Source organism: Crotalus tigris, unplaced genomic scaffold (assembly GCF_016545835.1).
Source record: "Crotalus tigris isolate CLP2741 ecotype Arizona unplaced genomic scaffold, ASM1654583v1 scf7180000023639.2272817, whole genome shotgun sequence".
Lineage (NCBI taxonomy): Eukaryota > Metazoa > Chordata > Lepidosauria > Squamata > Viperidae > Crotalus > Crotalus tigris.
Window position 1 is genome coordinate 440,940 of NW_024100096.1, and position 72,089 is coordinate 513,028.

At 37.8% G+C, this 72,089-nt stretch overlaps 1 protein-coding gene across 2 annotated transcripts; it reads left to right on the forward strand.

The window, feature by feature from the left end:
• Positions 1-7,737: 7,737 nt before the first annotated feature.
• Positions 7,738-35,397, forward strand: BTBD3 (BTB domain containing 3). Of its 2 annotated transcripts, XM_039320466.1 has the most exons (5): positions 7,738-7,863; positions 21,550-21,880; positions 22,367-22,457; positions 23,217-23,335; positions 28,394-35,397. In XM_039320466.1, exons 2-5 carry the CDS (start codon positions 21,738-21,740, stop codon positions 29,424-29,426), a joined length of 1,386 nt encoding a protein of 461 aa, XP_039176400.1. In that variant the 5' UTR covers positions 7,738-7,863; positions 21,550-21,737; the 3' UTR covers positions 29,427-35,397. The 2 variants fall into 2 exon arrangements, with proteins under 2 accessions (XP_039176400.1, XP_039176399.1); XM_039320465.1 differs by lacking the exon at positions 7,738-7,863 and having other exon boundaries at positions 13,962-21,880.
• The last annotated feature ends 36,692 nt before the right edge of the window (positions 35,398-72,089 follow it).

The following is a 72,089-nucleotide window of genomic DNA, read 5'->3' on the forward strand; positions in this document are numbered from 1 at the left end:
TCAAAAACCAGTACAGCTAGTCCTCAATGTATGACCAAAATTGATCCCAAAATTCCTGTTGCTGAGTGAGACATTTGTTAAGTGAATTTTGCCCCATTTTACGACCTTTCTTGCTACGGTTATTAAATGAATCGCTGCAGTTATTAAGTTAGTAACAGGGTTGTTAAGTTAGTAACAGGGATGTTAGTAACAGGGTTGACTCAGCCTTCCAAGGTCAGTAAAATGAGGACCCAGATTGTTGGGGGCAATAGGCTGACTCTGTAAACTGCTTAGAGAGGGCTGTAAAGCACTGTGAAGCGGTATATAAGTCTAAGTGCCATTGCTAAGTGCTATTGCTCGCTCTCCCATTGATTTTGCATGTCAGAAGGTTGCAAAAGGGCATCACATGACCCCGGGATACTGCAAGCATCATAAATACGTGCTGGTTGCCAAGCTTCTGAATTTTGATCATGTGACCATGGGGATGCTTCAATGGCCGTAAGTTGAAAAATGGTTACGTCACCTTTTTCAGTGCCGTTGTAACTTTGAATGGTCGCTAAATGAACTGCCGCAAGTCAAGGAGTACTTGTATAAGCAATGATTTAATGTTCACAATTTTATTTTTAAACAATATTCTAGGATCCTTTTCACATGGCATCGCTATTATTTATTAATTATTATAGTATGATCATAAACGTCTGGGGTGCGTGAGGGAAAAGTCCAGCTAAGAAAGCTTCTCTAGATTAGACAAATCTGTCTTAATCTTTTTGAGGCAAAAGATAATCTGCAATTGGGGATAAATACATAAATAAATAAATAAATCCTTGCTAAGAGTTACTAATGTCTAGGGACATATATCTCTGTATGTAAGCTTCTATAGTTCAGTGAAAAATTACAAAAATGCTTTCAGTTTCCAATGCTGTTTAAGAATAAAGCGACTGATGATGCATCTCTCAACTGCATATAACTGCTAATTATGGTTTTAGAAACTCTTAAACTTTATCCTTCGATCCTCAGTCCTGACCTCATTTAGCAAGAGGACGGGCTGTTCTACCGGTAGTAAGCATAATCTCCGGGATCTTGATTCTTTTTCTTTCCTCTATTGATTACTATAGCTCAGATCATTCCTGGAAGAACTGGGAAGAATGAAAGTTTTCTGCTTTATTTTCAACAGCCTGAATGTCATTCCATAGTTAAAATTCTCTTTCCTTCCTTTAAGGAAGAAAAGAAAATTGACAACTGGTTTGGGGGATAAATGGTCATGGAATAGATACAGATCTGGATTAATGAAGCAGTTGCAGGAAGGATATAATACTTAGGTTGAATTTGTCCTAAAATATTTACTTGCATTATTGTTGTCCCCAGACAAAACTCTTAGGAAATAACTCTTGGGTAAAACTTTTAATCATTTGCAGATTAAAACAATATTCATGAACTTTGACTGAATTTCTCCTTAAGGGCAAAGTCCTTAAATCAGGGCTTTTCAACCTTTTCACCCATTGTACCACTTTTAGGATATGGCAACATCCGAGTACCACCAGTCACCTAGCAAGGTGTCAAAAACTTGATGACACCCCCCCCCCCGAAAAAAGAAGTGATAAAGTACAGCTAGTCCTCAACTTACAACAGTTCGCTTAGTGACTGTTTGAAGTTACAATAGCACTGAAAAAAGTGCCCCCCAAGGCACAGCCGAGCAAGACACCTGCCCGCCCACCCGGCGGCGCTCTTCCTCCTGTCCGAGGTTTTCATTGTTGTGAGCATTTCTGTTGAGGATTGGTCGCGTGGGTGGAGTGGGGGTGTTTGGTTTTTATTCCCCCCATCTGATGGGTGGTTGCAGCAGGTTTGGGTCACTTCACAAGATCCTGGGACACTGTGACCATCATAAATATGAATCAGTTGCCAAGCATCTGAATGTAAATCACAAGACCCTGGAGATGCTGCAACATTCCAGCTGATTGGCACTGCTTCTGGGCTCAGCAGAAGCGTCAGGATCAGCTCATTCCCCTCCCCTGCTACCACTTTTCTAGGATGGCCGCGTACCACCTGCCAGGTGCCAATGTACCACAGGTGGTAACCGTACCACTGGTTGAAAAGCTCTGTCTTAAATAACGTCCAATGGCATTTTACCACTCTAATCCCAAATCCCAAGAATGTTCCTCTTTTATTTAGAGAACATTTCCCTGATGGTAGCAACCTATTACCGTTTTCTGTGGATGATGGTGGTGTTAAGGGGCTACCCAAATGATATAAATAATACTGCAATGTCACGACACAAACCTACCCTTTTTCTATGCATATTGTATCATTACCTGCATACTCGAAAAGGTGGCTTGCAGTATAACACTTTCATCATTCTGATGAAGGGGTAAGGCCCTATTGTTGTAACACTTTGAAGGATAACAATCTTGATTGACAGTGAGCTTGGAAAAGGATTAGGTGTACAAGAAAACCAAGTGAAGGCTGGAGGCATGCCAGTCTATTTTTCATATCTTAAGAAATTAAGCTCTGGTAGGCACTACAATAAAATAAAATAAAAAGATATGAGGGAATGATCCTCACGCTGTTAAACATAAATGGATGAGGTATCAGAGAAACCATTGAGCACAGACATATTGTATGGTAGTTACCTTCAGAAGTTACAGCTCAGCTTAAACATGCTTATTTGGAAATGTATCCTAATTAGTTCAGTTACACTTGCAGCCTCTGCCTAATAAGTAGTTTAGGATTACAGCCTGACAGAGACAAGGCAATCATGAATTGATCTGTCCAGGTTATCTGCAACTCTCATTTGTAGGCTTTGAAATACTAATGAGGATATGTCCATATGCTGCAGGAATAAATCAGACAGGCTTCTTTAGCAGAGGAAAAGATGCAAAGCCCAGTCAATTCTAAAATGCTGGCATTCACTTTCCTAAAAGAGAGTGGTGTGAATTGTTGCCATCCCACATAAATGACATCATGAGCCTTAGCAAGATTGTTAATGTATAGTAGCTGCCCTTACATATTTTAATTTGGAATGCTGTGCATATGGAAAACAACTACTTAATTGATTCCATCATGATTAGTATGTATAGGTACACGTAGGTATATATTGTGTATATGCCCTATGTATGTATGTATGTATATAGATGACTATAGATTAAGACAGTCCAACATAACAGTTAAGACTGGCTCTATGTATTTTCCACTAAGTTGTCTGCTAAGCATGCTATTTATTCAGCATAGAATAAAGGATCCTAATTGTAATCAGACGGCATAGGCTCCCTGCCATATTTCAGGTAGGTGTAACCTAGGGCTTTTGAGTGTCATAGCAGGAACTGTATGTGGACCAAGACAAAATGATTTATTTATTCATTTCATTCATATGGCCTCCCATCTTACCAAGTGACTCTGGGTGGTGGAAAAAAGTTTAATTATGTAACGATAACATAATGTAATTTATGAGAAGTTAAAATTAATCGAAAGGAATAATAAGTATTGAAAGATTCCACTTCAGGCCGATTAAAATTTCACAGCCCTATGGCAACATTTTGAAGGAGTTTGTCACCAAATTCAGGGTTTCTGGTGGAGGATATTGGGGAGAGACAGATGACATGTGGGAATGGCATGACACAAATGATGCAATTTATGTAATACATGTATTAATACATGTATTAAGTTATGTCCTTTGTGTTATTACATCATGGCATACATCACTATCTCAATATTATCCCTGTGTATTATGATCACACAGGGACACCCAAGATTTTTACACACACACGCACACATACAAGAAGAAAAATACTAACACAAACTAATAGAAAATAAGGAAGACAAAAAAATAAAAAAATACAAGAACAGGAAAAATAGTTGAAAAATAGAAAAGAAAGAAAATATAAAGAAGTGGCCTCTGCTATTCTTCACAGTATTATAACTACAATTACATTCTGACATCTCCCTCTAAAGTTACAACATATTGCATTTCTTTCTATAATCTATCCCAGACATGTCAAACTCGCAATGTCACTTGATGGCGCGCAACGTATCAGAACTTTTTCTCCATTGCTGGCAATGAGGTGGGTACGGTTTCCTGGTGATGCGTCCGGCCCACGGGCTGGCAGTTTGACACCCCTGATCTATCCTGTCTAATCATCAAAACCATAAATTACCATTTCATTTTTCTTCATTGTTATGCAAAAAGTCTGTAAAAGGTTTCCAATCACTGATAAATGTAAATAAAAATAGTGCTTGACTTATGACCATTTGTTCAGCAAGGAACCTATGATCTGTATCCGAAGTTATGGTACCTGCATCAGCTCCATGACCATGTGATCACAATTCAGATTCTTGGCAACCGCCCACCCTTATGATTTACTGTAGGGATGTTTGCAACTCTCCCCAGCCATTTTTCCTCACCAATTCTACCCCACTGGGTTCCTTGGGTGTACTTCCCACCTGGCTGGGTTCCTACAGGCCTTGGGAAATCTAAAGGCAATCCAAACACCTATAAAAATATTACCCAACTTGGACTTTTACATATTGAAAATGGCAGAAGAAACGCTAAGCTATTTCACTTGCTATTCTACATTCCCTGATTCCTCCCACACAATAATCATACCTTTACTGGAATATGAATCAGCAGTTCAGAGTTAAAGCTGCTTAAAATGCTTAGAATCTAGCTAAACATACAGCACTTTGTGTGTACATAGCTTGTGGGTCATAGGCTTGAAAACCAATTTGTTCAGTTGTTGACAAAACCGCATATATGTCTACAGCGGTTTCCCATTCCTCTCCAGGGCCTCTTCCCTTCCTCAAAATCTGGAGACCCACCTGGAACATATTCTGTGCATACGGCTATGAGATAGCTGAGAGTAGCAATAAAAGGCTTGAGAAGCAATCCTGTTAAAATTATGTCTATGACATAGCCTAATAAAAAATTAAGCATTTAAAATTTCAGTGGTATGTATATCCTATGATTTAATAAGAAATTCATCTGGCATCTACTGTTGACAAGACAATCTGGCTATGATTTTGGCTTTTAAAATAATGCTTTCAATTTCAATAAGAAAATAAGACAAAATTATAGTAGTTATCTTAAGCAAGCAGTTTAGATTCACTTCAAACAATGAACATTTTGTTGGCCATCCAGCCTTCAATTAAACTATCATTTTCACTCTGTAATTCAAAACATGCACTCATCTTTTAAGCAGGCTTAATAGCTATAAAATGTGAGTGTGTGGTATGATTTTGATGGTTTCTATTTAACGTAACTTGATCCTAAATAAGACTGACAAGATAAAACAGAAAAAAAGATTAATTCAACACAGTACTATATGATTCTACAATAGTAAAACTATCCACTAATATTTTATGTGTAATATGGGTGAATGACTGCCAATTGTAATTTAAATTGAGAGGGTTATTCATTGTAGAAACAAATGCTTCTCCAAAATGAATCCACAAGCCAATCATTCTGCCACGTGTGTGTTTCAACATACCTTGCCAGCAGAATGCTTTAATTTCTCTTGTGTTTAGACAGCATCACCAATTTTAAAAATTGTTTTTTTTAAAAGTGAATAAACCAGGAACTGAATCCTGGTTATTGAAAAATGGGCCGTTTGTGTCTGTCTGTATAAATTTAGCAGTTACTTTTGAGCATTAATTTAATTGCAAAGTAATCCTACAGTATGCATTTTTACTTGGAAAAAAGTTATTTTCCATATATAATTCCCCAGAAATAAATGCAACTGACAAAATTATTTTTGCATTTAGTTGTTTTGTTGGGCAACAGCATATAAACTGAAATGGAAGAGAACATATTTTCTGGAAAGTAGTGCTCTTGCACAATAACTTTATTTTTCAAAGTCCCTGACATTCTGGTGCAAAGAGCAAACTTATATTTAAACTAGTGTTTATATTATATGCATACAGTATAGGAATGATGTTGCTCTGATTTCAGTTATGATCTTAACTGTGGTCTGTAAATAATGGATGCCTACGGAGATTCTCAGTCATCCAGATCATGGTTGTCCCAAAAGTGTTGTTCAAAAGGCAACTGGACTTAGTTTTTTTCCCTAGAACATTCTTAAGTTTCTCATCCAGGAAGCTTCTTCAGGTAGAAACTGAAGGAGCTTCTTGGATGACAAGCAAAATATTTTCAAGAAAAAAAACCAAGAAAGTCCAGTTGCCTTTTGAACAGCGCCTTTGGATAAATAATGTGTATTTCATTCTTTAAAAATACTCATTTCCAAACCTAATTATGTTCTGTATTGTACTTTTAACACAGATTGCATCCACCATTATGTAAGCAAATCTTCACTTACAATGGGATTTTTCCTTATTCTCTTCTGTATTTTTCAGTACTTCCCCACATATGCCCCAAATTGAAGCTTTCTGCAAATAACACAGCATTGGGACAGTTGTAAGTAAAGAGGGGTGAAGAGAAATGATATTACAGTACTTCCAGATGCTAATCCATCAATGGATAGATGTATCCAATCTGTGTCACTAACAAAGATTTGCCCTTGCTACTACAGTAGGAACATCTGGAGTGGTTTAATCATGTGGGTGGATATGCAGTTTCCAGATTAATCTCAGCAAATCTTGCTTTTCCTTTGAATTCATGATAACTCAAGGGTTCGCCTTCTCCTGTCTGACCTGTTCTGTATTACCTCCACTGCAAATAGGTGAAATAAATAGGTTATGATGTACTGAGAGATCTCAAATCCTCCAGTACATAACTGTGGGGATATGACTCTGGGTCTCCCCAATCTTACTTCTCTTACACTGCCTAGGTAACAGTAACTGTCAACACTTGGTTTTAAATAATCACTAATAACATCTATTGCTGTTTAGATATGAGTGCTGATGCTTCTGTATCCCAACTAACGCCATGTGCACACAAGGGTCAGCAAGCACAGAAAGTCCTACAATGTGCCAGAGGCTAAATCATTGGAAGCAACAAGTATATTTCATCCTCACAATCACTCTGAAAAGTGATTGTGGGGAAAAAAGGCCAGGAGCCCAAGGCCAGGAGCCCAAGTTGAAGAAGAAACAGTATTCTGAAGAAAGACATTATTGACTGAAACTGCGAGGAAGGTTACAATTTCTTGTTCTGCAACATTTTCTTGTTGATGCACATGTTCATCTTGCATATGCCTCTTTTTGTATTATACTTTTAAAATATACTTTATTAAATTTCTATTGATGGATTCACCACCATTTCTAGGTAACTTTTTTGTTGTTGTTCTAGGAGTTGTGTAGGATCAAAGTCGGGCTGATTTTTTTTTAGACAGCCTGATCTAAAAAAGCATCCTTTCTACCTAACCGTGATGGTTTCATCTACGAGTTTAATTGCTTTATAAGCCACACTGGAGCATGCAGGAACCATTATAGTCAACGAGGCTCTTCCCCCCCCCCCAAATAGAATCGCCTAGGGTTGATATAACGGGAACCAACCGCGTTTGGAGGGCGAAAAGAAGCGGCAGCGAGAAACCTTAACCGAAAAATGAAGCGAAATCGCTTCTAGCGGACAGATGACCCGCATCCTGAGGGATCACGAGCACCTGGTTTACTGCCACAAGCCCCGCTGGAGAGCAAAGGAGAGGCGGAGAGGGGATGCGCATTAGCCCCGGTGCTTTCCCTCCCCCCCCCCCAAGGTAAGGTCAGCGGCCAGGGCAAAACCGCCTAGCTTTGCACGGTTTTTCCTCATTCCGAGTGGGCTCGTAAAACCTCACCCGCTCTCCGTCCCGCTTCCTCCCCACTTGCAGCAACGGGAGCGGGCACGTGCAGATGGCGGGCGCGCTCCCGCTGGCGAACCCTGCCAGCCCTTCCCCCCTCTGCCCGGGGAAGGGACCTGCCGTCTGCGGGAAAAGAGGAGGAGGAGGGCGGCGGGGCCGCGACATGGTAAGTTGCGGAGGTGGGCTGGCGTGCGCCCCGGTTTTCCCCTGCCCGCCCTTGGCTCGGGGAAATCTCGGGCGGCGTCTGCGGGAGTGTGCGGAGAAGAGCGAGGAGGCGAGGCCTGGCTTGGCTTGGCTTGGCCGGAAAATGGCGGGGCTTGGGATGCTGCGGCGGAGGGGGCAGGTCGATCCTGGCGGTCTACAGGATGGGGGACAGGGGAGTGAAGGCCGGGGATAGCTCCTCTGGGGAGCAGGAGGCCTCGCTGCCTTCCCTTTGGGGGCGCTTCTTCAGTTTATTTTTGTCCGCCAGGCCTAGTTTTCCTTCGGTCAGGCTCATCTTGGGTGAAGCTGCAGATGGGAACTTCCCGTGCAGGTCTTGCCGAACAGGGACAAGGTGGCAAGCAAAAGCTGCTTGCGGTTCTATCAGATGTGATAGAATGAAACCAGATTTGGGAAAGAAAAAAAAAAATCTGTGCGTGGGAAGTAGCCTGACACTGATTGATGATCTGCAGCTCCCAGATGCACTGCCCCTAGCTATCCTTTCTGGGCATTACAGGTAGCCCTGGCTTAACAGCGGTGATTGGGGCTGGCAAGCCTATGATTAAAGGTGCGGTTGTAAAAGCACATCACGTGACCCGGCCAGTATATAATGGCAGTTGCAGCAATTCCAGTGGCCATCCTGCTGGCTTCCCCATTGATTTTGTCTTCCAGAAGTTGGCAGTGAGGATGGCAAATGGTGATCACGTGATCAGTGTTTGCCTCACCTGTTGCAGTTGTAAGCTGGCAACTACCGGGATGCTGTGACTGCTGCAATTATGATATCCAGTTATAACAGTGGTTCTCAACCTTTCTAATGCCGCGACCCCATAATACAGTTCCCCATGTTGTGGTGACCCCCAACCACTTATACATCACCGGGTACCAAAGGCGTGGCCAAAGAAAAGGGGAAAAAAATGGCGGACAGCCTTGTTTGGCGACCCCCGTGAAATGGTCATTCGACCCCAAATGGGGTCCCGACCCACAGGTTGAGAACCACTGAGTTATAAGGTCACCACAATTTTAGCACTATCATAACTTTGAATGGTTGCTGAATGAATGGTCGTTCAATGAGGACGACCTGCATAATCAGCAATACCATCAGGGCTGCTGTTTTCCCATCCTGCGGTACATTCCAGGGTTACGTTTCTCCCAAAACTTTACATCCAGGTGTCAAACTTGATCACGTCATGTAATGTATCGTGACGTATCATGACGTTTCTTACTTTTGCAGATCGGGGGTGGACATGGCCTGTGACACATCCAGCTTGTGGGCTGCCAGTTGACACCCCTGCTTTACATAAAGCCAGACACAAAACTAGTGGAAAAAAATGGTGTCATTCGTTATACAAATGTATTGACGTGTTTGTACGTTTTTAGAGCCTTATTTTAAGCACTAGGCTGGTAAACACGTTTTCTTCCTTGTCTCATTTTGTGTGTTCAGTAAAAGCAGTTTCTCCATCTTTTTCACAGTTGTATTTCTAGTATGAAAAGCGATTTGATGTAGTGCTTAAGGCATTGAGCTAGAAACTGGGAGACTGTGCATTCTAGTCCTGCCTTTGGTGACCTTGGGGCAGTCATTCTTTCTTAGTCCTACGGAGGAGTCCATTGCAAATTACTTCTGAAAACTTGCCAAGAAAACTGTAGGGACTAATCCAAGAAACGGTTGCCATTTATGTACCAGCATTATTATGATATTGGCCACAATAGATACACCCAAATTAAAATCTTGTCCTAGGGATGAGGATAGTTCACCAGTTTTAACACAGTTTTATATGCCCAACTTTGTTTCTATTCAGTTAAGGTAAGGGTGTTGGAAAAATAGTTGATGACAACTTTGACCTAGAGTAGTGGCTATTACAAGTACAGAAATAAGTAAAAGGTAGGATGCACAACTAGAATAACAGTACAAACTGTAGGGTAAGTGTAAGAACATAAAGGAGTTTGGCGGGAAAATTTTCAAACACTTATGGTGGAAAGAAACCATGTTTCCAGATCCTTGATGCAAATTAACTGCAATATGTCAACACAAAACTCATACTAGCATCTTTTTTTTTTTCAAATAAAGTGAATACACATGAAGCAAGGAAAACCTATGTACCAGTAGTGACTTACCTTCATCTCTGCTGCACACAGAAAGCTAGCATGTTAAGGAAAAAAAATACCCCAAAACCCTTTTTTCATATTGGTATTTGGTTGTTTGGTATGTAGATATAATTATTAGGCGTAATAGTAATTGACTCACCATTTTCTGCTCCAGTATAGGTTGAACATATTAGTGAAGGCTAGGCCATAGAAATTAATATGTTAGGGAAAAGCTAGGTCAATCCTACTAGCACTGGGCTGCTAAAATCCAAGTGATCACTAAGGGTTATGAATTTTCTGTATCTATTTTCTGGCATACACTAGTATTTTTTCCAGCATTGTGTAATCCAGATCTGGCAGCACTAATCAGAATGGAATTATATTGGCACTGTCATATGTGCTGGACATTGTAATTCAGCAACTTTTGAGGGTCAATGTTTTCTCCTTTCTGTGGCTTTTTGGCCTATGTATAGATTTGAGATGAGGATAATGAGATGCCATCTTCCCATACTGAATTTATTATAAGTAAGGAATATCTTTTGAGATATTTTGGATGCTGACACCTCTTATGTACAGAATTTCAGTATACCCCTGCCATCTTTGTTTGATCTTCTTAGAATCAGTTATTATCTGTCCATTGGCATCCTTCAATATATCATTTTGACTTTTTTTTTCTTTTTTCATGTCTCGTTTGCATCTTCAGTATCTTTTCAGATATTGTAATACTGTATTTTGTCTTTTCTATCATCTCTTTGAAACTCTTTATAATATTCGTTCCAGAGATTTTTATATTTCTTGGTTTTGGCTTTTCTTTTTGGCAGTTTCCAGTTTGTTTTACATCCAGTTTGCATTCTTCCGTTTTTTGGTCTTTGACAATCTCTCTTCACATTCATCTTTATTTCATTGATTTCATTCCACAATTTCTCTGGTTCCCTATCAGTTAGGTTCAGGACTTCCAATGTGATTCCTGATGTTTTCCCTGAAAATAATTGAAATGGGTTGGCTTTCTTCTGCCGCTTTCACTTGGACTGGAACTTACCCATGACCAGTGCATGATTGGTTCTACTGTCAAACCCCAACTACATGTTTGTTGTTATAAGTGAGCTCTTCGATCACTTTGTACTGATAATTACGGTCAGCTTGATTTCTTTGCACTGCATCTGGTGATGTTCATATATAGTAGATATCATTTGGTTTTTGAAAAACTTTGAAATCCATCATTGGATTTGCAAAAATTGAGAAGTCATTCTTCTACTTCATGTCAATTTCCTAGGCCATGCAATCTAACAATTTTTCTTCCATATTATTTCCAACTTTGTATTTTGATTTCCAGCCACAAGAAGCATATCATATTTGCATGTTCTGTTGGTTTCAAATTGAACTGGATCATAAGATTCATTGACTTTCTCTTCTTCTGCATTAGAGGCTAAACAATAAACTTGAATAATTGTCATATTACAGGGTAGTTCATGAAATCAAGAAAAACCAAATGAAGAGGTATAGAATAGGTGGTACATGACTCTTAACAGCAGTAACTGTGAGAAGGACCTAGGAGTTCTAGTGGCAACCACTAAATATGAGCCAGCAGTATGCTATAGCTGCCAAAAAAAGCCAGTAGAGTCCTAGGCTGCAGCAACAGAGGGATAATATCAAGGTCATGGGAAGTATTAATACCATTTTATATTGTTTTGGTAAGACCACACTTGGAATACTGCATCTAGTTTTGCTTACCACAATACAAAAGAAGAAGTTGGAACTCTAAAAAGGATGGAGAGAAGTGCAAAAAAGATTATTAGGGGACTGGAGACTAAAACTAGGTATATTTAGTCTGACAAAGAGAAGGTCTTCCAAACACTTAAGGGCAGGACAGTAAGTAATCGATGGAAACTTATCAACAGATGCAACTTAGCACTAAGGAGAAATTTTGTGACTGTGAGAACAAATAACCAATGGAATGGGTTGCCTCCAAAAGTTGTGGGTGCTCTGTCACTGGGGATTTTAAAGAAAAGATTGGATAGCTATTTATATAGCTATATACAATGGTATATTGTATATAGGGTATAGGGTCTCCTGCTTGAGTAGGGGTTTGGACTAGAAGACCTCCAAGATTCGTTCCAATACTATTATTCTGTATTCTGTAATTGATCTCATTGCTATTTCCCAGCTTCTGTGCTGTCCAGAAAGTGAGCGAGGGAAGAGCTATTAGCTGTTTTGTCTTCTACTGTCTTCCATCACTGTTCCTTTCTCATACATTCAAAGAAACATTTAGTTGCTGTCAGCTCTTTCTACTTATTCTCTTTCTGGATGGGAATCAGGGACAAGGGTATTAGCTCCGTTTGTTTCCTCTCTTCCTCTTAGCAGCATGGCAAACTGAATTGTTCCTATTGGGAGTAGGGGCAATGGTGGGATTCAGCTAGTTTGCACCGTTTACCGAACCGGTAGCTAATTTTTTGTTGACTTCTTCAAATCTTTTTCGCAAGGCCCAGAACGGACCGCTGAAAGTGCATGGATGCCACTTCTGGAAGTCCATTCTGGGCCTGGGAAGCCTCTCCAGCTTAGAACGGACATCCGGAAGTGGTGTCCACACACTTCTGGTGTGCCGTTCTGGGAGGCCTTCTTGGCTCAGAATGGACTTCTGGAAGTGGCATCCACACAGAGAACCGGTTGTTCAGGCATTTGAATCCCACCATGGAGTGGGGGGGTTAAGAGGAAAGGACATTCTGGGGATACAGGGCAGTGATTTTACACACACACATTCTGACTTTGCAAAAATGTCAAGTTGACAAGCATTTTAAATTATAATTAATCTTGCTTAGGCTATAATGTGGCAATAACTGCAGCAAATTAGTCCTAGTTTTCTGGGCAGGGGAGAGGGGAGGGGGATTTGAACTCTACCAATAAAGATTGCAAGACTCCTTCTGCAAATGTTCCTTTCACATAAGCCCCATTTTATATGTATGTCCAGATCAGGGATCTCAATTATGGAGAGGCCTTTTGTATACAACCCATACTTGAGACCTATGTCCCTGAAAAAGTTGGAATAACTGCAGATAAGACATTGTAGACATGCACTGTAGACGTTTAGAACAGAACAGAACGACAGAGTTGGAAGGGACCTTGGAGGTCTTCTAGTCCAACCCCCTGCTCAGGTAGGAAACCTTATACACTATTTCAAACAAATGGCTGTCCAGTCTCTTCTTAAAAACTTCCAGGGTTGGAGCATTCACAACTTCTGGAGGCAGGTTGTTCCACTGATTGATTATTCGGTCAGGAAATTTCTCCTTAGTTCTAGGTTGTTTCTCTCTTTGATTAATTTTCATCCATTGCTTCTTGTCCTGCATTCAGGTGCTTTGGAGAATAGTTTGACTTCCTTTTTTTTGTGGCAGCCCCTGAGATATTGGAACACTGCTATCATGTCACCCCGAGTCCTTCTTCTTAATTCCTCTTACTACGTGCTCACTTTCTTTCCAGGTTTCACTATACATTGTCATGATGTTGGCTTCTATGTGTCTTGGTGTGTTGCACAAACCTAAGCTTTGTGTGGTTGTACATTATGCTTTATACATCAATTAATATGAATCCCAATGAATTGTTCAACCATGATTTACTAATGAAATCACAAAGCCTGTCTTACATGTTACAAGAACTTATGTATAACTATGTTTTTGGAGGCATAATTTCTACTTTTAAATTGTCTCTTTTTGCATATGTATGTATATTTACAGGAAGAAGATGAGAGAATATGTAGAGTAGAGGAAGGGGAGGGGAATTAAAGATCGCAAAAATAGTTTTTTTATTATGTTTTATTCATTTATAACATAAAATGTGAGAATACAAAAGCAAACAGTAGGGGACAACAGTAGAAAAAGGGAAAACAAAAAAGGTGTGAAGAAAGGGGGGGGGGGACAAAAGGCATTGACTTCTGACTCTCTGTTGCAGTAAAATCAGACATTAATCAAATCTCAACTTTTTACATTTCTATAGTAGTATGCACTAGCCATTTCTGTATCGGCAAATCAGTCTAATCGATAAAACCCAAAATCATGATATCATTTTTTTCCACTTCAAGCACAAAGTCCAGAAGCACTTTCCTAGTAGAAACAAAATTACTTACGTTCTTTTTTTTTTTTATCAGCGCAGTCAATTTGGCCATCTCTGTTAATTCCATCAGCTTTTGTAACCATTCGTCCATGGTGGGAATCAAGGCATCTTTCCACTTTTGTGCATAGAACAGTCTTGCTGCCGTCGCCATATATAAAATCAGAGTTCCCATTTTTCCCCCCAGTTTTCTTTCCATTAGGCCCAGAAGGAAAGTTTCTGGTTTAATCTTTATGTTCAAGATTGCAAAGAATAGTTAACAGAATTTTTATAAAATGATAACTGAATTAAATATAAAAATAAGAAAACCAAACTAGGAATAAAATTGGTCTCACAGTGTAGATTGCATTTGATCACTATTTCAGGTTCAACAAATTGGTTTGGATTATTTGCTATCAGTAACCTGTTGAGTAAATGTGCCTGCCAGTTATAGAAGGGGTGGAATTTGCATTGCAATGCCTTTTTTGGCATTTTTGATGAAAGCAGTTAATCCCATAGATACCCCTGCCTGCTGTTTCCTAGTTTTTACTTGAATACCATAAGAATGTGTAGATTGACATTCTACATTTACTACTACCTACACACTGATTTGCATAAAAATTTGGCAACAATGTTTATTTTTAAAACATTAAACAAATTTTAATAAAAAATAATGAGAAACCAGCTCTGCTATCACCTACTAAAATTAGTCAGTTGAAATTAGAATGTGTCATTGGAAACATATCTTCAGTGCTTTAAAAAAAAAACTTGGAGGTGTTGATCCAGTAAATTAACAGAGCAGTTGGCAATCTCATTCACATCCCTTTCAATTAACACCTTTCCCAAACCTGCAGATAAACAAAACAATTGGGTTCATGATGTACTATCTTCCATTTCTATGCGGCTATCTTTGTTATTGTTCAAATTTCTTTAATTTTTTTCTAGGACTTGCCACTATCTTGTCTACAAATCAAGCAATACATTTTTTGCAGCTTGCAAACAGACACAAGCATGTTGTCCTTTGGGATTTATTTGCTGTTCTAATGCACAGGTGCAGGGCTGCAAAAAGGGAGGGGATTACTTATCCTTGAATTTTAACATTAGAATAATAAGACACAACAACATACATAGAGTGCATGCATACAGTAGAATTCAAAATAGCCCATGCTAACAATCTTTGTATTTTTAGTGCATGTTAGAGCTCAGAGCACACTGAATATCAAGATAATAATATTCAACAAAATATTAAGAATTATGATAATAAAGGGGCATCATATATTTTCTGTATCACCTTCCAAACACACCAAGAAAACCAACAACAAAGATTTGTCTAATAATGATGCATTGTAGACATGTCTACTCAGAAGAAATTACATTGAGCTCAGTGATTTACTTCTAGATTTAGGATTGCATAAAAATCTACAGCATGGGTGTCAAACTCGTCATGTGACGTGTCGTTACGTATCGTGACTTGTTTTGCATTGCCGGAGCTGGGGTGGGCGTGGCCTCCGTATGATGCAACTGGCCCGTGGGCTGGCAGTTTGACACCCCTGATCTACAGCATCAGAAAGTAAAAGAATTCTACTGTACAAGGCTTTAATTAAAATAGCAGTCTTGGGACAATATAAAACACTTTTATGTTTATGTCTTTGAGTTAGTGTTGACTCCTAGTGACTACCAAGACTGTCTGCAGCTTTTGTGATAGATTTCAACAGTGGTTTGTCCTTATCTTCTTAATGCTGGAAAGAGTGATTGGCCCAAAATTACTCAACTTTGGGCCTTCTCCCATTTTCTAGCCTGATGCTTTAAGCACCACACCAAGCTGACTCCCTTAATTTTACTATAGGCCCTTATTTAGTTGAAAACACTAAATACACTATATTTTACATGTTCCAAATGCCTCCTGAAAAGTGTTAGCATTTTTTTGCATCTATTGCAATGCTAATAAGAATATAAGTATTAATGCAGGGAATGAACAGTCCTCTAGTTTATGCAATTTAAAAAGTAATGCTTGTGGAGTTATAATAGATAGCATTGTACGCTCCCAAAATGGCTTTGAAAACAACTCTCTCTCCCTTATATTCAAAAATACAGACCCAGATGGAACCGAGTTCAGAAAAAAAAACCCAAACAGAATTGATTGGTATTTCAGCAGAACTAATGGAATAATGCAATTTTCCTCCCTCTGCTGGAGCCTGAAGGTAGAACAGTTGCCATTTATTTAGACTCCAAATGACTCTTGTGTGGTTCACAATTTAAAATAATATAATGTATACAAAAAGTAAACATCCATATAGATAACATATTAAACGTAGAAAACAATTCTAACAAGGGGACCACATTCATCCTATCACACAAACATCTCTTATTAGAAGTATTGGTACTATTTGCTTATCCAAAGGAATTAGAAATATGAAAGGCCACAATAAGAGTAATAGTTAGAAGCTTTCAGCCAATGTTTAGTTCTGAAATCATAGACCTAACTTTAGCATGGTAATACATGAGAATATCCCTTTAGCAATCTGGTTAGTTGTGTATCGTACACACCAGCTAAGTATTGCCTGAAACTTAAAATTAGCACTGGCAATTTTGTGATTAATTTCTAAACAGTTCTGTATAAATGTACATCTTAATAAATAATACAATTCCTTTTTCTCATCCATATCTGGAATCTGTTGTATTGCAGGATTCTGTTAGAAATAACAATAACATTTTGATGTTATTGATGAAAATAATAATGGCAGGGGCTATGTATAAAAGTGGCCTATAAAGGCAAAGTATGGTAGTGTTTTGCAGATTTTTGAAAGATTATCCCACTCATTGCTCCCACTAGCTTGAGCTATATGCAGTTCTTTACTACTACTACCCTCACCAAACCTAATTAGGCTCACAACAGAATAAGACTTCCTACGTTTAATTTCAATATTGTGCATGTATTACACTTATTCAGATGGTCCTCAACTTCTGATTGTTAAGCAGTCATTAAGTGAGGCATCATGTGACCACACCTGATTTTACAATCTTTTTGCCACCATCGTTAAGTGAATCACCCACAGTTGTTAAACAAGTTGTTAAACATTGCAATCACACGATGCTGCAATGGTCATAAGCTCAAAGGCTTAAGGCACATCTTAAGTCAGGACTTAAAAGTGATGTAAGTTGCTTTTTTCAGTGGTGTCATAATTTTGAACATCCACTAAATAAATGGCTGTAGGCCAAGGATTTTAGGTATCTTTATTGTCATAAGGAGCCTTTCAAATTTAATTGATATTTTGCATCAGTTAAGATGTAAATTATGTGTAATTAGTGGCAGTATTTCTGAATAGTCTTTTCCTAAAATAATATATGGATATTATTTTGAATATGATAAATTCAATTGAATTACAGTCTAGTGTAATGGTTTGTGGTTTGAAAAATGACTCTTTTCTCTAATGGTGCTCTCCTATGTACACCTACTGAGGCGCTAATTCCATAGAATTGGCTATATCTTAAAACACCTGAAGTGAAAGAGATGACTACTGCTGCTTTAAAATGTCTATGGACTTTAATGAAAATAATTCTCAAGTTACATAGACGAAATCTGGTTGTTCCAATATTTGTTTCTGAAATTAATAGTTTGTCTTTCCCCTTAATTGTATTGTCAGGAAACAAATTATGCATAAAACTAGCACTATAAGTGTTTCCTGGCAATTTTGTCAAATACACAATGGAAAGAATAAGTACATTCTTATTCTGGTAGAATCATGCAGCATAATAATGAGACTTAAAAATATTATTCTATTCCAGTTGGCGCTGTCTTGTGGAAGAGAATCATTGTAAGCTAATTAGTCTACGATCAGCTTTAATTCTGAAAGTTTCATATTTGTGTCACTCAAGTTTTCCAAGTGTGACATGGATATTTCTAAAGGAGGCACCCCAGACAATTATGTGGACCTGTTCAGAAGAAAGGGAACAGTGTGGGAACTAATACAAAAAAATGATGGATGAAAAGTCAGGATACATAGAGGGAACTATAACCTAACATATAGACTGAGGTTATTTTAGATGTCAGATTGAAATACAGAATTAAGAAAAAAGCATCCAGGCTGATTGGGAACATATAAAGAGTAGAAACACATCAAAAGATATTGATTAGAGAAATCAGGAGAAAGTTATTTTACAATTAGTATGCAAAGCCTTTTAGAAATACATCATCTTTTTAACATAGCCTAATATATGTAAAATGAAAGTTCTGAAAGTAGTTGAAGTTAAATGATTGAAAAAAAAGGGCGATCAAAAGAGTACACTTGGTGAATCTTAAATATTATATTAACGGGAAAACAAATCTATTTTAAAAATATTCACTCCCTGCTTCCAAAAGAAAATAAATTCTGAACAGAAAGATCATAAGCCTGTGATGGCAGAAATTCAAAAAAAGGAAGGACAGACTTTCAGATATGGAATTGTAGAGTTTTGACAACATAAGCAAAAAGCACTTTTTTGTTGTGACATGTGGCATAATCATTTTGAAATCCTCTTAATATTTGGCAGGGTCATGTATGAAAAATAGTACTTCAAGATCCTTCATCTTAAGCCATGTGAAGTTTCAAAGGTCATAACTAGCACTTTGAATTGGGCCTGGAAAAAGATAGGTTACTGATATGTTCCTGAAACCCAACACCAATCAATAAAAAAACACATTGAACTGATTTTTAAAATGAATCAATGTACGTGTACAATGTTGACATGTAGCTTGTGCATGTTCTACCATAGCAAGATCTTCCCTCCTTATATGTGTAATGACTGATGTATTTTTGATATTGGGTGTCATCTAAAGTGTCAAAGCTGAATCCAAGTGAAAAATCCATGTTCTCAAGGGGAACATTCTCTTATTATTTCTAGATTGGTTACTCTGCTGACTGGAAGAATTTCTTATCTTAGCAGGATTAAATTTCAGTTTAGAAGAGAGAGTCTGTTGTGATTCCATTCACTATTTGTAATCTATTTATTAGATTTTTATCCCACCTTTATTACTTTATAATAACTCAAGGTGGCCAACATACCTTTCCTCCTCCTATTTTACCCACAATAACAGCCCACAAAAACAATATTATAACCACAACAGATGTGCATTTTCTTAATATTCCATCAATCACTCTAAAAATGGATTTAATTTAATAAATTAATATTTTAGATTTATGGATTGGATAGTGATATCCATTGCTAAAAAATATGTCCAGTCTATATTCTGTTCTAAATGTGGTACAGGTAGTCTTCAACTTACAAATATTCGTTTAGTGACCATTTGAAGTTGCAGTAGCACTGACATATGACCATTTTTCACACATTTGACTGTTGCAACATCGTCATATCAGAATTCAGGCACCTGGCAACCAGCATGCACAGGTAGTCCTCAACTTACAACAGTTCACTTAGATGACCGTTTAAAGTTACAACAGCCACAGATGTTAAGTGAATCATTGCAGTTGTTAAGTTAATAAAACGGTTGTTAAGTGAGTCTGACTTCCCCATTGACTTTGCTTGTCAGAAGTCGCAAAAGGTCATCACATGATCTGGGAGCACTGCCACCATCCGAAATGAGAGTCCGTTGCCAGGCGTCTGAATTTTGATCACATGACCATGGGGTTGCTGTAATGCTCGTAAGTGTGAGAAACGGTCAGAAGTCACTTTTTTTTCAGTGCCGTTGTAACCTTGAACGGCCACTAAATGAACTGTTGTAAGTCAAGGACTACCTATACAGGTTCACATTTGAAATGTAGGGTATTACATTTACGTTAATAAGTACTGTAGCATTAAGATGCTAAGAGTAAAACAGCTAGCCTCTACGGAAGCCAAAGTGCTATTTGTTCAAACGGCATTTCTTCGCCTAGTTTCCCCCCCCCTCCCCTTTCTGGTTTTCATTCCATACAGCGTTATCTCTTTGTATGCTTCCTTCATTCAGTGATACATTACAGAGAGAAATTAAAATATGATGAAGCATATGCTGCAAGGAGGATCCAACTCCTGTGTCTAGGACTCCTCGTTTTGGTTGCAGGAACAGAATCTGTCCTTAACTTAGCCACATGGCCTTCTCTTGTCTTATTGTGTGACATCCTGTTATATGTGGAAGTGCTGTCCTTCTGCCTCTGCTTGAATATTCACAGTAGCTCTTTCTGCAGTTCAAATCTTACAGTGTTAAGCTGCTGTTATTTGAGGGAAGCAATATGATTAAAAGTGTAGGCCATCTGTGCAGATCCTATAATTTGTTCAGTGGTTATATAATTTTTTTACTGTTCTCTATGTTCTGGACCACTTTAGCAATCAAACTCTACAATAAAAGTGTAATTATATTAGTTCGAAAATATGATCTGTTTGCATGCACACAGAAATATTTTTCTCTAAACAATTTATATATAAATAATTTGATTTATTTGTATTTGATCTATCCTTGTAGATACTTTTCAATGAAGCTATGCAATTATATTTGGCACAGTTTTGCCTAATTAGCTTGTACTTAGTGATTTGAGATGTCTGTCAAAGACTGTTAGCAGAAAACATAGTGAGTTAAAAACTAATGTGATGACCTCATCTCTGTTCAGTTAGGGTCTGGAATACAAACTACGTTGAAGAAGGAGCGATGAAATTGTATCAGTCCATTTTATGCTGCAAATTAATTGGCTTTAACATGGATACCAAATTCATTTAATCATTTTAATTATGGGGAGAAAAATGCAGGAAAGAAAATCAGTACTGCATTATTTGGCTATTGTGTCTGTTTGAAAATATTTTTCTGATGTTTTTTAACACAGAATCCTGCTGTTCTCTGAAATTATTTTCTTCTCTGCTAACATGCGTGGCATTAAGACACATTCATTAGTGTAGCACTTACGTAAAAATGCACATGCATTTGCATGTGCAATTGCTTCTTACTTTTTAAAGCAATGTGAAGTGCGATTGCGATAGCTGGCTCTTTAATATTTGGGCACTGTATATCTACAATAGGTGTCACTGTGCTGCTAGTCCAATTGTTATTGGTGACTTCAGCGATTGGGCTAGGATGCTGCTTGTCTGGCTCCATCTGCAGGGCTCTAATGCCTCCTGTGTGCAGATCCATTCAGCACACAAGTTGAGGCAGCTGACGAGCAGGCAGCACGTCTTTGCTCTTCTACTTGCTTTGCCACAGCAGGAGCAGTTTCAGGTGATTCAGCCTCCAGACCTTTGGGGGGGTGGGAGAAAAAGCTTGCACAAGCAAATGAAACTGGGAACCACGATGGGGAGACGTTTAACCAGTCAAGCCCTGGATCAAACTTAAAAAGCTGATCTCTTATTCAGCACACTGGAAAAGGTCACCTTGCCTTGCTGAAAAAAAAGAAGCACAATCTCTCAGCTTTGCTGCTTTTTATTCGTACCTTCTGCTTTACCAAGTAAGGCTCTCTGCTTACACAGACAGGGATACTCATGGTAGATGACAAGGGAAAGAACATGAAATGTCTCACCTTCTTCTTGATGCTTCCAGAGACAGTTAAGAACAGGTCGAAGAAAAGCTCGAAGAAGGTAAACAGTAGTAGCAGCAGTGGTAGTGGCAACAGCAGCAGCAGCAGTGGCAACGGTGGCAGCAGCAGCAGCAGCAGCAGCAGCAGCAGCAGCAAATTACCTCCAGTGTGCTATGAAATCATTACCTTGAAGACTAAAAAGAAGAAAAAGATGGCTGCTGATATTTTCCCCCGAAAGAAACCAGCTAACAGTAACACAACTGCTATCCAGCAGTATCACCAGCAAAATATCAATAACAACAATATTATCCCAGCTCCCAACTGGCAAGGACTTTATCCCACCATCCGAGAAAGGTAAGGAAGTTTGTCTCTGTTTCTTCCTTGAGTTTACAAGTTTTGGAGCAGCGTGTAATGAAATGTTTTCTTAGCACAGGATCTTTCATTAAAACTGAGAAAAGGGGAAATGTTTCTCCTTTCCAGCAGTGCAGTTCTTGTCTTTTGGTAATGAAAAATATAGTCTCATGCAAGCCATTTTAACCTCATAATGGTTTGCACTCCTAAAAAAAATGTATTTTCTATGTTATTAACTTTCATATGTTTGCACAGCTTGGCACATTCACTTTGATGAAAGTTTTTCCCAAAGTTTTTTTTTGTAATGGTATCCTTATTTTAAAAGCACTGAACCTTGGAATATTTAATTATCATTGCTTTCTGTTTAATTTTCTCGGTTTGATTTTTAATGAAACCCTTTAAAGAGCTTCCAACAAAATGAATTGCTTCTGTTGGGAGGTAAAGCTTGACGCTAAACACTCCCAATTAATATATTGCTTCTGTTTATAGAAATGCAGTGATGTTCAACAACGACTTGATGGCAGATGTTCATTTTGTGGTTGGGCCACCAGGTGGGACCCAGCGATTACCAGGACACAAAGTAAGCAACAGCTGCAGAAGCAGGTCTGACATTGGGAGTGTGAGGGGACTATCTACAATTCCTCCTTTAAATTCATATGGAGGGCTTGAATCCTGGAACTGGTATACTTAGAAATACTGTTCAGTATCATTGCCTGTGAAATGTTCTAATAATTTGCTTTCTAGTTAACACCTTTTTGCAATTCTGGTAGAAGATCTGTTGCAGAATTTTACGTGTGATTTGTGACACTTATCCCAATGTTCTTCCAGATTGCTACCATCTTTCCCCCAACCACTAATTCTAATTCTTACAAAAATCCTAAGATATATCTGAGATATGTCTTACCCAAGGTTGCTACAATAGAAGGGTTTGATAAGCCTTCTTTATCCAAGCACCTTCTAAGGGCTGTATGATGGACTTTGGTTCTAATAATAGTAATTAATAATGGGAGCTAGAGGTGAGTGCAGTCATAGTCCATCCGACACGGAGGGCACAAGATGCAGAAGCCTGCTCCAAAATGCGACAGCTGCTTGGCTCGGCTCTCGGCATGAATTTCTTAAGCTCTTTTAGGAAAGCCATAGATATATTGAAGAACTATTTCTTAAGGTGAAAAGAAAAACCCAGCATTCCCCTGCTTAGTTTTGAAAGGTGAAAACCTTCATTGCTTTCAACAAGGCCTTCTTTTTTAATACGCGTGTGACTCTAGTATATCTTTTTTTTTAATTGTTTGGATTTGTTTTATAGCATGAACTAATATTTTCCTTTTGTTGAAAAAAACAGTATGTCTTAGCTGTGGGGAGCTCTGTGTTCCACGCAATGTTTTATGGGGAGCTTGCTGAGGATAAAGATGAAATCCGTATCCCAGATGTGGAGCCTCCCGCTTTCCTCGCGATGCTAAAGTAAGCAAGCATCCTTCTTCAGTTGCTGGAAATGAACTAGAAATGCATTAGTTTGTCTGCTCTAGAAATGTCAGTGTTAACAAGTTGTGTATTGTTATAAAAAGAAATAGCTTCACCTTTGCTCCAAAAAAAAAAAAATGGTCCCTGTGTTACTTTTAAAACTTATTACATTGCAAATTTTGTATTTTCTCTTTCTCCCCCACTTTCTCCCACTACATTTTGCATGTCACTTACAACTTTTGGGCAAACTGTTAATAAATTATCCATAAAAGGAGGGATGTGATAAGTTTAAAAACATGAAAAGAAAATCCAAACCAACAATTTCATATATATCACAATGAAAAGGATTGCACTACTTCTTTTGGTAAAGCACATAGTGCTCTTCAGTGCAATTGTCATTATATAAATCTGTCAAATGCATCCACAATGATAATATTTTTTCCCATCAGTTGCATAAAATCTAAAATGTTAACAACAATTTGTTTCTCCAAATGTATTTGAGGCATTTTAATATGGAACTGAAGATAGAACATGCATTTTTCCCCTTTTTTTAGCGATTCTTCACTCCATCTGGCTTGCTTCTCTTGTGTGATGAGTGGGATGTAAAGACAAACAAGTTGCTTTCTTACTGTGCTTTCCATAAATTCAAGTAGAAGGTGTATCTGAAAGTCTTAACACTGTGGGAGTTGATTTCCCCTCCCCCCACTTTGGATAGCTATCCCTTAGCTGTTAATGTCTTAATTAAATAGCTAGGATGGTAATAAAACAAGTACTTTGTAACTTCCTTAAAATCAAGTAATCACCAGTTAGCATACAATGTATGAGGAACATGAAGTTATGCAAAGTAGGATAACCAGCAATAATATGTCATTGTGTCATGATATGTGGCTAGACACTGAGAATTCTCAAAGTTGATTGTGATTGTAATATTTAAATATAAGTGTTAGGTTTTTCCCAGTCATTGGGAGTAACGGTGGGAGACTATCAGCTCTCTGCAGGCATAACTGAGGGGCCTGAATCAAGTCTGTCTTAGAGAAACTGTGTCATTAGATCCCTGCCCAGAATGCCTCATTTCATGGTTTTACACTTGCTACAGTGGGTTCTTTCTGCGGATGCCATGGGAGACTTCCCAACAGCAGAGCTGTCCCCATCAAACAAAAGCTAGCAAAGAGGCATCTTCACTATCTTCTAGTCATCTTTAGCAGATAATAATTCATGTTTAGGAATGCATGGGTTCAACTGAAAGCCCAACTTTCCAATCAGGTGAATTTCTCTCTTAACGAGGTTTTTACTTCATTGACTTTGTGTTCTGGAAAAGTCTTAGGTATAGGTCACAGCAGCATCAGTATTCAGTGGCGTTTAGGACTGCCCTAGAAATAAACAATCAGTGCCCAAGCAGGGAAAAAAAAGGCATACAAGTGGAACTCTTTTTAATAAGACCTTACCTGAAATTGGCATTTCTACTGCATTTTGAAGCCTTTCCCATTTCCAGGTAGTAAGTAATGTTTAAAAGGTTGCATAGTTATCTTCATTTCCCCCCTCCCACTATGAAGTCAGTGGTGCTCAAACAAATTTCAACACCAGATTCTCCCATCTTTTTCTGTAACTATTAATCTTGTTACAAATCGTATTTTCCATTGTAATCTGCAGAACGTATAGAATGCTAGTTTTAAATGTGTGCAACTTGGCCATGTTTACTTCAACTATAGATTGCGTTAAGATTGTGCAAAGCTAAGATCAAAGCTGTTGCAAGAGAAGAATCCTCTCTCTGTTCACATCTTCCAAACGGATTGCCATGTTCCTTTTAGCTTCGTGGCTGGGATTTGGAAGTAGAAAATAACAAGCATCAGAAAAAGTGTTACTTTGCAGCAGGCATTTTGAAACACAGCTCACTAGGGAATCCCTCCCCCACAATCTTTTCAAGTCTAGCTACTTCCCCCGAGAGGGCAAATTGGAGCATTTCTCATAAATGTGCACGTAGACAGTGATGGAACAAGATCTCTGAAGTACTTGAATTCACAAGGAAGAAAAGTCGGTTAGGATAGAGATAGCCTAATACTCTTCCGTGAGTGTTCTGAAATTTTGATAAGGGCTATAAGAACTCTACTAGATTAAATATCTAATGGGGGAGGAGACTAATTTAATTGAGTGTCTTGCCAATTTTGACAGCCACTCAGAAAATTATTGTTGTCTTCTCACTCCTCCTGGAATTCAGAAGTATTAATAGAGTAAGCTTCCATTAAATCAACTAAGAATGTAGAAAAGCATTGAATGCCTGTTTACCCTCTTTTTAAAGCCACCTAAGCCAGAGGTCTTTTCATTGTCTTATGGCAGAACAATCCATATGACTGAGTGGCTGAAGTATCTTTTGTTGGTGGTGAACATTATTACCACCCACCTCCCCTGTGTAACTTTCACACTAATTCACCACAGTGGAAAATTTATGGAGCTGCCAGAGCTTTAGTTTATTAATTGGTTGAGCAGGGAATTAAAGCTGCAGTTTTTATTAGGTTGTTTCTGTCATGGTGGCTGCATTCATAAGAAAGTTAAATCTATGTTTCTGTTAACTGTGATCCATCGAAAAAGCGAAATCAGTCTTTTTCCTCAGAGCAAAACAAAGTCCAATCTTGATTCGTATTGTCCTTTGACAGGATCGATCTGATAACTGGACTGGCATAACTTTGCCGTATATTCAGCTATTTTACCATTAGCAGGTTGCAAAGATGGTATCTGTGTGCTGTCCTCAGAGGTTTTGGTTGCAAGTAAAAGCAAAAATATTTTCTTCCCTTCTTCCCTTCCTTGGGATGTCCAGCAGCCATTCAAAAGCAAAAAGGCAGTGGAATGTTTCTCTGATGGATTTTGTACCATCCAAGCAGATATATTATGGTTCTTTTTTTCTTTCAAATAATTAAACCTTTGAATTGGGATGTGTATTAAGAATATAAAAATGTACTGAAAAGAAAATAATTAGTATGAGGTACAAATAATGCAGACAACACCTGGAAGTGCTGCTTTGGAAAGGTTGCTTCTTTGGTAAATTTAGCCATTTTGGAACAATCAGACAAGGCTTCTCTCCTTCCTTGCCTGAATGCCTCTCCCCACATTTCTTCTCTTCATCCAGTTTTGTCGCTTTCTTTCTCCATCCCTTTTTAGTACAATGAGTGTTTCCTCTTACCCAATCTCCATCCTGTATTTTCCTCTTTGGAGGAGTTTGTGTATGTTCCTGTGTGAGAACTGTTTGCATGAGACAGTGTTCATATATGCAGATTTCAGAAATGGGGCATCTTATTTGACAGGCAATTGAGCTTAATTGCTAGTTTTTATAAGTAGTCTTTGGCTAACATCCATTAGTTCAGTGCTTATTCAAAATTACAGCAGTACTGAAAAAATGGATGTCTGACTGTTCCTTCTGAGTTCTGGTGGACGTGCTGCACTCCTGCAGTCACGTGATTGCAATCTGGGGACTTGGTGCCTGGCTCACTATTACAACATTGCAGGACTCGTAGTCATGCAACCACCTTGGCGACCTTCCCTGCTGACTTCCCCACAAGCAAAATCAAGGGGGAAACTGGCAGGAAAAGTCACCAAGTCATTCTGGTAAGTTCCCTTGGTTTTCCTGCATTCATGCTACATTGTGCCCTCCACCCCATGGCCTTTTTATACTTGCACATCCTGCCTCCTGCACTCCGCTGCACTCCACCTTCCATCCCATGGCCTTTCTGCACTTGTACTGCACCCTCTACCCCATTTTCTTCCTGCACTTGCATGGTGCCACAACCTTCTCCTCCCCCTAGCCTCTACTGGACTTCCCAGGACTTCCTCACTCCCTGCAGCCCTGCTTTCCACTTAATGAACCCCCACACGTCTTGGGTCGCGATAGGAACTGGGATTACCGGGATTGTCACTAAGTGATGCAGTGACTTGATGCTGTGCTTTACATCCACACTTCTTAGAGATGACAACCCCAAGCCCACTTGCGGTTCATTTAATACAATTTTATGTTTTATCTTATTTAGGTTAGGTGGATTTGGCAGGTATATTTCCATACATGCTTATATGCATATACAAGAGTATCACATGCTCAGATTTATGGCAGAGAGATCTCCAGCATTGGTTTCAAATGGAATTGTCAACTAAGGTTAACAAAAACAGAAATTCAGCATTGTAGAAGTTTTTTTTTAAAAAAAAACATTTAAATAATTGTTTATTATTAAGTAGGGAAGAGCAATTCTTAAACCCAGAATTGTAATTTTGGACAGTCAAATAGTGTATTACTATGGCCAGGAACTATTATATGCTGATTTACACAGAGCAAGTTACAGAACCATGACACTATTCACCAAATTGATGCAAAAGATTTGTAATATTAAATGGGAGAATCCTTTTTTCCAGTTGGTTGCTATGGTCTACAAATGGTTGGCTCACAGCCATCTTTATTGGCTGACATACAAAAGAAGCCATGCATGGGGAGATTTTTGAACAACATCTTAAAACATGTTCCTATCAGAATTTATACTTCTTACATGTTATTAAAAAAAAAAACCCTCCCATATAAATCACCATAAGTCCTCTCTTTTTTTACCAATAGCTAGTGCATCCATGCAAGCATGTAACACTTTTAAATATATGTGGTGGCTTTTTTTTTTTTTAATCTGACAGGTCCTTAACTGTCTTGAGAATTATGTACTCATTTGTAAGGTATACATTACGCTGTTGCTTAAACAAGTCATGGCTGCTGCCTAAATGAGTTTAGTCATATAAAAGAATCATCACTCAAATATATGCAAGTCAACAATTTATTACAGAATTGTGGAAAAAAAAAGAAAATATTAAAGTTTGCCTTCTACTGGTGATTTGCAGAAGAGATTGTAAATTATCCTACAGGCAAGTTTTGAGGACAAAGAATTTGTTAAATAGGGAGAGTATTATTTGGTCAGCATCCTAAAATGTTGTGTACAAGCTGTGATTGAGAGAATACATTAATGTAGAAAAATGTTATTTCCCCTCCCCATCTGCTAAAATATTAGCATGACGTGTATATTTATTTATTAATTACAGATACATTTATTGTGATGAAATTGACCTGGCTGCTGATACGGTTCTGGCAACTCTTTATGCCGCCAAGAAGTACATTGTTCCTCATCTCGCCCGGGCCTGTGTGAATTTCCTAGAGACCAGCTTAAGCGCAAAAAACGCTTGTGTGCTGCTTTCCCAGAGCTGCTTATTTGAAGAACCGGACTTGACTGAGCGTTGCTGGGAGGTGATTGATGCGCAGGCCGAACTGGCTCTGAAATCGGAAGGCTTCTGTGACATTGATTTCCAAACCCTTGAAAGCATTCTCCAAAGGGAGACCCTGAACGCCAAAGAGATTGTGGTTTTTGAAGCTGCCCTCAATTGGGCCGAAATGGAGTGTCAACGGCAAGAGTTGCCTCCTAGCATTGAAAATAAGCGCAAAGTGCTTGGGAAGGCGCTCTATCTCATTCGTATTCCGACCATGGCCCTGGATGACTTCGCCAACGGGGCTGCTCAGTCCGGCCTTCTGACCCTCAGTGAAACAAACGATATCTTCCTTTGGTACACAGCTGCCAAAAAACCAGAGCTGCAGTTTGTGAGCAATGTCCGCAAAGGCCTGGTCCCACAGCGCTGTCATCGCTTCCAGTCTTGTGCCTATCGCAGCAACCAGTGGCGCTACAGGGGCCGATGCGACAGCATCCAGTTTGCTGTTGACAAGAGAGTTTTCATTGCTGGGTTTGGACTCTACGGCTCCAGCTGCGGATCAGCAGAATACAGCGCTAAGATTGAACTCAAGCGGCAAGGTGTTATTCTTGGACAAAACTTAAGCAAGTATTTCTCAGATGGATCTAGCAATACTTTCCCCGTGTGGTTTGAGTATCCAGTGCAAATCGAACCAGATACCTTTTATACAGCTAGTGTGATTTTGGATGGTAATGAACTCAGCTATTTTGGACAAGAAGGAATGACAGAAGTCCAATGTGGCAAAGTAACGGTGCAGTTCCAGTGTTCTTCAGACAGCACCAATGGCACTGGGGTTCAGGGAGGGCAAATTCCAGAACTTATTTTTTATGCTTGAAGGAAAAGGTGGGTTCGCAGGACACTGTGTGATTCTATGATGTATCGTGTCTGGTTCAGGCCAATTTCATGCTTAGCTTGTTGTCTGCAGATATATGGTCAGTTCAAGTAGGACACTCCTAAATGCAGTGAACAGTTTTAACTCTTGCTGTACTTTTTATTGTCTACATGTATTTCTTTTGCTACATGCTCCCAAGATCAAACTAGCAAATTAAGTGTTAAAGATGTTCAGCTTTAGCACAGATGGAATGCCTTATTAGTGAAGAAAGATGTCATTTTTTTTCCATGCAGTGTGTGTCAAGAGGCTTACTTGTCTGGTCTCTACTTTGCTGCTATTTCCTGTCATTTTGATTTATGATTTATTTATTTTTGCTCCTCCATGCTGTAGGCTTCTTGAACACCTCAGAATTAAATGTGTCTTTAGTCTTTTGCCCTTAGGATGTGGCTCAAACTTAGATTTGAGACTGGTTTGGGCTGAGGTTTTGTTGAGGGAACATAGGAGATCTTCAAATGTCAACCATTTGAAGACCGTAGCAACTGATTGGAAAATATATGAAGTTTGGTTTGCAATGAGTTGCTTTGGAAATTTTGGATTTATTTTATGTTGTGACCGACAACAACATAAACTCAAGGTCTTTGGGGACAGTTGCTTTTTAATTAACTGTAACATTTTTTAGAAAGCTCTTTTTCAAGCAAGCGGTTGATATTTAAATTACAATTTTTGCTTGCCCAGGATTACTTTTGGGAAGCCTTCCCTAGCTGGTAGCTCTCCAGACGTATTGGTGCAGTGCCTCATATCCTCATAGTGCACGCAGGGTGGGAAGGATGGCAGCTAAAGCCTTTCATACAAGGAGAGGCTACTCTGAAGTATTACATTTACACTGTTACAAAATCTCTCTGATAGTTACTTTTCTTTTCACCGGATTAAATACATTTCATTTAATCAAGTCTAACAGCCATTATTCTGGTTGCCTTTCATGCATCTTGTGTTTTTGTTTTTTTTCCAGTGTCAGAAAATGTGTAGCAAAAAGTAAATGATGAGTTTTTGTGACTTTTATTTGCCCAAATATCATTTTAAACATACGTGTTTTTTTCTCCAAGTATTAAAAATACAGACATTTGGAGCATTTTAATTGTTAGCAATTGCCATGGAATGTATTTGTTCAGTGTTCCATACAGTGACATTTTTTCCATAGAACTCAAAGCTAAATATTTTAATGCTTCACATATTAAATTAACTAGTGGGACATTTAAATAATAGAAACAAGTAGGTTTGAAAGCTTTGTTTTTGAACAAGCAAGTAGACTGGACATTATACAACTTGACTATAACTATTCATCCAATTATAAATTTTGAAACATGTCTCAAATTTCTAGATGTTAATTTTTTTCTCATCTGATTCCCTCCACATGCTATAGTTTTCATTATCTCCAGCCGGTGTAACAAAGGGATTCCTTGTATTTGTAATTTAACACAGGTTGCAGCAGAATTATTGAGGGGATTTGAAATTCACCAGGCTCATACAAAGTATTTGTTTAACTTATCAGACACTATGACTTCAACAAACTATAATTTATTTATTTTTTAACTTACTTTGTTAAGTGTAAATGCCATCATTAAGACTGCTTGTGAATCTGCTTGTAGTTCTCTCTTTGACTACAGAAGTATACTTTTTAGCACAAGTGTAAATTACTGCTTTGTTTTGTGCAACACACAATAACATTATCAAATTTGGGCTGCAAAATGCCATGCGGCAGCAAACAAAAAATACCAACTGGGATTTTTGCAACCCGGAACTGGGAACCCTGCAGAATCTGGGATATTTGTGATTTAAATGTTTCTTATTTAACTTTTGGAGATTTTTCAATGTCAGTCAACCTTTCTTTTTCCAGATTTTTTTAAATTGGTTGGACTGTCTGCATTTCTAACAGGAAAATGTTCAGGTTGCTAGGTAGCTTTTAAAAAAGAGTATAGGTCAATACCATGTTTGTGAAATAAAAGGCACTGCCTCAAAAAAGCAACCCCTATGCATTTCAGTCTAAAAAATAATTTAAGTATTAGTCTGAAATAGATTTTCCCAGTTTTCTGTTTGCAAAACGTTTTTTTTAATGAAGCAAATATAAGTGCATCCCACTACAGTGTACTTCAGTGTACATTTTATTGCCCTAGCTATTAGAATAGTGGCTTTATAATTTCTACCTGAGGCATCTAGAGAATCTGAAGTTTTCAGTAAAATAACAAAAACACTGTCACATTGCAAGCTCTACTTTGTATAGTAACAACGTGTGGGGCTTCCATCATGATGATTCAACACTGCTTTCGCCCTCCAGACCACCAAATATCCTTGTGGATGCTTCCAATCTCCAATCTATATCAGCTTTTCCCAATTTGTGGTTTCTTGTTGAATTCAAACTACAATCTCCAAAATTCTCAGACAGCATAACCATTGCAGAATGCCTCTGTAAATATTTTTGGGACTTGAAATCCTGATTTCTGGTTTCATTAAATATCTGTGGTGCCCCAAATAATATTTGAACATGAGAAAATTTAACAGTAACAGCTGTCTCAGCAGTGCAGCATATAAAAAACATACTCACAAAACAGAAGCTGTCTTTAAGAGCACATGCTACTTCTGTATCTTTTACAGTATACTTTTATCATCACAAGTAATATTATTTAAAAAACATTTATTTACATTTCTCAGAGGTATGGAGTAGCGTTTCAAAGAAATGCAAATGATTACATTCTCACAACTTTTAAGTATTCAAATACTGGATTTAGACTAACAGTGCAGAGGTCAAAGGTCTTTTCAGTCATAGGATTTGCTCCGTATTCCTGATGTCTTGTGGAAAAAGCTAGTCTCAGTCTAACTTTCATCATAACATCAACGTGATAGTTGGGTAGACCATACATATTGCCTGAGGTTCTTGCAGGAAGTGCTAGATAAAAGCATCTGCATAATTTGTTTGGGAGGAAATACTCCTCTCTTAGGTAATTTTTTTTCTTAACCCAATTAATTTTACATGTTTGAGATATGCCAAATAAAAACATGTGAATGGCGTGATTTAAGGAAGACCTTAAGGTGAAATAAATCCAGTTTCCAGAGTTAGGTCACATCAGTTGCCCTGTGCCCTTTCGGCCTCTAGATGGCACATGTACACTGCTACTTTTAGCTTTACCCCACTGAAGCACATGGTGTATGAAAGGTCTCAGTTTTATTCCAAAAAATATGTGGTATTTATGGGAAATATTTGTGGATAATGAACAATGAAACTGGAATTAGTATAATTGTGATCATTCCTGAAGACAGAAATGAATTGTCTTTGATACTAGGTTGCTTAGCTACCTTTTTTTAGAGGGCTACAGAAACATGTATTGATTTTTCCCTTCTTTGCTTTTTCCCATAATTGGTTACAAGTTGGCTGTTTGCCAGAATAAATATGGGCAAATTTTTAACATACCTCTATAAATAGTTCTCATATACTAGTGCAATCCTAAATTATCTTCAAGTTCTTCACTGCATTTCAGTGTATTGTTTCCTCTTTTCCACAAACGCAATGCCAATGAAATCAGCACGTATCACCATATGTCAAAAATGGTAGCCACGGGCATGTCTTACTTTGCGGTAAAATCAAATAATTACTCCTGAGAAATAGATGGAGCAGTAGGCAGATCTCCAAGTAAGATAGTTAAGTTGTAGTAGCCCAAATGGGGAAAAAATGAGAACTAAAAACATTAATTAATTTCACAAGAAAATCATTGAACAAGATGAGAAATCTCTGCAGTAGTGTATGATCACATCTATACCACTGAATATTTGCATTTTTTTTTCATGTTCATTGCCCCTGTGTGCGATCCTACATAGGTTTGTTCAAGCATCAATTCTGCTGGCTTCTCTAGGAATAATTCCTTGGTAAGTGTGATGAGCTGCAGCCTTAAGCAGTCAACTATATAGTGTGTATTATGTGAGTTTTTGCAGTTTTAATGCCTTTCAGTTGAATCTGGAACGACTCCTAATGTTAGTTCATTGTTTTCACATACATAACCTGCCTTTCTAAATTCTAAAAGAGCATATATTAAATATTAGAAAATATTGAGAAAATCAGAGAGAACTAAAGAATTAAAAGATGGTAGCTGCAGTTAAAGACAGCTTTAAAGAGGTATTTTGTAAAAACTTGGAATAAAAATTGACTTCACTACTAGTCTAATAGCAAGGCATAATAGGGGCAAGCAGATCTCCTTTGGGAGGCTGTTAAGATAAATGACTACTTGAAATATCTGTCAAATCAGAATGAAAAGTCTGAGTACTAATATATTGATCAGGAAAAAGCTACCTGGAATGAGTTTTGTGTGTGTGTGTGTGCGTGCGTGTGCGTGTGTGTGTATTGGCTCTCGGAACACATTAAAAAAAAAGATGGAAGCCAACATTTTCTTTGCATGTTACGAATGAAGAAACTTTCAAATTTTGTTCTATAGATATACAGTGAAATTTATAATTCATAAGATGATTCAATTATATAAATAGCAATGGTATTAGGAAGGTGATATATGAGTTTTAGGACTGTATTTATCTAGCCTTTGGTCTCTCTTTCTCCCAAGGGAGCAACTTGGAAAGAGCTTTGAATACTTACATTTTCCTTGCCAAATAGAATAAAACAAATGTAGTTACCTGTACTTCACTCAATTTAGTATTCTGAATGCAGAATACGTTTCTGAACTGGAAGGTTTTTTTTTTTTTAAATTGAACTGGATGGTCCTTAATATGCTTCAATGTTTTGCTGGCAGCAGTGGATCAGGCATATTAACTTTGACCCTATACTCTGTTAATATCCAAGCTAAATTGGATTCAGTAAACTCAAATTATGTTACCTTACGTAGATTGTGGACAGAATGAGAAGATTTGCAGCAAACTGTACTGCAGAAATAACTTGGCAGATTTACAGAATTGTCCCCAAGCTTTGCCCCTTAATAAAAAGTTTGTATCCTAAATTGTTGGGGTAATATATTTATAATACAGGTAGTCTTCGACTTACAATCAGGGCTGGAACTTCTGTCCTTAAGCAATATGGTTGTTAAAGTAATGCCAATTTTATGATTATTATTTTTTTTGCCATGTTTGTTAAGCAAATTACGATTATTAAGTGCATCACGGAGCCGTTAAGCAAATTTGGCTTCCCACATTGACTTTGCTTGTGGTAAGGCCACAAATGGGAATCACATGACCCTGGGACAATGCATTTTTAAATGCATGCTGGTTGCCAAGTGCCTGAATTATGGTCATCTGACGCAAATGGGAATCACATGACCCTGGGACAATGCATTTTTAAATGCATGCTGGTTGCCAAGTGCCTGAATTATGGTCATCTGACGACGGGTGCAATGGTTCAGAAGTACTGGGACCGATTATAAGTCACTTTTTTCAGTGCTGTCGTAACTTTAAATAATCATTAAACAAATGGTTGTAAGTCATGGACTACCTGTATATTGGTTTAGTCTTCTGGAGCCATCCAATGTATCTATAAAGAGCCAGAGATCAAAAGAAAATATATTACAGACAATATTGAAATTATTCTGAATATCATCTTGCAAGCTGAACTGAAAGGGGAAAGAAAGTTATTACTGGATTTCTAGTGTAATATATTTTGAGGTGATCTGCATATTATTTAAACAAATGCATTCTAATTTCTACAGTAACTTTGCACTGGTAGTTTTTTTTTTTTTTTCTAAAAATGAAAAATTTAAACTCCGTTATTTCAGACACAATTGAATCTAGCTGTGTTTGGAACAGTGCTTGACTATAGCAACTGATGGCATTATTTATGAAGGACATTTATAAATTCCAAGTACCTCAAATCGAATGTTAGCGTACTGTATCTTTAATGTAACAGTGCAGAGTTTTACCGTAGTAGACACATGAATGTGTATAATCATATTTGAGAAAAAAATAAAAAGGAAACTGGTTCTTAACATTGTTTTTGGCATGGTTCTGAACTTTCTTAAATTAATAAATGGAATCCTGAATATGAAAAACTCTCCCCCATCCCCCAGTTTTTTGTTCAGTTTGGTTTTGAATTCCTTCTTTTTGGAGGTTGGGAGATGATCCCAACACTTGTATAAGAATCTTTCTTGGACTTTGGAAACCAGTAAATCTTGATGTACTTTAGATCTTGCCCAGGAAGGAAGACTGCAGCCAACAAAAGAATTTTTTTTTAAAAAAAAAAAAGCAAAAAACCTCAATGCACAAGGGGACATGTACATTTCAGGTTTAAGAAATGCTAAAATGCTTACTAATGTGGTGCACTACAAATTTTCTGTGCAAAACCCATTTCATCAATAGCCCAAGGAGAGAAAGACTTATATGTAGGAGCAGAGGATGATAATCCCCTCTTAGTAGCTCTCATCTGCCTATCTTTGGAGTGCATCCTTGGGCAGTTTTAAGTAGAACAATGATTTGAGATCAGTGCATTCTGCCTTTGACAGAACACGGTTTATTGCTGTTCTATTTGTTTCTTTCCAACAATGGTGCAGAAAGTAGCTCTTCTAATCAAAGCAATGGAGAATACAGCTTAGAAAATTATCAAAATATTGGGAATAGAAGTCTCTTTTGTAAGATACTTAAGGGAGTAATAGAAATGTATTAAGATCTCTTCAGAAAAAGTTTTATTGAGGCACTAGGACAAATAACATAAAACTTCATTACGAAAAATGTCCCCAAAAGGGGCAAAAAGGATCATCCTGACACTCTAACTGGCAACACAAAAGTTCCATATTAACCTTTTAAACAAACATGTCCTAGTGATGTTTCATTTGTTCCATCACCAACCTGCTGGTAGGGCCAGTTTATGTTTATCTTTATATGAATTGTTTTAAAGTAATATTCTCTTGAGACAATATTTATCATATGAATGAACCACAATACCCGTTATGAAAACATGAGAATAGCCCCATTCAAACAGGCTGAGGCAACAGTGGCTTACCAGATGCATGGAGTAAACCCACAAATAGGACATCAAAGCAGCTCTGATATTGTTGCATCAATATTTCTATTATAGAGAGTTGGGATGCCCTCCATGCTTGGAGTCATCAACTCAGTCATTGATAAAATTCTCTTGGAACTTATTTTTTGAATCTAAACCAGTGACCAACACAACATCTTTTAGCACTATGTGTCACGTTGATTATCTGCCAAATGAAAAAAAATATTTCCTCTTAGTATTAAATCTTCTACTAGTTAATTTCATTGGGTGACCTCTTGATCTACCATGTTTCCCCGAAAGTATGATCTACCCCAAAAATAAGCCCTAGCTTGATTTTTGGGGGTGGGCCTAATATAACCCTAGTTCTGGGGCAAGGCACATGCCTAAAAATCAAGCTAGGGCGGGGGTGGGGGTTGGTGGAACTGCCCCACGCACCCCACACCTGCTTACCGTTGCAGCCAGGCCTCCTATGAATTGACACCTGCCTTGCCTTGCTGGCCCACTTCTGGGGCATCCTGACAGAAGGCCTCTGACAGCAGAATGCAGGCCGGGAGGTACTGTGTGCATCAATCTGAAGTTCCATTCTTGACACAGAAGAAGTGGGCCAGCTGGGCGGGGCTGTCGGTGCCGCTGCCGCAAGATGAGACCATGGAAAAGACACCTCCCCGAAAATAAGACCTGATGCCTTTTTCGTGGAAACAAGGTGTTATAAGGAGAGATGGAGAAAGCTACCACTTTCTTTAGTATGCATACTTATTAATTCAGCTTACTTGCTAAACAACTTTTCTCTAAGCTGAATAAACTCAACAGTAGCAGTCTGTCCTCCAATCCTATCAATTTCCCTGTTTTGCCTTAGCTTCCAATTGGTTGGATCTATCTCTTCTGTAACCCAAAATGCTGCCCTGTGGACTCATTCCTGTCCTTTCTGTAGCTTGTATCTAGAAAACTTTCACCATTCCTAATAAATATTCCCATTTTTGCTCAGATTTCTATCATTATCATATGGACACTAGTACATAATTCCTTTCCTACAGGTCCTTCTGCTAGCCCATCTATTACTCCCTTGGTCCAGTATTACTTTCCTGCCATGCAGTGATCATTACGGATAGATTTGCCACTCTCCCAAAACTTTACTCTTTATCCTTAAAGGATGAGTATTCCCAAACCAGATGAATATTCATATAGGAAATACTAGCTGAGACCTCGGATTGACTTTCCCACCAAGCTCAGTATAAAAGCTGCTTTGCAACCTTTTTATTGTTAAGTACCAGAGGCCTATAGAACCTCGTCCTGGTATCACCATTTCACCCAAGCATTGACAACCCTGTTCTCCCATGCCTGACTTTTCTGATAAGTGGAAAAGCCAGCATTTTTTAAAATACTAGTTGGGAAATCCTGGACTTAATATCAATGGTGCCAATGTGCACCACAGCTGTCCTCCCCCAGTACACTACTCTGCATACCTATCTAGATGGCTTGTGATGTCCATAATCTTTGCACCAAACAAGCATGCTGCCATAAACTCTAATTACCTGTCCAAACCAATTTTTTTAGTGATCAAATCTCTCACTACAAAAAGCCACCCCAAGAAGAGAATTCTTGGTAGACAAGGATATTGGAACATCCTAGTGGATGAACGTGGGATGAAGCAGAAGAAAGTTTACCTGTTGCTTCACACAGTCTTTCCATGCTAGTGACTTAGGGTAGAGAGATCATTTGAAAGAGAACTATACCTATGTCCCAAAATAGCCCAACTGACAGGTCAATGGAGCAGAGAAACACTGCAGGAGGAAGCAGAATCCTTGCTGGTGCCAGCTACTAAGGAAATTTGAAAGGAGGTTAAAACCTCCAGATGTCAGGACTAAGAATGACAGTGGAGTTAGTTAAGAGTAGTTTCCTTTATTGTTTTTTACATTATAGACAGAATCTTGCCTGACTAATGCAACTATTTGCATAACTGCAGATACACTCTGGGAAAAGCTAGGGAGGAGCCATTTTACCCTCTTTCTGCTGGCCAAACTTTCCAAGCTCCACCATCTCTTTGCCCTCTGGAAAGCAGTCTCTCCTTCCTGGGAATCCATACTATATTTCACCACATCACCCAAGCATGCTACCATAGTGACTCCAACCCATTTCACCAAGCAAAGCCATTTTGTTTCCATATCAGGAGTGATGAGGAGGGAAACACAGCCAAGGGGATCTACAAATCACTGCCCTTACAGATTAAAAAGAAAGGACTGAACCAGTCACCAGCCTTATCACTGACTGGAGATCTGATGTCAGGACAAAGCCATTTATGGTGACATAAATTTTAGACACCTCAGTCCTTGGATAAATGATTTTGCTATTCCAGTATCTAGGAAGAGGCCAAAGGAGGAGAGGATAATAGAGAGGCTATATATCATGCTTTATTCCACAGGCAGGAGAAAGTTGCTATGCCAATCAAATCCCCTGTTTTGATTTATTTCAGCTTAGGCTCAGGTAGTGAAGTACTTGCTAAAGGAAACAAATTTCACCTTTATACCCAGCACCTTGGTGTTGGTAAGCAAGGGCAATCATGCCAGAGAAGGAAGAGAGTAATGTTTCCTGCTAGGAACAATCTCTTCCATCTAGCACTGCATTTCAGTGAGGTGGAAAAGGAATTATATAGAGTAACAAAATGAAATGGCTAACCAGCTTCAGCCTTGTTTCCAGCACACCTTTTGAAATCAAATTTACTGAAATGAAGCATCAAATGAAGGGGAGTGTGTGAGAGAGTGTAATTTGATCTGGGAAAGGAACTAGTAGTAATTGCACCCAGAGAACTAAAAGTGATATCTAATAGAAAAAGGATACCTGGGGGAACAATGTTGAAATAGGGTAGAAATGATGGATTAATAGCTTTTCTACACCTCTAATTTCGGTGTTCCGACAGACTGAATGAGGGAAGATAAATATTTGCAGGATGGGGAGAAGAACATGCTCACCAGCTGATAAGGACATGTGCATAAATAAAGAGAAATTAGACAGCCCAACAAAGCCTCTATATGATGTAACAAAACACATCTGTTTGCCCTTCTTCTGAAAAGAGTGGGCAGGTGACACCTGCTCTTTGGAAGCTTCTGCTAAGATACAAGCAGATTAGCCAAGGAAGGGCAAAATGAAAAGCTCTTTCCGAGGTCATTAGTGGAACTGGCCTTGTCAATGAAGCCCTTGATTGGAGAAAGGCAGCAAATTACAGGGCTTTGACAGCAGACGGGAAGCTTCTAACTGCTTCTTGCTGTTTTGTCATTTGGGCCAATTTCAAGTGGGTGCATTAAATGTGTCATGTTTCTAATACCCTGGCCAAAAATCACTCACTTTCAAACCAGCATTAAAAAGGTGGTGGTGGATGGGAACTCCATGCCCAAACCTGTTTGTCTTTCATAGATAGCAGAGGTATTGCTCTAAATGTGAATGGTTCATCTGAAAGCTACCCTAGGCCAAGTTTCTTTTATTTTAAGCTATTAATAATATTTTAGGTGGCTATATTTCCCTCTGGTATATTATTATTTCTAGCAGTTTTAGCAGACAGAGATGTGGGAGGCATCCATTAACTTTTCATGTGATGCGATATTTTCAACATGGGACCATAGAATGAAAATAGGCAGGAAACTGATCCTTGGATTAGGTGAAGAGATTTTTATCCCCACTACATAGATTTCTGAACTCCAGCATTATTTACCACTGATTATACTGTCTAGGGCTGTGCAAACTGTATCTCAGCAATATCGGTAGAGCAACGGATTCTCCATTCCCCCAGCTCTGATTCCGTTGTTCTTAGTTTGAGGTCCATTGTTCTTTTTGTGCTGAGTGGGCAGTGGAAATTTCATTGAGAATGTAGCAACTTGGCAAAAACTGTTAAGCAGATTACAGCATGGACTCCTGAGTAAAGGAAAGGTAGTGTATGAGACCAAAAGTTTCACTCAAGACCACTTGCTGATGGTTCCGTTTGGTAGGCTTCTTACAAATGCTGGCATCCTGCCTTGGCCATTAAAGTCAACCCTGAGCTCATGTGGTGGCAAAATGAAACAGATTTTGTAATATGATCCTGTTATGAAGCCAAAGTAGAAGAAGGAGATGGTGTCTAAGTCTTTCTGTTAATCAGAAGTTGTGCTTAAATGACATAACAAGGCCAAATTGGAATAAAGGGGATGCTTTTCCTCTTAATCAATCAATGAATACTTGAGGGTGATTTGACTATCTCCACATTCTCCAGTGTGGACGGAGTTAAAGAAGGTGGATAGGAACTCAGATCTGTCTTGAGGCAAGTCTTTAAACAAACCATGAGTTTTGTAAAATGCAAAAGGGTAACACAAGACGGATATCATGTAGGGTTGTAGTTGCAAGCATACTAAAATCTATACTATAGTTTTTTGGGAATGCAGCCACATTTTTTTGCCAACACTTTGTTGTCCTTTTGAATAAAAAGGAACACTAATGGCAACCTTAGAATTGACTGCACGAACCTTTTCCTGCCTTACTGAGCAAGAGGTATGTCCACATGCTCTTATTTCTTTCTCTTTCAGAATGAATAGGCATCAGAGGCTGTGTCCATGTAGACCACTGGCAAAGTTATCTTATAATGAATCAGATAAACGGTTTGGTTCTTTGAGTCCAAACTTATCTATCTGGATTTCATAGGTCTTCAGAAAGGGATCTTTCCTAGCCAAGCAGTTGATGCTGGTGATAGATACTTGGAATGAGCAACAGTTGGATCCTATTAAGCCTCAGCTTTGTAAATGGTAGAGGCATCTCACAGTTCTTGTGTTTTAGGGGAGGCTAGTTAATAAATCTTACTAAAGCTTTCACCACAAGGTATCACACTCAAATGCTCTGTGCTGCAGAAATATGGAGGATGAGATAAAACAAGATTTAGAGATGCTACAAAACAAGTTTATGAAGCATATTCTCAACCTCCATCCCTGACCAGTTTTCTATGGCTCATCTCAGAAGTCATTTTGATTTATCCCCCACTGAAGGCAGGATGAACCTGCTTTATCTTTAATACTAGGGAAGGCTGAAGGAGACAGATGATGCCTGTCTGGATAGGATGTGTTAGCTGGGCAATCTTCAGAATTGACAGTGAGCTCAGCATTTTGTGAGGAAGTATATGGGTATATCTATGGGGCATCTTCTAACAGCTTCACTTAATTAAAAAAACAGATATTTGAACAGGCTAGTAAAGGGAAATGAGTTAATTTACTGTAAACATTGCCTGTTTCTGTCTGGAAAAGTGTTTTTTTTTTTTTTAATTACGTGAAGGTTCTACAATGCTTTGAGTATCAAACATGACTTGTATAGCATCTGGTGCTTGATGTTTTGTCTGCAATACATAGCTCTCTGGAACAAACCTTTAGTTTTGTGATCTTAAATTTTACTCAGGAATGTTGATTAATAATCTTCCTTATTCCTTAGCAACATGTGCTTTAGCTGCTGGAGTTTTAAAATTACTGTATACTGACCATTAACATTTTAATTTGAGCAAAGTTTCAGATCATGTTATTTTGGAATGGAGCAGAGCTTTACAGGATTCAGCAGATGACAAACTGGCTGAGGCCAGCTTCACTCAGAAGGGTAGTGATTAGCTGGATGTACACTTCTTCAGGTTAACTTTGTTCATAATAATATATACTGTGATGAGCTTCTGTTCACTTGGTGTGAATATCTATTTTAATTCCCCAAAGTAATTTAATTGTAGATTGTCAGTTTCTAGGACAAGATATTGCATGTAGGATTTCACTTTTATATATGCGGTATCATTATATTGGAAAGTTGGAAGGGAAGAGGGATATCCTGGTATGCACAGGTCCCAAGGAGTAAAGAGAAATATAATCAAATAAAATAAGATACCAATAGCAAAGTGTCAGAGAAGGAACTGCAAGAGATCACAGATAGCATTCATACTTGGGAAAAAGATTGGGCTTCCCAGGTAAGCCCAGAGAATAGGTAAGTTATAAAAACTAATAGCATTCAGTTCATTATGCCTTAGAATTGTTTGCTGCCTCCTAAAACTCATTGTGACAGTTGATCTTATTATGATAGCAACATCTACTCTACGAACTATAATTTCAGTAGCACCAGAAATAGAAACAGTTGTAAGCCGCTTAGAGTTGTCTCTTGGCAAGATGGACAGCATACAAATTTAGTAAACAAATGCATAATAAACACAAAATAGCCACAGCTTCTGTCCTTCTTCCTCCTCATTTTAGGCTTTTTCAGGAGCTCAAGATGGATTCTGCAGAGAATTCCTTTCATTTGTGAGGTAGGTTGGAATGAGGAAAAACAAGAGACTAGTCAGAGAAACCAAGTAAATTTCCATGGTTATAAGAGTCTTGAACGTGAGTCTCCTCTAGGTAAATCTAATAACTTTAACCACTAGGTGAGAATAACAGAATAACAGAACTGGAAAGGATCTTGGAAAGCTGGATGGTCGCAATCACTCATGTGTGACCAGCATCATCTTTGAGAAAACTTTATTTCTATGAGCTGAGAAGGAGATGAGGTGGACAGAAAGGCCAGGGAGGAAAAAAAATAATAGAAACATTTCAACCTGTCTGTTTTTTACTGGTCCTTTCACGCTGGCTGGCTGGCTGGCTGAGAAGACTATTTCTGTAATCTGGATTTAAATGGAATCAAAAGTCTATAAATTATATGAGTATTACTAGGATCTGTCTGATTTCTTCTATCTCTTAATGTCTCTTTCCTTCATCCTGATATTCTGGAGATCTGGCAACTCAACAATGGTTACATGAGGAAAGTTGTTGGAGGATGTTGATAGAGCAACCAATGACGCTGTTTAACCATTCTTCTGTCATATCTGTCACTACAGTAGCAAACCATCAAATATTCTATCCCTCAGATCTTCATTATACAAGGACAACCTCAGTGGAACATACTGGCAGTTAAGAAAAATCAGAATGAAAGGACATCTCATGGGACATCTGTCAAAACAACTCTATTATTTTCTTTCTGGGAATGCAATGAACTCATAAATGTCTTGATGTAGATATGCAGTATATCAATATATTCATGTATACATGAATGAATCTCTTTAGCATGTAAGATTCTGTTTTAAAAGGCCATCCATTTAAATGACATACCTTTGGATAGGTCGGTAGATATTTGAGCGTACAATCTCCTTAGACTCATATTTCTTCAGTTTCAGCCTCTTTTATTCTCTAGAGAGGAGTAACTGGAAAAGCAATTTGTTTCATTTTAACTAAGTCAGGAACCTTTGAAAACACAGAGACTTCTGTCTCACCAAGAATCCTATTTAGTCTTGGGAGGAAGGGAGGGGAGAATGTCAGGGTGAAGCTTATCTTATTGCTAACTATTAGTGAGACTTCTGCATTATTTACAGCTCTGGCAATGTGATTTCCCTAGTCAGCAGACAGGCCACATATGAAGCACATTCCCAGATATCATTCAACACTGAATCAGTTGCTGATAGCACCAGACTGTTATCAGAAAAGAGAGGGAATCAGTAACATTTTAGTGAATCAGAATAAACCGAAGTTCTTCCTTCCTTTATTGTTTCCCAGCATCAGTGTTTATTAACTAATTCCACTGTTTTAAAATGATCAAATGTACATTTCTACCTTTTGTCATGCAAAGAGTATATACCAGACACACTATAGCTAATTTGTGTGTGTGTGTGTGTGTGTGTGTGTGTGTGAGAGAGAGAGAGAGAGAGAGAGAGAGAGAGAGAGAGAGAGAGAGAGGGAGAGAAGCTTTACACATCTTCAGGTTTGCTTTTCAGTTATCATTGTTGCTGTCAGATGTAAAAGCTCAAGGGGAGACTCCATGTGTCAACTGAAGATTACAGAGTGATTTCAATCTCTTAACTTCAAATGGCAAACAATTCACAAAACTGTCTGACTAATGTAGCTGTTGATTTTTTTTGTTTGATTAGTTTTATAGATGTTTCAAACTGTCCCCAAATACTCTTCCAATTCTCTGAGTAATCTCCCCACAAAATGTGTTCAGTAGACTATTCTTTTCCAATTTTGTCACTGGGATTGGAGGAAAATTAATTTGCAAAAAAGCCAAGATGCTGCTGTGTCACTTGGGTAGGGGTCTCTTGGCAATCAATGACACTTGCTAGCTAATGTTCTTGAAAGTTCACTAATCACAGTTTCTCCCAATGTTTTTGTCCTGAAATTCACTAGGAAATTAAATCCAGTATATAAATAACAGATGTTTTGTAAATAATTAACTTATTCGTTTGTGCATTTTTCAACACTTTTAACAGCAATTTGTTTATAGAAAATGCAAGTGTAGATTCTGAAGAGTGTGGAAATTCCACTTCCATTGCTACTTTTCAGTCATCGCCAGGAAGGAAAACTTAGAACTTCTAATATTGAGATAATGAGATAAAATAGAATTGGCCAGATTTTTTCTTTCTTTCTTTCTTTCTTTCTTTCTTTCTTTCTTTCTCTCTCTCTTTCCTTCCTTCCTTCCTTCCTTCTTTCTTTTTTCTTTCTTTCTTTCCTTCCTTCTTTCTTTCTTTCTTTCTTTCTTTCTTTCTTTCTTTCTTTCTTTCTCTCTCTCTTTCTTTCTCTTTCTCTTTCTCTTTCTTTTTCTTTCTTTCTTTTCTTGTTTATTGTAATACCAAGAAGTCATTGAATATTATAACTTAGATTAGGTACAGATAAATTATCTGATGCTACCTAAAAAGAAAATGCAGTCAATCTTTCTTGAGCCTGTTCAAAGATCAGCAATGTGCAGCCTCTGCAGATCTCCAGATCCCTTCATCAAGCGAAAGCTACAGAGAAAAGTACAAAGAAATGCCTTTATAGCTCTCCAAAGTCCTGAAATCAACATGATCAGAATATTAAGAAGAAAAATAGGAGTTCACCAACATTCATGTTGTACCTGCATTTTAAAAATGGTAAAACCAGATGCAAGAGATGCAATACAAATACCATTGCCCCTGTTTTCAAGAAAGATTATATTTGTTGACCTAATTACAGTCTTGTAAATATTTCTACTAAATTGTCCTCAAAACAGTCACCTGTGGAGAGATGGGCAGCATATGTTTAATAATAAATGAATGAATGAATGAATGAATGAATGAATGAATGAATGTATTAACTTGAACTTGGAGAATTAAAAAGTAACAATGTGCTCACATTAAATCTTGGTAACTACTTGAACTTCATAATGTAATTTTCATGGCAACAGTGTAGAAGTGGCTGGCCACTTTCTTGTTTTAGAATGCCTTTTTACTTTGCAGTTTAGCCTGCTGACTGGAATTCTCTGCTGGTGTCCTAGCCAAGTAATAACCAGCATTGACTCTACTTAACTTTCAAGCTCAGAAAAACTTGGATAAGTACCTCAAACAATATTTGGAATGAACAAGCTGCTTTTAGAACAGGATATGAAACATTAGACAATTGCTTTAGCTGACCTCTCCTTCTTCCCTGCATTTAACTTGATGGATAAGACTAGACTTTGGATTAACTTAGCCATCTTCAGTATTGACTGGCTTCTTTCGATCTGTTTGGATAAAAATGTTATATGCAAATCATAACATGCAAATGAAATTTTCATTTAATGCCCACTTGAAGTTAAACAAGGATATACCATTGCACTCACTACTTTTTATTTGTAAATTATGTTGTTTTCATTCAACTCCTTATTTCTAGCTGCCACACACATCCTTATATTCAGTTAAAATATGTAAAATGAGGGTTATTTCTTGATCCCTACTTTTGGATTGTTCCATTAGTTTTTTTTTTAATTAAAGTTTTCACCCATGTTATAAAGTTTTATGTCAAGACAAATATAAACTACTGTGCATACTGTAGCCATCCGTCTTGACCTGTTATGGTGTCCAATAAAAATACAGATCCATAATACTCTATTGTGATAAATAAGTTTGATTGTGAAAATTATTTGAAGCAGACTCCTTTGTTTTTCAGCAGCTGTCTTATGACACAAAGATATAGCAGATTTATTTACTTATTAAATGTATATGCCGCCCACACTCTGCACAGCAATGCCGAGTAGTTTAAAAGTAAAATCATAAATATTAAAATATCAGCAACAATAAATACAAAACTAAAAAACCAAAGGCAAGGATGATACAGAGGTGGCATCTTCAGTATTAGTCCATCAGCTAGCCCCATCATAGACTGCCCTTGTCAGGATCCCAAACCATATGGCAGAGCCAAGCTTTAATACATCTCTGGAAAGCCAGAAGGCTGGGAGCAGACCTCACCTCAGGCAGCAAGATGTTCCAGAGACCAGGGGCAATGGCAGAAAACTCTTTGACCAATGAGTCCACAGAATGCCTCTTCTGCTGCTGCAAGTAGGGTGAGCCAATCCGACTGGAGCAAAATAATTTCACAGATAACCTGATCCCATTAAGTGAAGGGATTTAAAGTTGATAACCAATACCTTGATTTGGACCCCAATAGCAGATGCCTTGATAGCAATCACAATAGCACTTAGACTTATATACCACTTCACAGAGCTTTACAGCCCTCTCTAAGCGGTTTACAGAGTCAGCCTATTGCCCCCCAACAATCTGGGTTCTCATTTTACCGACCTTGGAAGGATGGAAGGCTGAGTCAACTTTAGCTGGTGAGGATCGAACTGCCAAAATGCTGGCAGCCGGCAATTAGCAGAAGTAGCCTGCAGTACTGCATTCTAACCACTGCGCCACCAGGGCTCAGTGATAGCAATACCTGAGCACTGATACTAGAAATTCCTTATAAGTTTTGCTTGTGCCTCACAGTAAGAGAAATATAGAGCATATGCTTCTCTGGTTTTTTTTTTTTTTTTTTTGGAAATAAATGTCCAATGCTTTCAAGAGCTGGTATAAAATATTTACCCTTTATCCTAAAAGGCAAATAGGGTTGATCCAACCAATAGAAAATACATTTTCTGCCTGCTTTTTTGGTTGGATTTGCTTGTATTTATTGCTGACTTATTGTCAAGGTTATTGTCAAGAACTGAGTTGATGGATAGGTGAGGTAAGGAAAGTAGAATAATAAAAATGATTTTTACGTTTTTTGGATTGGCTTAGTAAACTCAGTGATTTGATCATTATATTTAGTGTTTTGTATTTGATTCCTTTTCTGGTCGCTTATAAATCTGTTAGCTGGGTCATAGATCCAGTACCGTAAGCTAGATTGAGAAATGAAATATAGCTTAATAGGAAGCTGTAGGAAACCATTTCTGATCATGCTGAAAAAACTGCATGAAAGTTACCTGAAGTTGAGTTTATTTTATTTTTGCTAGGCCAACGGTTAAAACATTATTATTACTGTTTCCTTAATAGCTGAAAAAATGGAGATAGAGAGAAATGGTGTAGCATTTGTAGCAATAAAACTGGAGATTATTTTAAGAATTATCTATTCTTAGAATATCTTTTTTCATTATTTTATTAGACTTCTATGCCATTCCATCTGCCACTGATCTTGAGAGGCTTATGTTTATAATTACTGGCATTTTATGACAGCATTTGTAGTGAAGTAAATCAGTACATAAGTAAATAATTGATTTAGAAGCCTTCCTCGTGGCTAAGTTAAACCATTTGTTCTTGAGCCAGCAGATAACAATATTGGCTTAAAATATGATGACTCTATGGTGCTCCACATAATGTTCACAAATGGTGCCACTCTTCTTTATGGTGTACAGGGTATGTTAAAGATAAGGATTAGTGGCTTTGTTTCCTTCTCATAAAATACCATCAGTTACTAAGAAAACATGTACCAATCACTCGCCCTAAGATGGAATAGGGCAGGGGAGGAGGACATATTAATAGAGGGCAGAATTAACAGATTTAGCCCTTTGTCAAAATTTACATTATCAGCTGGTGAAAGGGATTTTGGGGGAAAAACTTTGAGTGCTCTTCCACAAGAGAGCTAAAAAGCTGAACAGAAGCTTGGCAGTACTCCAGCACAGCCCTAAAGCCCACGTTCCAAAGTTGCTCAAAGAACAGCTGGCAGATTTGGCAAGATGGTACTGTGAAGTAGCAGAATGATAGCCAAGCTCCCTTCTCTTGTTTCCACCTGCTTCACCTTTGCTTTCCTTCCCCTTACTGCCAATGCTGCTGCTGAACTGCTGCTCAGTCTGATCTAAAGCATCAAGGTGGAGATTAGAAAGAATCAGATTTTCATGTTGCTCAAAACAAAATGCCCATGGAAAGGATTCATATATTAATGCAGAAAATTCTTAAAGTGAACATAAAAATTAAACCAGCAACTTTCCTTTTGGGTCTAAAGGAAAGAGAACTGGAAAAAAAAATGTGGAACTCTGATTTTATATATGGTGATGGCAGCAAGACTGCTCTATGCACAAAAGTGGAAGGATGCCTCAATTCCCACTATGGATGACTGGTTACAAACCTGATGGATTGAGCAGAGATGGTGCTGATAAAAGAAAAAAACATAAGTACTTTTGTTTCTACTTGGAAACCACTTCTGGACTTTGTGCTTGGGGAGGAAAAAAATGATATTATTATTTTGGGTTTTACCAATTAGACTGATTTGCCGATACAGAAATGGCTAGTGCATACTATTATAGAAATGTAAAAAGTTGAGATTTGATTTTAATGTCTGATTTTATTGCAACAGAGAGAGTCGGACGTCAATGCCTTTTGTTTCTTCTCCTCCCTTTCTTCACATTTTTTTTGTTTTCCCCTTTTCTACTGTTGTCCCCTACTATTTGCTTTTGGATTTTCACATTTTATGTTATAAATGAATAAAACTAATAAAAAAATGCTCATGGAGGATAATGCCCAAAGAACAGAGGGAAAGAGACATATTGCACTAATTTAAAGTGGCCAGTAGGAGTTTTGTTTATCCCAAGAAGTCACCCAACTGCAGAACTGGCAGAATGGTTGATGAAGTACAACAGTACCTTGATACACGACTGCTTCAAAACTCGTCAAATTTGGTATTTGACGCATTTTGACATGGAAATGTTGTCCCGGTACTTTTCGTTTGTTCAGTACTCAATGCACGGTGATAGGAGAGAGGGGGTGGCTACAAAGAATGGACAGGAAGTCAGCCATGGTGGGAAGATCACTGACATAGGAGAAGGGACAGACAGGAAATTGTTCCTGGACAAAGCAAAGGGTCACATAGTAAGTCACGTGGTTTGTTTAGTACATTTTGTTTTTAGTACTTGTGCTTCCCGGAACCAATTAACAATGAAATAGTATCTACTGGAAAATTGATCAATGGGTAGAGAACACTGGGCAGAACAAAAGGGTAAAATACATTACTTTAAAACTGGAACAGCTAAAGGCAACTGAAGTCTGCCTCAGGTGTGGGTCAGGGGCCAGATAACCTGGAGCACAGCAAAAATGTTACTGGGATATGTTTGTGTGGCAGTAGGTGCCAGCAAGAAAAGGTTCATAAAAACAATAAAAGTAAAAGCATCAACACAATTAAAATCAATTGATGAAACAGATAAAGCAGAACAATAGGAGGAATACATGTAGTCCTTGTTCAGCAACCACAATTGGGACCTGCAACTCTGTTAAGTGAAGCCGTTGGTGAGTGAAATGATAACTGTATACATGAGCTTACTTCAGCTTTCCTTTGCTTCCTTATAAAGCTGCAATATGTCCTAAAGGCTAAACAAAGCAATTTCTAAATAAGTACTACCGGTACATTAAATGGTGTGTGAAAACTACTTCTTCCTTCCTTCCTTCCTTCCTTCCTTCCTTCCTTCCTTCCTTCCTTCCTTCCTTCCTTCCTTCCTTCCTCCCTCCCTCCCTCCCTCCCTCCCTCCCTCCCTCCTTCTCTCCCTCTTTCTTTTATCCTTACTCCTTTCCCATACTTTACATATGACTGCTTATTCCAAAAAGGGAACAGCACAATGTGTATGTATATATACAACTAATCACTCAACAGCATAAGAATTGAAGCTTCTAAATCCTATTTCATTCTACAAAAGGACAGTCATCAGGAAAAAAAGAAAAAGAAAATGTATGGAAGGTACCAAAAAGGACCACAAATTATTTTTATGCTGAGTTTTTGTTTAAAGTAAATTAAGAGTTCTTTAGGAAGGACCAAATAAGTGTCTGCCAATCTCTAAGGATTTCTGAATGTACAATTGACCAGTTTCCTGCCTTTGAAATCAAATATGAGAACACAATGTGCTAAAAGCTCAAGAACTTTAGCAGGTCTGATGTTTTCTACTGCTCTTCACTCCAATAAATACAAATATTAAAGTCTACAAGCTCGGTAAAATGACATTTGTTAGAAGAAAGTTTGCTGTTTGTGCATTTTTACAGCTACAAGACTTCTGGCTAGCATTCCTGCTGACAGGAATGCCTTGCAGCCACTTTATAATTGCAAGTAAAAATGTCACTCATTTGCCAAATTACTTAACTAGAAAGGTTTGCTCACAGAAAGACCTGAAAAGGGGAAAAAGGAGTGCATTTAAACTTTTCCCTCATCCGTACTAAGAGTCCATTTGTACACACTTCTCATTCCAGTTCATTTTAAAGATTGTATTGTTTTTCTGCTTTCTATAGGAAGTACTCAGTAACAAATGATCTCTAAGAATTATTGTGTGCCAGTAAGAAAGAGAGAGATTATGTTTTCATTCTTCTGAATTATACTAGATACTCTAGAGAAGCTGATCCAATAAGATGGTTTATCCAGAAATTCAGAATAAACTAAAGTAAGCACTTTTTCCTCAGAACTCATTGCCACAAAATTTTATTTTTTTATTTATTAAATTTTTATAATGATTATCTCACTGATACAGTAACTCAGGGCAGCTGACAATGTGATAAAAAGTAAAAAAAAAATACAATTAAAATTAGATAAATTAAATAGAAAAGCTTAAAAAAAAACCCAAGATGATGGGTGCTCTGGGGATCTTCTGTAGTGAATGAAAGTAATTTAAAGATTTATTAGACAGCTTAATTAAAAATAAGATTACTAGTCATGAGGGCTATATGGAATATTTCTGGAAAAAATCAAATTCAAAAGGTTTCACCCTTAGACAGTTGCTTTGAGTGATCCAGGTTCAAATCTCAGAACCTTGCCTGATTTGATTACTCTTCTCCTAGAAGACAACTGTCAAACCCCCAAAACTACTTTGATTACAGCCATCTTTCTTCATTTTTTGGCTTGCCACAGCTAAGGGGGCAGGGAAGATGCATTCTTCTAGTTCAGTCATAACAATAACTTGCTTGTGGGAACCAAGGTCAAATTGCAAATGTGTTTGGCGGGCTAGAACTACCGTTAGAGAGCCCGCCAAAGGTATTAATTGGAGAATGTGATTTATTACATATTTCTTGGGTGGGAAGTTTAACTTTGTAACCTTTTGGGGGGGACTTTCAGTCTTGGTTTCTCCTATGTTCGTGCTATTATGTAGCCATTAAAATTGTTCTTTGAGGAAAGCAATTACCTCAGAGTTCTTATTTCCACTGGTCTCATCTACCGGAACCATGACAACAACCTTGAAATAAAATATTCCAACAGGTTATTTGAATCCTCATGGCTCTTGTATTGCAAGAATGTTGTTTCTAGATTGAAACAAAACCTTTGCACCATGATAAATGTTGTTCCACTGGGAGCCAATTATTTTTTTCAATAGAATTGTTTGAGTGTAACTATTTTGTTCTAAACTTAAAATCAAACTTATCCCATTTCATGTACACTCCTAACTTAACCTTTTTCCTACTAATGAGTTATAGCCAGGGACAATCCACAGAAATTGTGCCACGCTAAACATATCAGAATGTGTAATGAAAGAAAAGCCACTTCTTGAAAGTGTCTGGTTTTTGCTATGGAAAAGCAGCTACTCTTGCAAACAATATCTTTTGTACCCACCAATAACATTTTAACTCTAAAATATATTTTGTTTTATTCACCTTAGATGCCACCATCTAATGGTCAAATATATATATAATAAAATATAGAACATATAATAGTAATAACATGGTGAATTTGGTCAACAGCAACAACAAACATACGCTACACCCAAGAAGAGCACCCTAGACCAAATCCTGGGAGAAGAACCAGGTCTTTAAGGTGCTAAAAACTAGACATTGATGGGCATTTAACCTGTAGACAGTGGTGGGATTCAGCCAGTTCGCACCAGTTCGGCAGAACCAGTAGCTAATTTTTTTTTGCCCAGGTCCAGAATGGACTTCCAGAAGTGGCATCCATATAGACAACCGGTTGTTCACATATTTGAATCCCACCACTGCCTATAGACCAAGGCTGACTGTAGCCCATAGAGAACTAATGAATGATAATAGGGTAAATTTTGTTGCCATTTATGGGTCAGTGATACTAGATGTTTCCTATCTTTTTAAATAGTCAAGAATATTTTTGCTAACTTCTCTGCCTGTGGTTCATTAGAGTTCATTCATTCTTATCTTTTCTTATTACCTAGAGATAGGCACTTTTAGTTTCCCTTTGTATTCCAAAAAGAGATAATTAAAACCAAAGCACATTTCTTCTTCATTGGGATATATGTTGAAGATGAATTACACATTGAGACACTGTTGCTATGGTAACGAGGGACCTGGGAAGCCTGCAGAAATCAAACAAAGTGCATTGGCCTGTCACACCAGTAAAATATTTGAATGAAGACCCAATTTTATAGTAAGATATAGAAATGAATCAATAAGATACTAGTCTGGAAAATAAGAAAAAAAAACAGGCAAAAAGAAAAGGAAAGTGAAGTTTCTTTTAGTGTTAGGACATAATTGGCTGGTAAATGAAATTTCTGTCTAACTTGAACATGACAGACCTATGGCCTTGATTGTTTTCAGAAAAGTAAGCTATGCAGAAACATGATGTCAGCTTTCAGGATTAAGTCAATAATTCCAAACTCCATTAGGCAAGCATCCACAATCAATATTTGGGCCATGCTTCAATAGGAAGCAATCCATCTCACCAAATGGATGATTTGAGAGCAATCAACCAAGGGTGCTCCACTGTGGGTTGTTGTGAGTGCTCCATCACTGGAGTCTTTCAAGAAGAGACTGGTCAGCCATTTTTCTGAAATGGTACAGGGTCTCCTGCTCAAGAAGGGGGTTGGGTTAGAAGACCTCCAAGGTCCCTTTCAGCTCTATTGTTCTATGTTTGATGTTCCATTAAATTAGGTATAACCTCACCGATTAAGTTGCACCTATGTGTCTCACACCAAAGGATTTCTACTTAACTAGATATAAGACTGGAATTAAAGAATTTTTTTAGAGTTGCTTGATGTTCTGCCTTCAGCTCAGAGTAAATTTTCAAATGAGTGCATATTTCATCTGTGCATACTTGACCATTTTTTAGATTAGATATGGCACATCAGTTCCATTCCTACTGGTCCTCAGTGGCCAAGGGAAGGAGTTCGTACTTGAGCGATTTTCATAATCAGTTAAAAGTCTTCAATAGTGGGAAAAAAAATGCAGATTCGGCAGCTATTCTCCATCTGCTTCAACAAGGCAGGATTTTCACACTTCTCTCTTTGATTCAAAATGCAAATAGGAGTGATACATCTTTCTCCTATTATTTATTCATGTATTCATTATAATTGTGTACTATATCTCTTTTCATCTCTTGATCCCAAGTGCCTTACCCAAACAAAATGTTGCAAAGCTAAACGCAATGAGAAAAGTTCCCTGTGCTTTTTTTGAAATGAAATGAAATGCTGCTTATTTGGTCAAAGACCAGCAAGATTTGAAAATGTACAGTATAAAAATAAAATCAAATTACAGTAGATGAGATAAAATACTGGCCTAACAAGGAGTCTCTAAAATAGAAATATATGCTACCATGATGGTGTGTTTAATTACCTATGCAAATGTAAATCTAAAATATTACAATCGTCTTCCTAGCGCTATTCCTGTGCTATGGCAGGGTCTGCTTTAAAAAAAAATATTACAATCTACAAGGTAAAACTATTTATCACCTAAATGTCAATGCTGCAAATATTGTATATTCTTGCTTTTGACAATATGCAGAATTGTCTGGTAATTGTGGGGTTATTATGGGGTTAATACAGAGCAGAAGGGGGGGTTGGGGATTTGACCTTCACACTAATTGGATAATGTGAGATATGACGGCTAATTTAGGGAGGGATCATGCTGATAATTTAACTGCTCAGAGGAAGAGAACTTAGATCCTAGCATCCCTCCATTGTGCCTGTGCTGACATTTTGTAACAATAAAAGACTTTTAGGAGAATAATGCCTAGAAGTTCTTTGAAATGTTTCATTAGCCGGAACCATAACACTAAAAGCAGATAGCTTATGTGTTTTGCATGAACAAAATATGAGCTATATTTCTTTCCTTATGGATTCTCACTGGTCTTCAAGGAATCTCTACAAACTTTCATTCCTGCTGACAATACCTGATAGGGAAGAATATGTAGTGGTTGCCATTGTTGCAATCATCCTGTGCTGTGCCATGCTGTGCCGACAATGCTCTGTATAATCAATGATCTAGAAGCAGACACAAGAGAGCAAAAGTAAATGTATAACAAGGATTCCTATGTACCTCAAGTGAAGAAATCAATTTAATAACCAAGGTAAGGCTATAAATCTAACATCCCTATACAGTATGAAAGTTTCAATGACCAGAACTGGATTCATAACTGAAGAAAAGTTTAAAATGTATTCTCTCTGAATTTCTCAAGACCAAAGGAATTAAAAATTGTATTTTCCCCCCTATTTTAATATCTATAACAGTGTTATAAAAACCCTGTAAAATAGCTGAATAAAATCAGCAGTTTGTGGGAATAACTTTCAAGCCATATAATTTCATGCAGACGCATTCAAACTCTTCCTCCAAGTTTTCTCTCCTTTACTTGTACCCCTTCCACAAATAGGAATTCTGTCCATCAGGGGAGATCATCAGTATGAAAAATTTCCCTCTTACCATTAACTCATACAGGCTGTCAATAATAATTCTGCTTGGAACATAAGGCTTTCAACTGCTATATGGCACCATTTGGTTTGTTGACTCCTCACAGCCAAGCTTCTCTTGAAGGTAACCCATGGACTTTTGTAAGAATCAAAGGCAAACCTGGTTTGGAGGAGGAGAACAAGGAAGAGAAGGAAGACAAAAGAAATGGGCTCGGTCATAGGTATCTAGTCCAGGGGATTAATGATGCAGTTAAATGTCTTGCCATGTTCAGTGTGACCTCTATCATTCAACCAGCTACTTAAAAACAGAGGGAATGCCAGCGGATGGGATGGGGATGGTTGGGAATGTTGGAGCTTAGAATTGGCCCGTCTTCTGCCTCCTTTTGACTGTTGGTGGAAATAATTAATGATCATTTGTCAGTAAATTGAGAGATGGCAACCTTGAATGCTCCTGATGCTGGGCTTCTCCAGGCCAAGATCATGTCACATAATCAGATGTAGTTTGTGAGCAACTGATGCTAACAAATGGTACTTGACAAGTGGCCCTTTGCATGTTGGGTCCACTATCCAGACATAGCTGAGATTTTCCATCCAGAAATTCATCTTTCATGGCAATACACATTTCATCTGCTCTTTGAGTGAATCATCAGAAAGCAGCATCCAGACTTCCGGTTCCGGTTCGCGGTGTCCCTAGTCGCACGAGGAGACTCGTCTCTTCGTCAGCTAGTTTTCCCTTCACCGGTAGACCCTTATGTGGGTCGAAAGTCGCCCTGGGGGGTGTGACTTCTGTTGATAAGGTCTCGCTCGGCTGCGGAGGAGCAGCAGCTCCTCTAGCTGTCCGAGCCATCTCAGAGGGCCGACGGAGAAGGAAGATTGGCCAGTAAAATGGCCGATCACCCAGCTGCTTCAAACTGCAAGTCAAAGAACATCTAAGCATTGAGAACCACCATGGTGAATCCGTGTGAGACTTTTTTTTTTTTTGGCTCCTCTCTTTACTCTATTTTGCTTCTTTTTTGCCTGTAAGAGTTTTGTTGGAACTATTTTGAAAAAGCAGCTTCTATATGTTTGGGAAGAAAGATGTTGAACAAAGGAATAGAATAAAATTTCAGAGACTATATTTCATTTTCATCTCTTTTGGGGTACAGAAAAAACTTTTTTTAAGAGCTGTACTATTACTTTACTCTTGAAGACTATTTCTTTTTTCACATTTTAAAAGATAGAAAAAAGGAAGAAAAAAATGGTGTCTGGAAAAGATTTTCTTTAATCTATTGAGGACATCTATTGGTGAAAACCTAACATTACAACCTCTGGTCATTCTTTGGAGATGGAATAGACCTGACCTTCAATTTTTTTCAAGAGAAAAGATAAACTGTAACAGTGGGAATTGTGGGGGTGGACACTGTTCAACTTCTACTAAATACAGCCTCCACAAAAAAAGGAAAAAAGAGACTCTCTTCAATTACTATCAATATGGAGAAAGCTCAGTTACAATTAAACTGCAAATTTATATTGGAAAAGATTTATGAGGCTACTGCAGAAATATATGCTACAATAAAAGAGATTACTACAGAATTAAGAACCTGAAGTTTTACTTTAAACCTTCAAACTGATCTCCAGACTATATCTGAACATTCTACAAATCAAAACATACTAGAAGAGGAAACAACTGAGATAAAAGAGACTTTACCTTATAAACATGTCATTTATAATTTTGAGGATCAGAAGAACCAAAGATTAAGACTTGAAACTTTAAACCAACGAAGCTTTAAGGATGAGAGAAACAGAGGTCTAATACAGAGAATGGGATTCTTGTCACTTTAAAGGGCACTGCAATCAATAAAGAGAGATCTATTGGTTGAAAGGGAAGCTTGGTTATGGAAACCTGCTTGGCATAGAAAGAAAGCCAGAATAAGACTGAAAATAGAAATTTAAAATGATGTGTAATGGATTAAAAGGCACTGTTTGTTGATGGACTATTTTAAGGACTAAGATTCAGACTTAGAAATAAGGGGAAAATATATAGGGGGGTGATTATTAGAACAGATATCTTAAAATAGATTAAGAATGTAATTGGTGGAATAATAGGTTTATTTTGATGAAAATTATTATGCACTGGAATGGGAAAAATTGTGTTTTTTTAGATTTGGATTGTTTCAATAATCAATTGAGTGTTTTAAATTAGTGGATGATGTTTTTGTATGATAATATAGATGTGGTAAGGCATGATAATCAATTGGATGAAATTTGAAAGTTGCTTAACTAACTGAAATGATTTAAAGTTTAATATTATTTTGTCACTTTAATTATATAATGGATTAAAGGTAATCTAGAAGATTAAGAATGTATTTTTTAGAATGATAGGTTTATTTGTATGAAAATTATTATGTAATGGAATGAAGAAATTTGAAGAAATGTTTTAGATTTGGATTGAATTAATAATTAATTGAGTTAATTTAATAAGATGATGTGTTTGTTTGATGACATGGATGTTAGTAGTTATGATAATTAACTGGATGTAATTTGAAGTCTGTCTAATGGATTAAAATGATTTAAGGTCTGACATTATTTTATCAGTTTAAAGAGATTGTTTAATTGATGGATTAGATATGTATAGGACAGATCAATATTTTATTTTAAATAGGGGATTTTAAATAGTGGAAGAAGAAATAAATAAGATGTATGTTAAAATTAAGGAACTAGAATATATTTGGAAGGGATACCTGAATTGATAATGTTTTTATTTAAAGTTAATTTGATTACGGTATTTTAAATTCATAAAGCTTTAAAACAGGTTCAGGTTGAATAAATTTAAGCTAGAATTGGATTAGTTTAAATATACTATGCTATTTGAGGGAAAAAGAGAGGGAATATTTGATTATAGTATAGTATATTGATTATACTATGTATATATGTTTTGTTTTTGGATGTTTGATTACCCCATCACCACAGTGTGTCCTGAGTACCTTGTCTTAAGAATTAAAAAACCCAATAAAATTTTGTTTAAAAAAAATGAAAGAAAGCAGCATCCACCTCAGCCTGAGATATGTATCTTTCCAGGGTGCAATTTGGTTTCCAGTTCCAAAAACTACTCCATCCGTGTCAGAATCACTGAAGCACTTCCATGGTGAAAGGATCAGGTAGTGACATCACTGTTGCTCAGGAGACACCCAATTGGGAGTTCCCTTTGTGTCCCTCTTAAGTTGTCCACCGAAGCAGTACCCATCTATCTATTCACAGTTGTGTGCTTTCAAACTGCTGGAGCGAGTGACAGGAACTCACCCTGCCACATGACAGCAACCAGGTCTCAAACACAAGCCTGCCAATCATCAAACCAGCATCCTAACCACGTAAACCACTGCACTACAAATTCCAAATTATATTTACTAATTAAATGCTGGAAGCCAAGCAAGGAAATAAATTTTATTTTGTATAAGGCTACCAGGCTATGATAAAAGGTTATGTCTTACGTGAGTGACGAAAAACCTGTCTCTACTTTCATTTCCATCAATTAACATACTTAGACCCTCCAGGATAAATGATGGCTCTAAAGGAAGGTGAAGATTAAGGTGATCTGATTTGGGTTGCAAACATCCAGTTGACCACCACCTGAGAGCAGTATCATCATCTTCATGACCTCTTTGCTGCTTTATAGTGGTGTTCAGATTTTTGCAGAGCAAGAGATTTTCCTAGGCCAAGCACCTAAAACCAGTTGGGTTCTGGTTTCTGCCAAAATAGGCAACAATCTGATTGTATTGAGTTTTGTTTCTGCTGTACTGTGAGTGATCTCAAACAGTTACCTGAAACTTCCAGAGTGCAATTTGGTTTCCATTTCCAAGGAAAAGCACGCTTTCCATTTTGTGCATATTACTTGTAATTTCCCTGAGAAATCACCTACTGTTTAGGACTTGGAAATGCTCACCCGTCTTGCTATCCAAAATCCTCCACACCAAGATTTTTTGGGAAATGATTTACAAAGTTCTTTTCAGAGACGAAAGCAAAACTATTTGCCAGAATATTAAAGCCTTGAATTCTAGGAGCTATAGTTGAGCTACTAGCGGTTTTTTAATGATAGAAATAATGTTGAAAAATGATTATCAGCCAAGAAGTCTGATTGCAGAGATATAGTTGCTTCTCTATAGTTACAAAGCAAAGATTCTGCATTCATCACCTTAGACAGTTTGCTCAGCTCAGAATTCACATTAAGGCTACACAGCAATATTTCCGATGCAGTTCTGAGATTCCAAATGCTGAATTGCTCTCCATTGGACCTTTTTAAGAAGCCTGCTTGCCAAATCTTTTAAGGAAAGAATAGATTTATATCCAGCCATCATTGGATAGCTGGATATAATGGGGTTTTTTGTGGTTGTTGTTGTTGCTGCTGCTGTTGTGATTTTCTTCCCAGATTATGGAACTAGATACTCCATCATAATGCAGTGTAAGATTATGTCTTCTTGTATTGTTTCTTTGCCATGACACTAAAAATATATGGATATACTGAAATATGAACTGATATTCTTTGCATATATGCAACTTCAAGCTCTTTCTTTTACTAGTGGAGAAAATGATGGATGCTGTAAAACAGCAACCTTGAGATAATGTGGTATGTTGTCACGATATTGTCCTTAGCGGATTAACAGAGGCAGCCTTGCTTCATTTTTACAAGGCCAAACTATAGGTGGCTTGATAAGAATGAATGGTAAAAAGTAATTTTGTGTAGAACAAATGATATAAAACAAGACTGAAGTATTTCAACCAGGGCTCCTTATTCACAGATGAAACATCATAGTACAGTTACAGAAATTCTAAGAGATTTCTGTGGGGAAAAAACCCTGTAGTGTCTACACTGTCAGTGTAATAGATTCTAGAGAGCATGAACTCAAAATGCAACAGATCTTTGGAATTCATGCTGCCAAAACTGATGACCAGAAGGACAACTTGCAGGTAACTCTAGAAAGTCCCAAATCTTTTTCCAAAGAAATCAGCTTATGCAGGAGGTCCAATATAGGAAAGATTTTAAGGCATATTTAGTCAAACCATTTAGTAACACATACAGAGGAAGGACATAAGGTTTCCTCCATGTACACATTTGATTACTCATATTCAATGAAAGCTGCTAAATTCCAGCTCCTCCCCCCAAAATCTCTGGATATTATTGGATTCCCCCCAGCAATCTAAAAATTATAGGGCTATCAGTGCATGTAGCATAGATGTGTGTGTGGACAAGAATACCAACCTTGCTATCAAGCAAAATGAAGCCTCTAATAGCGAGTGCCACACAAAGTGCACTAACCAAATAGGTGGTAAGACAATAGGGAAACTCAGGCACCACACAGGTTATGTAGAAAGGAAAAACAGGGCCACTCACAAAGGACTCAAATGTTTATACACCAATGCATAGAGTATGAACAGCAAACAGGGTGAACTAGAAATTCAGGTTAATGAGGGCAGATACGATATTGTTGCCATTACGGAAACATGGTGGGATGAAACCCACACATGGAACACACAGCTAGAGAGATTTAAATTATTTAAAAGAAACAGACCAAATAAAAGAGGAGGTGGAGTTGCTCTCTATATAAGAAATAACTACATCTCTACAGAAATAAAGCACAACAATGATAAAAACTGTCTTGAATGCATTTGGGTCAATATAAAAGGGGGGGGGGAAATGACATTGGCATAGGTGTATACTACAGGCCACCCAACCAAATAGAGAAAATATATGAACTTTTTGGAACACAGGGGAACTACCAGAGGACTGGAAAAGAGCTGATGTAGTTCCCATCATCAAAAAAGGAAAAAAAAATGGATCCAGGAAATTACAGACCTATCAGCCTGACCTCAATACCTGGGAAGATCCTGGAAAAGATAATCAAACAACGAATCAATGAACACCTAGAGGCAAACAAAGTCATTACTAAAAGCCAACATGGGTTTGTCAAAAATAGATCATGCCAGACAAATCTTATTGCATTCTTTGACCAAGTGACAAAATTAGTGGATCAGAGGAATGCTGTGGACATAATTTACTTGGACTTCAGTAAGGCATTTGATAAAGTAGATCACAACCTACTACTTGACAAGATAGAAAAATGTGGGGTAGACAGAACCACCACCAGATGGATCCGTAGCTGGCTGACCGGCCGTACTCAGTGAGTGGTCCTCAATGGAACTGCATCTATATGGAGGGAAGTGTGTAGTGGGGTGCCCCAGGGCTCTGTTCTGGGCCCAGTACTCTTCAACATCTTCATCAACGATTTGGACGAAGGGATAGATGGGGAACTCATCAAATTTGCAGACGACACCAAGCTGGCAGGAATAGCCAACACTCCAGAAGACAGGCTTCAGATACAGAAGGATCTGGACAGACTTGAACACTGGGCACTAACTAACAAAATGAAATTCAATGGTGAAAAAAGCAAGGTTCTACATTTAGGCAAGAAAAACCAAATGCACAAGTACAGCATAGGTGGCACCATGCTCAATAGTAGTAACTGTGAGAGGGACCTCGGAGTCCTAGTAGACAATCACCTAAATATGAGCCAGCAGTGTGCTGCAGCTGCCCAAAAGGCCAACACAGTGCTAGGCTGCATTAACAGAAGGATAGAATCATGATCACGTGAAGTATTAATACCACTCTACAATGCCTTGGTAAGGCCACACTTGGAATACTGCATCCAGTTTTGGTCACCACGATGCAAAAAAGATGTTGAGACTCTAGAAAGAGTACAGAGAAGAGCAACAAAGATGATTAGGGGACTAGAGGCTAAAACATATAAGGAACAGTTGCTAGAATTGGGTATGTCTAGTTTAACGAAGAGAAGGACAAGGGGGACATGATAGCAGTGTTCCAATATCTCAGGGGCTGCCATAAAGAAGAGGGAATCAAGCTATTTTCCAAAGCACCTGAAGGCAGGACAAGAAGCAACGGGTGGAAACTAATCAAGGAGAGAAGCAACCTAGAACTTCCTGACAGTGAGAACAATTAATCAGTGGAACAGCCTGCCTCCAGAATCAGTAAATGCTCCAACACTGGAAGTTTTTAAGAAGAGACTGTACAGCCATTTGTCCGAAATGGTGTAGGGTTTCCTCCCTGAGCAGGGGGTTGGACTAGATGACCTCCAAGGTCCCTTCCAACTTTTATTAATTAAATTAACTCTTATCTCCAGCATTTGTCATCCTCAAGACTGGATCTTCACTGGACACCAGGAGAGGGGGAATCATCCATTGTCTTTTCTTGTCAACCATAGGAAAGCTTTGGCTACTGAAGGAGAGTTGAAAAGCCTTAGAATTATTGCATGGTTTCATTTCTTGACCACTGGAAGTTCCTCTAACCTAACTCCAGACATCAAGAATCTCTTTTTGACATTTAATTGGGCTATTATATTTGAGCTGCAAAAATTGGGTTGACCCCTAGGTAGCAGCTATTTCATCATGTAGTGATTTGGGTTTTTTGTCAATGGAATCTTATTTTCCCTCATTTAGTAAAATAGTTAATTATGCTTCAGGCCATAATTGGTTAAGGGGGTCAGGATGTTTGGCAGCTGTTGCCTGACCAGGAACTATGATCTCTTTCCTCCTTTTCTCCCTTGTGAATGCTATGGTGTCAAAATTCATCTGTATAGTCATTAAATGCAACCCTCTGTTGTGTCCTCCTTTCCACCTAGTAAATCTTTCATCCAATTCTTTTTCATCTATCATAACATCCATAGCTGTATTCATGTTGCACACTAAACCATGGTGTAAATTACATTAACCTGTAATGCTAAGCCATAAATCTAAGCCATGCTTTAAGAACTTATAATGGTGAATTCAGGAATCCCAGCTAATCTATAGTGTTTTCTTTGTTTTTGTTTAGCACATTGTTTGAACTGTAACTTAAAAATGAAGTTTTATATGGCTTACAAGTAATGTTGGCTTATAAAATAAAGTATGCTTAAGAACATGGTGCAGTGCAGTATATATATATCCAGCTGTTATGACTTTACACAAAGTGTGAACCTACTTAGAATACAAAATAACAGAGTAGGAAAGGACCTTGTAAGTCTTCTTGTACAACCCCCTGTTCAAGCAGGAGACCCTAAACTATTATAGGACAAATGGCTGTCCGATCTCTTCTTAAAAACCTCCACAGATGGAGCACCCACAGCTTCCAGAGTCAAGCCGTTCCACTGGTTAATTGTTCTCGAGGTTGGATTTCTCCTTGATAAGTTTCTATCTGTTATTTCCTGTCCTATCCTTATATGCTTTGGAGAATAGGTTGACCCCTCTTCTCTTTGACATCCCCTCAAATATTGGAAGACTGCTATCATGTCACCCCCTAGTCATTCTCTTCGTTAGACTGTTTATCATATGTTTCAGCCTCTAGCTCCCTAATCATCTTTATTGCTCTTCTCTGCACTTTTTCTAGAGTGTCAACATCTTAACTTGTTTATGTGTTTATGTGTATTGTATGTATGTATGTATGTATATATACACATACATACACATACACATATACATACACATACATATACACTCACATATACTTCTCCTATTCCATATTACAAAAAAAAAATGAATGTGATCCCCTTTGAATGGAATGAAATCCAAATACATGTCTCTTTTATTTTAAAACTAATAACAGTGACAAGGCTCGTTTCAAAGCCATAAATAAGAAGTAATGAAGCAATAATTACAACCAAAGATAAAGTCTTATGAGACAGTCACAAGTTTATGTTGAGAAGCCTGCACAAAATGAGCTAAACTCCCCATTTTCTGATTGTAAAACAGTTTGTATTGCTTTTTGAATGATTGCAAATATCATTTAAATTATAAGCAGCAAAGTTCTCTTTGGTTTTTTTAGATTAATTCATTTGACATTTGGTCTTTGGAAATTAAAGTCTCAATTTCTTGATCTACTAGCTAGCTACATAGTCACTTCTTTACACATCTGCCTGATGGTTTAATTTATGTTCTTAGATAAGTTACATTAATTTTACATGATTAAATGTAGCTCTCTCTCAAATAACTTGTATGCTAAGCTATGTGCCTTTCTTTGGGATTATGTTAATTCTCAAAGGAAACCAATCTGTGGTTAGTGAAAGGGATGCAATTTAAATTAAGTTCATAATTTTTAACTTTTCTCTTACTCTGTGCCTTCTTAACAAAACAATATAATCCAAAAATAATATTCTTGTAAAATATACTTGTAAAATGTTCCTCTACCATGGTCTCTTAAGGTACTGTTGTTAATCCAGTTGTTACACAAAGCTAAGGAAAGAACCACAGCAATTTAGGTTTGACGATTCTTTAACAGACTTGAGTTAAATCTGTGGTAATGAACAATTCACCAGAGCAAAATAATAAAGGTGACTAAAAGACAACAAACATTGCAGTTGTTTGGTATAAACTGCAAGGTTTTGTGCAAGCAAATTGGTCCTGCAAGATAGTTTCAGGACACTTACAGAACAAAATCATAATTTTTCCAAGACAGGCAACAAAGATTATTTTTATTTATATAAGCAATTTATATAGCCACCCACCTCACGGTATTGATTCTGGGCAGCACGCAAGATTTAAATCCACAAAACATAAAATAAGAAAGAAAAACCTAAATTAAAGATGATAATAATTATCCATAACAGAACCTCAATTTAAAAATCCAATTTTAAACCATAGAGACCAAATAATAAACTCACCAGTAGGGCTGATGTAACTTCCTGGTGCCTTGCCTGGGAGAATAATCCAGGTCTTTAACGTTTTACAAAGGGCCATAATCACTTCATGTAAGCAGGCATTAGAAATTTTTCTATGAGAAACTGAAAGGCTGAGGATGAATCTTGAGTGCCCACCCATACATGTATGTGAGAGCATGTACAGGCACTTATGCAGGCCATATTAATTTAAGGCAGTATTTCTTAACATTACAAATATTGTGTGCACTTCAACTGCCATATCATGCTGCCTGATGAATTCTGGGAGTTGGAGTCTGCACATCTTAAAGTTGAGAAATATGGTGTCAACTCTACAACGACCCTGGCTGCAGCCATGATGCTCGTTCTAGGTTTCCACAAGAATGGGAGGGGGTGTGGAGGATTTCTACTACTCTAAACATTTTACTGTCCTATGGGAACCAAGGTCATTTCTGTCTGTTAGTTTGGGGGGGGGCATGGGCATTTGGTTAGAAAGTCCACAAAACTCTTCTATTGGGGAACATAGTAAATTGCATAGCATTGGAGTGGGAAGTTCAACTTTGTAATATTGTTTCTCTTTGAAGGGGATTTCAGACTGGGTTTTACTTTTGACCGTGCTGATACTGTGTAACAATAAACATGTTCTTTGAGGAAATTTCAAGCCTCGGAGTTCTGATTTGTTTGGTCTTGTCCATCGGAACCTTGACACATAGATTTAAAGATAGGATGGCAGCTTCTCAGCCCATGCTATATACTATGTATGACTTTGAATTGAACTAGATATGCTTTTCCTTGGAAGCCCACAACATATGCTACTACAATCTGTGACCTAGTTCCTCTTATCGGGATTTTCACTTTGTGAATTAAATACTGTTAATGGTTATAAATCATAAAAGGCATCATGTGACTGTTTCTCCCAGAAAGGATGATTGGAGAAATGCAGAAATATGAGCTAGTTGGACATTCCATGTTGTCCTTAAAAATACTGGATTCCTCTTAACAGTGCTTAACCTTCAGCAGTGTCAGTTTGTGTTTACTCTTATGCTTCTGCACCACTAGAGTCTCCTCTTTTTAGAAGATTTCTTTTGTGCTTATTCTTTCTTTCTACCCAAAGATAAATACCATAAAACCTGAAACAGAACAGAAATACTGCTGTTGTTCAGTCCTGGTTTATCTGTCTTCTATTGTAATAAATAACTCTGACTTAGATAACATAAGGAGCCTTTACTGTTTTTCTGCTTATGTGCCTTAATTAAATTTGGAGATAACGTACAGCACCTCTCACCTCTTAGCTGGAGAAGGGGGAGATGAATCAAATTCCACCTCCCCTCACAACCAACGTTATGCAAGGTAAAATGGCATAAACTCAGGAAGAAAGGAAAATCATTATTTGATTTAGGTTACAGAACAAAGGGGGATATCAGTAATAGCTTTTGCCCTATCTAGGCAAAACCCAGGTTGAATCATACCTGAGAACTACTAAAAAAAGGGAAGGGATTCCTCCTGTCCAATCATGTCTGACTCTAGGGGGTGGTGCTCATCTTCAATTCACAGTTGAAGATCCTGTGTTATCTGAAGACACTTCCGTGGTCATATAGCTGGCATGACTATACACCAAAGGCATGTGGAACACTGTTACTTTCCCATCAAAGTGGTACTTATTTACCTACTTGCATTTGCATGGTTTTGAACTGCTAGGTTGGCAAGAGCTGCGACAAGTAATGGGCGCTCACCCTGTGACGTGGGATGTGGTCTCAAATTGCAACTACTGCAGTATCCAAGAATACTGCAGAAGTAGCAGAGTAAAGGATTACAGGTGACGCTCACTTAACGACTGCCCTGTTTAGCGAACATTTGAAAATGCAGTAGCATTGAAAAAGTAATTGTATGACTGGTCCTCATACTATGACTGTTGCAGGGTCCCTGTGGTCATGTGACTGCCATTTGTGCACTTTACAATCGGTTTCTAACAAGCTGGGTTAAATGAGAAACTGGCAATAAAATTGCAAATCATGGTCCGGAAATGTCTTGCATAACAACCATCATGGAAGTGAGCTCATAAGTCTGTCACAGTCATGTGATGTCTCACTTGCCAACTACATTGCTTAGTGATGGAATTATTGGTCCCAACATGGTCATTAAACAATGACTACCTGTAATAAAATGCAAAAAGAAAGAAGCAGAAATAGTAGTGGTTTGGTCTAATAAATTGATTCTATTCTGAAGAATTATAACTCCATTTTTGGAAAAATCTCCTTCTGGACATCTTGTCATATCCCATCTGGGAAAAGGGATCAGCACTTTTACCCAAGACTGAGTAGTGAGGGACTGATGCAAGATGTCAACGCTGCTAACATCGGATGTTTTTGCATTGACAACAGATGGAAATATAGCCATTTTTTACCTTTTGCTTTTAGATTTAGATGGTGCTGGGAGGGGAGATGTAAACAAGAATCCAGCTAGACATAACAACACTAAACCTAGCATGAGAAACAAGGTTATTGTAACCAGAGCTGATAAGGAATTGGGGGCTGGAGAACTGGAGAGGAAGCTCACACTTCAAGCTAATTGGGGAATGTGATTTATGACTGTTAATTGGAGGAGGGAATTGTGCTTTGATACTATGTGCTCAGTGGAGGGGAATTCAGTTTTTGGCTTTGATTATGCAGTGCCGATAATATACTACTCAAAATAAAGATTCTTTAAGGTAAACAATGCCTTGAAGTTCTTTTGAAGAGTTTCATCTGTCGGAACCATGACCAAGTAAAATAACCCTTTGCAAAAATTGGCTAAACAGATTAAATGAAAAAAAAAACAAGCAATGTTTAATTATATAGCAATTATATATGACATTTAGGTTGGTGGATCCGTATATTAGTTTCCCTTTTCACATATAGAAATAGTTCTGCAAGATTTCCATGGAAATATAGTTTGGCAAATAATATTCCCTATTTTTTAAAAAGCAAAATGAATATGTCTTCTAATAAACAACCTATCTGCTCACTGAATACTACTAACAAAATGTGTGCTATTTCAGACAGAAGGCAATATGGATGGGGTTGAGGCAGAACTAACATTGTCAGATGCTCACTAACAGACCATGCCCTGACATTACAATTTTGGATCAAAAATATCTTTTTTCTTTATAACTTTGTGCACTTCTATCATTATTCTCTTTTTACTCTGTTTTGTTTCTCGATCATTCCTTGTTGTTGTTATTTTATGCGTATGCTTTGTAAAATTTAATAAAATTATTAGAAATACGAAAAAAATACAACTAATCCTGGATCAGCATTACATGCTTCCATATATAGATTTTAAGTTTTCTTTTAACTCAGTTTACAGGAATAGGGTATGGTAAAGGATGAAGGAATTCTCCATCAATAGAGAATCACATTCTTTTATTGCAAAAATGTAATGAAAACTTTGTAATAAAAGTCTGATGTTTCTTGCAGGATCATTATAGTAGGGAAATCTTAGTGGGTAAAGAGTTAGGCAGGGCTGTATTCTGGCTTCTTTGTTGTATAAACATCAATCTCCAAGTTTTGTCTTTATTTAATTTGCCACATCATCTCCTCAACACTGGCAGATAAACATGTTTCAACCTACTCTTTGCAGATGATGTAGTCCTATTGGCAATGACCCAGGTTGGCCTAAGATGAGCCTTGCTGTTCCTTATTAAATAGAGGTAGTTCTCGAACAGTTCTTAGAACAGTTCGTTTAGTGACTGTTTGAAGTTACAACGGCACTGAAAAATTTGACTTATGACCATTTTTCACAGTTACGGTCTTTGCAGCATCCCCATGATCATGTGATCAAAGTTCAGATGCTTGGCAACTGGTTCATATTTCTGACCATTGCTGGGTCACAAGGGGTCATGTGATCCCCTTTTGCAAACTTCTGATGAGCAAAGTCAATGGGGGAGCCAGATTCACTTAACAACCGGGTTACTAACTTATCAACTGCAGTGATTCACTTAATAGCTGTAGCAAGTAAGGTCGTAAAATGGGGCAAAACTCACTTAACAAATGTCTCACTTAACAACAAAAATTTTGAGCTCAATTGTGGTCGTACGTTGAAGACTACCAGTATTGTTCAAAGCAAGCTTTAGAGGTCATTATGATAAGACCAGGTTATGGTCTTTGCAAAGATTTGTAAAATCCACAGATAAAAATTAAATAGATGCGAATTACAACTATTTAATAATTAGACCTACTTTGGCTCCTGCTCTCTTTAGCTTCCATTTATGGATTTGGGAATACCCTTCCAAATTACAGGAATGCATATTTAAAGCATGCCCTGCAGAACCTATAGAGATCAATGTTGTCTACTCAAGTCTTTTATAGATGTGAGGCAGCAGCAATTAAATTATTTAATACTAAAGGCCGAGCACAACTGATCTATAGTGACAGAGAGAACTCTTTAAAAATATCAAATTGACATATTTAAATTCCCAAGAAACACTTTTTAGGTGCCATGATGTATTCCAAAGGTTGTTCACTAGTTGGAAACTGGAGTGAATAAAATTGAATCTGCATTGTGGCTTAATACAATGATTAAGTGATTAAAAACAATTTTACGCTCCAACAGATTGGTCATTCTAATTTCTCCTGATAAATTTATTAGTATTGTAACAAAGTTGTTTACAAACTGTGCCCCTTTTTCATTTGATTACTCAATTATATTCAGTACATATCGTAGCACACTGTCAGAAGAATAAAAAAGGGTTGTGCAATGCTTCAAATGTGATTTAGAAGAGGAACTTCAGAATGCTTATGAATGCAAACTCAACATCTACCTGTGACTTATTACAGCATTTGTGTCCTTCCAGGTTTGTGCTACAGCCATATAATTTTGGAAAAAGACATGGCTGCTTTGATGACTCACAGACAGCAGAAATCGGTTAACTTGGCTGTTAATATTTGATATTGTCATTCTCTAATTGAATATGTTTATTTGACATAATCAGACTCAAAGTAGTGGTCTTATATATGATTTTCAAGCCCCGTCTCATCCCATTACTGAAATGTGCTTAGTTTCAGCAAACTTATATAATACTACTACACCTTCAACCCATTCCCAAAGCAAGTTTAATGTACTGTCTAATATTTGTTTTTCATTTCATGCATTAAAATGAATTCAGAGGCATCCATGTAGATAGCAACCGGTATTTATGGAGCTCTGAAGCAGAAACAGGTGTGTTTCTTTAAGCATTTCAAAAACTCAGCAGACACATAAATAGATTTTAAATCTTTATCACTGCTAATTCTCTCACTGGCTTACAAATAACCATTACTTTTCATTACTGGGGAACTGCCCTGGAAATGAGAGATGAATTTCAACCATTTCAACCCAATTCTTACTCTGCAGTGCTTCCCTACCCCCATCTGAAATAGAGTTGTGTATATCAATTTTGTCTAAATTGCCATTTTTATTTTTATTTTTTGGGGGTCTGGAAATTTCTAGCTCAGAGACTTGTCATTTCTGTCTCATTCAGTTTATTACATCCTGCCAGCTATGTCCAGATAAACGGTAATGGAAGTTGCTCCCGCAATTCTAAAACTCATCTTCTCTAGGAACAACCTTTCAGAAGCATGACCATTATGGACAGCCTTAAAACTTGATCCACCACTGATGAAAAAAGACTTTCATTTGTGCTTGCCAGAGAGCAGAACTGATCTCCAAAAGGCACATCATAAGCCTTCTCCCTTTCCCCCGACTTAGAGGACCATTTCAAACTCTGTTTCCTCCCCTTTAGTATGAAGGTCATTCCCTTGAAGCAGAAATTAAACTTTAAAGAGCAACACAGAGACATAACAAATAACCCTTGGAATTTTTGGAGCATTTATTCAGACCCTTGTCATTTGGCAAAAGTAGTTCATTTATCTCTGTACAAAACACTGCGCTCAGTCCATCTAGGGTAAAGACATAGAGTTATAGATCTACTTCCATTTGATTTCAAATGCTTCATGTTTCCATCCATAATCACTTAGATATAAATGTGGATTTATATCTAAGTAGCAAATAATTCTTCCCTGTATATTAAAAAGATGACCCTCTCTCTTTTTTGACAGATGGCTAAAAGACTGAGACGGTAAAGTTGTTATTAGTTTGAGATACTTTCAATCCCCTATTTTTCAGGGCAACAGTGGAAAATCTTGCCATCTAAGGGAGATCTGCAAAGCACAGTTCACATGCTAAACCCACCCCTCAAAAGAGGCCAATGCAGGCCTCAAACCCTTAGGAATATGTTTCCTTCTCTTCAAAGTCCCACTTGTCCCTCTGTCCCCAAATCTTGATCAGTCCTCCAGACTTCTATCTTCAGCCCCAAAGCCAAGGGGCAAAATTCAGCAGTTGATTGGCAATATTTACTCCTTTATCTGGCTGCCAAATAAAGGAAGGCCCAGGAAAAGAAACAGCTAGGATTTGCTTTAAAATCGGGTCAATATACATTCTCTTGGTTAAATATTAAGTGTGCATAATTAAACAGTGGATATGCATCAATTTTCCATTTGTACTGCACATTCAACATAACATGTAGTACTGGTCCATTTTGCAGTTAATTTCACTTGCAAAATGTGACTCATATGCATGTAGCAGAGGGGTGCTAAGCCTGCTTTTGTATTTGTGTATCAACCACATTTGCATATGAAGCACAGGAAGGGAGCTGTGTGAACAACCGGATACTGTGGCAAAAGGAGAGTTCTTGGCCTGTGACTCGTGGCCTGAACTGAAAGCATGACAAGGAGAAGATGGAGAAAGTACCACGAAAACATAAGGCTGCAATGTTGTTGTTGTTAGTTGTGAAGTCGTGGCCGACCCATCGCAACCCCATGGACAATATTCCTCCAGACCTTCCTGTCCTCTACCATCTTCTGGAGTCCACTTAAGCTCACACCTACTGCTTCAGTGACTCCATCCAGCCACCTCATTCTCTGTCGTCCCATATTTCTATTGCCCTCAATTTTTCCCAGCATTAGGCTCTTCTCCAGTGAGTCCTTCCTTCTCATTAGGTGGCCAAAGTACTTGAGTTTCAACTTCAGGATCTGGCCTTCTAAAGAGCAGTCGGGCTTGATCTCCTCTAGGGCTGTTCAGTTGGAGCAGGGATAATTTAGGGAGACGATAACTATGCACGAGCAATTTGCACAAGAT

Bases quoted from the DNA above. Each gene is read 5' to 3' on its own strand.
- BTBD3 (XM_039320465.1), top strand. From the start codon at position 21,492: ATGGTAGATGACAAGGGAAAGAACATGAAATGTCTCACCTTCTTCTTG. The intron at 21,881-22,366 runs GTAAGGAAGTTT...TTCTGTTTATAG, and splicing joins TATCCCACCATCCGAGAAAG to AAATGCAGTGATGTTCAACA. The intron at 22,458-23,216 runs GTAAGCAACAGC...TGAAAAAAACAG, and splicing joins AGCGATTACCAGGACACAAA to TATGTCTTAGCTGTGGGGAG.